This window comes from Haemaphysalis longicornis, unplaced genomic scaffold (assembly GCF_048455015.1).
Source record: "Haemaphysalis longicornis isolate Haplotype H1 unplaced genomic scaffold, Haemaphysalis longicornis Haplotype H1 scaffold_12, whole genome shotgun sequence".
Taxonomy (NCBI): Eukaryota; Metazoa; Arthropoda; class Arachnida; order Ixodida; family Ixodidae; genus Haemaphysalis; species Haemaphysalis longicornis.
The window spans coordinates 7,349,804-7,421,892 of record NW_027526225.1 but is presented as its reverse complement, the minus strand read 5'-3'; the positions used below and the strand labels follow the sequence as shown (position 1 = coordinate 7,421,892).

Sequence of the window (72,089 nt, the reverse complement as noted above, 5' to 3'; positions counted from 1 at the left end):
TGCTCTGTACTGGGCTGTTTCAACCGTCGGGAAGGTGGAAAACGCCTGCATCGCTGCCCGCTGGGAAAGAACGGCCGCGGCCTAGCGTAACCTTAAAAAGCGTATCTTAAAGGAGTACTGACACCAAATTTTGACGCCTAAAAAGTGATATAATTGGCTTCAGTAGTTTGTACAGATGCCTCACAGAAATTTTTGCAGCGATCCGAGACCGGAATCGCATCTAAAATCGATTTTGATTGTCCAGGCCGCGAGCTTCCATAAATCGGCAGCACTAGCGAAATCGCTTTCGGCGTGACGAAACATCGGCCTGCCTGTCTGGCCGGTTCAGGGTGACGTCATATAGTCGTTTTCGGAGCCGCAAACGATATCCTGCGCTGCTGTTGTCGGTGGTATTCGTTTGGGCAGGAGGCGTGGGCGTAGCTGTGTGAGCAATGCTTGTAAACGTTGCGTGTTCGACGTCTTTGCTCTTCAGTTCGTGGCCGGCGCATGGTGTTCCCTTGCACTGGTGCCGAAAACTGCGCGGTGCGCGATGTCGACGCTCACCGCGGCGACGCGGCGGTGCGCGTCGCCGAGCTCGCCCAAGTTGTGCTATGGCAAGCTCGCGGTATGCGAAGTACTGCTCGTGGAAGCCTGTCCGAGCAAATCGACGACGACGCCAGATGCATTATTTTCCACGCGACGACATGCAGCGCTAAACGTGGACTGAGTTCGTGCGCGGCGGCGGCCGCAAGAACTGTCGCCTAAGCCAGCGGGCTCGGGGTTGCACGGGTCACCTTGGGTGTTGGGAACTTTAGGCTTAGTATCGTGGTGACTATTTGATCGCTGGTATCTGTACAACTGCGAATGACCATCCCTTACACAACTTTTCACCACACCATCATCCCCTTTTTCGCATACGGAGATTTATTTTGGCAATACTTTCCGGTTCAGCGATCGGTGACCAAGACATCTGCCGCGGCCTGTTTTGATAATAGCGCGCAGGTGGCGCCATCTTTCGGCCGCTCGCCGCACCGCGGTGCCGGCAGTGCTGGGTCGGAGCGCCGAACCTCCGCTGCCGGTCAGCGTAGGCTTACCATCGTGACAAATATCTGAACGCCACTTTTAAATTCAGCGCTGATAACAACCCCTAGCACAATTTTTCAACACACTAACATTTACTTTCTCGCATGTGGAACTTCTTTTTCGCGATCAGATTGATTAGAAGAGTGGCGACAAGTTGTTGCTATCACGGTCTGCGCCGGTTCGAGCCGCAGTGATATTAAAAAACGGACGACGGCGAAGACATCGCCGGCCTAATCGCCTGGCCAAATAAAGTTGTTCTGTCTGTCGGGTGGCAGTGACTCATCCGAGTCTGACGATTCAGACGACATGTCGACTGCGCGGGCGAGTCGCGGACCATGTGAAATCGTAGCAGACGATGCGGCGAACGCATGGAGGAAAGAAAAACGTCCCTGACGTCACGGGTGAGACCGTGGCGTAAGGCTGGCCCGCTTGCAGGCTGGCCTTCGAACGGTCATTTTACCGCGTAGCGACCAAGTTTGAAATTGGTTGCAATAAACGTGCTATAATTAATTCTGTGTTGGCGGCTGACGGCTTTCCGTTCGATTTTCGCAATTACTGGGCCAATAGGTATTCTTTACAGCATAAAAACTGAAAGCGAGAAATTTCGTGTCAGTACTCCTTTAATCTCTAGCGCAACCTAGAGCCACTAAATATGCTACGCGAACGTAACCGAGCCTGACCCCATCGCACCGCCGCGCTGTCTCTAAATCTTCGAAAAGTAAACACAGCTGTCATGGTTGCCAAGCGGCGCCCGGACCAATTCCGCCCGTCAATGTCAGCCGCAATAGGGCGCATAAAGCTGGCCACCCTGGCGTTATGCACCAAAATGGCTGCCGCCGTGCGTCAGTGTCGTTACTCTTAAAGGAGTACTGACACGAAATTTCAAAGCTGAGATAACTATGTAAAACGCTTCCTTTTTATCAGGAGATATCTCCCAGCAAGTTTCAACAGCAACCGTTCAGCGAAACATATTTAAAATCCATTTTAATCTTCGCCCGCACGAGAAAGCCCAGAGCGGGCCGACGTGACATCATCTGCTACGTGCCCCAAACTGCCGACGTCGGGGCTCCCGTGACGAAGCCGACGCGCTGGCTGTGGTTGGCGCGCGCTGCTCGGGCGTGTGTACACGTCATGGTTTTGGGACTGACGTCATGCTGCCCGGGCCTGTGGGGACGGCGAAAACCTCGGCCGGTCTGGGCGCGCGCGTGCGCTCGCTCGCGCGCGCTTCCAGAGAGGCAGCGATACGGCAAGAATGGTGACGTTATGTTATACATGCTGTCATGGCGGCCGCTCGGCGTTTTTCAGTCGAAACCGAAACTGGCACGAATAAACGACGCCGTAAATGAATGTTTACGCTGCGCTCGACCGTCTAATCTGTCATTCTATGATTAGTGGGCTGGTAGGCACGCATAGCAGCGAAAAAAACGTAACATAAAAATTTCGTGTCAGTACTCCTTTAAGCGTTTTAGCACGTTTTCTGACACATCTGCAGCCCGAATTACATATAGAGCAAATGGCACTAGCTGTATGTAAATACCATTTGTTGGGTGCTACAAGAGAATAAACGACATTTGAAGCAAATGGCACTCGGCGAGTGAATAAGCTCGGGGAACACATTTACATTAAAGGGGCACTGACACAAAAATTTTGCATCTTGTTTTTTTTTTGTTGCGATAAGTAGCTAGTGACCTACTTATAACCTCTAGAAACCTCATTTGCTTCAGCGTGCGACGGTTGTTTAATTATAGGCATTTTCAATGCGGCCAGTCGCAGTTTCGGTTTCAGCGAGTGCCGCGAAACGATGGATTTTGTGGATTTTGTGTGAACAAAGCTGACCACGTGACCGTCGGAGGGATATCACAGAGAAGAGCCGCCGTAGCACTGTCGAATCCGCATCGACGGCAGTTTCTGCGAATGCCCCCACGTACTGATCTCGTGAGGCGCTTAATTAAAAAGCGACCGAGGATGTGACGCAGGCGCTGCGAGTGCAAATGCTACCGCGGCTAAAGAACGACGCGCGACGCTCGAGACGGTGGGTGGCAAGACGCGCGCTGGGAGCAAGCCGGCCAGTCTGCCTACAGGTCCGCCTACAGATGTGTTCGGCTTAGCACTGCGGCGGATATTCGAGTGCCGCTCTCGTAAGCGGTGCAGATGACAATTTTTAATGCAACCCGCCATCGCATCATTAACTCCTTTCTCATGTAAGCCACCTTGGTCGGGACTTGGGGACAATTTCGTGCAGCGGTAACAAGCTATCACTCGAGCTAACGTCCTGGGCCACTTCGCGGCCGTGGCCGCCGCCTGCACAGCGACCGTGCGGCTAGCTCAGTGGGCTTTTCGTGCCTCCGGCGCGTTTTCGCATCCAGTGGTAATAAACAGTAATAGAAACAGAGTGCCTGGAATCGCTGTACAACTTTGGTCGCGGCCAGCGCCCGATGAGCTGACGAAATCACGGCGCCTCCGCCAGCGCCGCCAACGATCGGGTCGTTCGTTCTCGAGAGCAGAAGCTCCGCCCTCTGGCTCTCCGATTGGAGCGGCGAGCCGGGCGAGCCGTCGAAAAACGCCGGCAGTGCGGAAGCGGCAAACACAAACTCGTGACGTGTTTGGACGTTGTTTATTTACACAATATCCTCGGGATGTCGATTGCGCGTGGTCCCCTGTTGTCTGCTCGGTTGCGTTTCGCACACTTTAAAATTGATTTTAAATATGCTCTAGGCTGTATTCACCACTGATATTTTGCAGATGATGTATATGTGTTCCCACCAATCTATCTCCGAGGTTATCTCGCCCTCAAAATTTTGTGTCAGTGCACCTTTAACTTCCGGCCATGTGAAGTGCTTTATGAGCTTGCTTCGTTCTTGAGGGAGTTGCTGTTATTGGCGGGTGACATTGAAGTCAATCCTGGTCCTGACCTTGCAAAAATAGCAAAGCAACTGAATGAACTTGCCGCTGACATTAAAGAAATCAAGGAAAAACGACTGGGTGATATTGACAAGAAATTAGAGGCTCTGACTAGACTAGAAAATAGCGTTGCTAGCTGCCAGAATGAAGTAGGGATGTTGAATTCCGTAATCAAAACGCTCGAAAGGCGAATTGATGACCTGGAGAACCACAGCAGGCGATCCAACCTGATAGTTTACGGATTACCAGAAGAAAAGGACGAAAATAGCGAACGCCTTGAAGAAGCCGTTAATAGCAAAGTCATTGCAGATATCCTCGAGCTTGATCCAGTAGCAATCGAACGTATTCATCGCTTGGGTAAACCGGCACCAAATAAGATTAGGCCTATCATTTTTAAGCTTCTTGACTTCAGGAACAAAGCACAGATACTGAAAAGGGGAGCTAAACTTAAGGACACAGGAATTTCTATTGGCGAAGACTTCTCACGGAGAATAAGGGATGTCAGAAAGAAGCTCTGGGACAGTGCAAAACAGAACCGATTGAATAAGGAAAAAGTGTCGTTGGCTTTCGATAAACTCTACATTAATAAGCAATGTTATAAGTGGGACGATGTCAAGAATGAAAGAGTACTGATAAAAAAAAACGACCTAGACCTAAGCCGCCCCATGACGAGGCAGCGCGCCCAGTCACTGTCAACGCCAGACTCTTGAACGATGCCCCTTTTCATGTACCTAACGAGTATGATGAAAGGAACGATCAACCCCTATTCAGCAACAGAAATAAAAACCTACGCCTTGTTAAAGGGACCCTGCAACACTTGCCATCGACTACTAGTACTGCATTTTGGGATAAAGTCTATTGTCCCAGAAATCTCCTCCCGCAATAATTATGAAAATCCGTTCACAATTAACGAAACTACGCGCGATGAGAAATCGCGCATAATCGTTCCCTCTCAACTCGAGCGCGGACAAGCAACGCCACCTAGAGGAAGCCAGTCTAGGTGGCGTTGGGACAAGGCGACGAAAGCTGCGCGCTCTCTCCCGGAGAGGGGGGCGGCTCGCGGCGTTCTCTTCGGCGGCCTGCGATATATCACATGCCGGGTAGTTTTCTCCTTTTCTCCGCAACGCGGAGGGGCCTATTTCCGGTCTGGTGCCACAAAAAAGCAGGCATGGGTGCCTGCTCGCAAGTGCGCGCTCGGGCTGGTAGAACGTTTTTGAAGCAATAAACGTTTGTAGTCGAGTGGTCCCGTTGAAAGGGAAGTATTGAGCTCATCACTCAAACTCCGCGCGCACTCAAAACACAAAATAAACGGCAAAACTGTGCCTACAGGTTCAGGCATAGAAGAGGTTCGTACACAGCGATGACGACGACGGAAATGGGGGAATCTAGCCGCGAAGTTGACCAGTGACAGCTGATCGGGCAGCCATGGCCTATGTGACGTCCCTTAGGCCATGCATAATGAGGACAACTGAAGAGAGAGCGGTTTGTTTTTCCGCGTCTTTCACATCGATTTGCGCGCTCACCGCTTCACGTGCACGTGTAATATTTGGCTCAGGTATTCCTGGCAGTGTAATCTAAACGTCGCGCAGGTTTACTTGTACTGCTCAAAGAGTGTTGCAGGGTCCCTTTAATGTAAACGCGCGAAGCATTGTAAATAAAACTGACCTCCTAGAAATCCTTTACTCCAACATGATCCGCACGTCACAGTAATTACTGAAACATGGCTACGCAACGAAATTAGTGATGATACAATATTCCCACCGAACTACAAAGTCTTTCGCAAAGACCGTGCCTCTAGGGGTGGCGGTGTGGCGGTTCTAATCAAACAACAGATTGAAGTCATATTGTTGGACGATATTGCTGACTTGGAGTGCTTGTGCATTAAATTATCTTGTTGGGGTCAGCATTTTATTTTATACGCGCTCTACCGCCCTCCAGACACGCCCCCTGAATACTTAAGCAAACTTGAGCTACATATGTCTCAATATCACAAACATAAAATTATTCTTGTAGGTGACTTCAATCTACCAACTATTAACTGGGAATTAATGCACGCTGGTCACCAGAATGTTGAGCATGCTAACATTATGTTCAGTATTATGTTCACTCATGATTTGGCCCAGCTGGTTCGCGACCCAACGCGTGTCCAAAGTTCTTGCAATTCTGTTTTAGATCTGATATTTTTCAATCGTGCGTTCAGCGAATATACCGTGTCTGTCGAAGCCGGATTATCTGATCACTATCTTGTGGGCCTTTCCGTCCCACTGTTGAAACGTGGTGATAACAAACGCTGTCAAGTGCGGTCTTTCAAAGACTACTCCCGTGCAGACGACGCGTCCATAATTGATTATCTGGAGACCGGTTTTGTTGATTTTGACAATGATGATGTATGCGCTCTCTGGGCACAGTTCAAAAAAATGTGTGAATACTGTATAGCTAAATTTGTCCCAAGCCGAAAAAAGAAAACTCACAAACAGACCCCCTGGATAACGCGTAGTATTATTCACCTGAAACGTAAAATTAAACGTCTAAAAAAGAAGCGTGCGGATTCTACTAAAATCGGACAATTGCAGGCTAGCCTCGCACAAGCTGTGCGTTCTTCTAAGGATTACTATTTCCAAACAACTCTCCCAAATTTCATAAAAAATGACCCAGATAAATTTTGGTACCACTTGACGGATAAAAAAAAGCCTGTATCCGAAATGTTAGTAAATGACTCTATTGTTACGGACAAGGAGATTATAGCTGAGCATTTCAATATATACTTCCATAGCTTGTTTTCTAGCCCCAGTGTATATCCATCTGATGTTCCATCGTTTCACACGACAGAGGCCAACTTTGTTTCGTACCCGGGTGTATTTTCCATGCTCTTAAAACTGAAAACTAAGAAATCAAGCGGTCCTGATAATATTCCAAACACCTTTCTTTGCCGATATGCTGAAGTGATCGCGAAATATCTTGTGATTATATTCCGTGTATCTTTGATGTCTTCAAAGCTCTATAGTGACTGGAAGGCTGCCCGAGTTGCACCGGTCTTTGAAAATTATCGTCCAATATCCTTAACATCATCATGCTGTAAATTAATTGAGCATATAATCGCAAATCATATCACCGAATATCTTGAAAATAATGCTATCTTAAGTGATACTCAACATGGTTTCAGGAAGGGGTTTTCTACTGTGACTCAACTGCCCACTATAACTCATTCCTTTGCATCTACTCTAGATAAAAACGGCCAGATTGATGTGGTATTCTTGTATTTTAGCAAAGCGTTTGACAGGGTTACTCATGACAGACTAATACTAAAATTAAACAATATTGGTCTTCCTCGCATCTTGGTTTTCTGGGTTATTGATTATTTAAAAAACCGAATTCAGTACGTTGAAATCGGGGATCAACGATCGGGCTGTCTTCCTGTCGCCTCCGGAGTACCGCAAGGGAGTGTCTTGGGACCCCTGCTGTTCCTGCTGTACATAAATGACATTGTAAGTGTAGTATGTTCATCTGTGTAAATTCGTCTGTTCGCAGACGATTGTGTTTTGTATAATGAAATTACTTGCCCTGAAGATCAACATGACCTTAATGACAGTTTGTTTAATGTTTTCCAATGGTGCAACCGCTGGGGAATGGCTTTGAACTTAGATAAAACTGTATGTACGCGTATAACCCGGAAGAAAAATCCATTGCAGTATACTTATATACTAAATGAGTCACCTGTACAGCAAGTTTCTGAATTCAAATATTTAGGAGTAACACTCACAAGTAATTTATCCTGGAATCAACATATTGACAATATTTCTGCTTCCGCCTTCCGTAAACTGTCTTTCTTACGACACAAACTAAAAAACGCTCCTTCAGATGTCAAACTCCTGGCCTACCAATCAATAATCCGACCAAAGTTAGAATATGCATGCGTAATATGGGACCCGTTCACACAGAAAAACATCAATAAACTAGAAAGAATCCAAAGAAAAGCTGTTAGGTATATATACTCTAAGTTTCGTCACACTGATTCACCTTCTGATTTAATTAGAGCTAATGACATTGAACTCCTTGAGTCACGACGGAAGACATTTAGGCTTGATTTTCTTTCCCAAGTTCTTCAGAGACAAACAGCACTAGACCCCACACAGTACCTGACACCCATATCGACAAGACACACGAGACACCATCACCCCGGAACCCTAACACCTTATTTTGCACGGTCAGAAGATACATTTAAATTTTTTTTTTTCCACGAACAGTGGAAGAATGGAACTTACTAAAAGGCTCTGTTTAAATATTCGCTTTGGTTGTTTTGCTAACTGTGTATTGTTGGGTCTGTAAACCTGTACTTGTATGTTGAATTCTTTCCTTTTTCCTTTTACACTTCTACCTGACTTGAGTGACTGATATGTACTTGCTACTTGTACCGTGCCCACCTGCTTGGACCTGCGAAGGTCTGCAGTATGCAATAAATGAAATGAAATGAAAATGAAAGAGTAGCGTCGACAGCAGCGCCCCACCTCTAAACAAGGAAGTAATCAAATTTTAAAAAAAATCGACTGTCCCTCTGTAAAAACGACAACAATGGGGGAACGCGAAGCATTTAAAAAACAATTCCAGCACCGGACAAACCAAGCCGGAAGCGATCAGACACACATCCCACCACCTTACCAGGCGATGGGTAGGAGCCCCGGGGGAAAGGAGCAGGGCCACGCGATATGCTTTGCGGAGCATGGCATCCGGGCCGTGTGTTTGAGTGTTTGTGATTGGTGTGTAGTGGAGCTGGTAGAATCTGCGGCTGATCAAGAAGCAGCGTACTAAACGTAGCTGTGGTACCGGTTGGCAACATATTTTATGAGGAGGATAGCTTGGGCTGTGTATTTATTAATGTATAGTTGTGTGTGGGGAGCGTAGATCGGCTGTGCGTGATAGTAAGACCCAAGATCCTCAGCTCTTGAGTGTGGGGGAGGGGGGTTATCATTCGCAAATAGTCGTATTGTGGGTTGGGGGACCGGTTTTGGGAGGTGTCATGATGAGTAGGGCAAATTTGGTGGCCCAACATGTTAGGCCAAGGGGGGTGACGTGAGTGAGTATGTGGTGTAGCCCAGTTTGTGAGGTGTCTTCTATCTGGTCATCACTTCCACCTGGCACCCATGTCATCTGCGTGAATGTTTCCGCGAAGTACGGGGCTGTTGAGGAGCTGGTGAGCAAGTGGATTAAGAGTTATGTTCAAGAAATTAAAGCCGTGCCACTCAATGTGAAAGCTGTCGGAAGTGCAGAGCAGTGATTCGCCATAATGGGCTGTAGCGCCGTTATCCGCTCACTGCTACCACCCAATGCAAATCAAATTTCCCGCCTTCGCAGTGCTCGCGCGCCCCCTGCCTGAAACTGCGCCAGCAGGAGTGGTGTTCTTTTTGTGCTCGCTTTTCTTCCCACACGTGCCGGCGTTGCACTGCCACTTTTTTTCGCTTACCATCGTAAAAACCATCCCAACGAGCGTTCCTACCAAACGAACGTGGGTGCTGCCGGTTAATTACGTATCTTTTGCCTCAAATGTACCTACAGTCTTCTTTGCGCTAAACAACGGGGAGATGTATGACAAGCGCGCCGGTTCACGAGTTTCGAACACTTATGACTATATAAACCGCTTGGCTTTCGAAGCCTCTGGGTTACGCCGCAACGACGGAACGCCTTGCGGCTCCACTTGGGTCCAGTGAACGAGATACGACGAAAAGGCGAGCCCCTAACTGCTCTGCAAAGTAGCGGTGAGAGGACTGCCCCTTGGGGAAACCCGCGATTAGGCAATTGGAAAGGTATGGAGTGGATGGGGCCCAGTATGATAGTGGTTGTGCGTTGGTAAAAGAAGTTGTGGATATAGGTATGGAATCGGGTTCCCAGTCCGAGGTTGCTGATGGCTGCGAGGATCGCCTCGTGTGATAAGGGGTCAAAAGCCTTGTGCAGTTCAAGTGAGAGTACCGCAGATTTATCGTTGGCAGGTGGATGTTCTGTTAAGTCGTGGGGGAATTGAAAAAGGGCATCCTGTGTGGAGAGGGCGGGGTGGAAGCGTAACATATTGGGAGGATATAGATTGTTAGATTCTAGATAGTCCCGGAACCATATATCTTCGCAAGTCATCCTTCTTCACAGAGTGGAAGGGCATTGGATTTTTTTCTTTATAATGACCTTTTCGCGATTTATTCTGTTCGTTTTTTTATGATGATGCTTATTCGTAAAACAAAACGGCGTTCGACCGACAGTTCATTCACGTGGGATCTGTATTTCGATGGCTGAAGCATGCAGCGGAAACTGCAAATCAATAGCTGCATGGCACCATAACCCCATAACGTCGACTAAGGTCCCAGTAGGTCAGAGACCATGTACATTAATAGCACTGCGACTTCCAAATGCACAAGCAAAAAGAGCCTTGCAGTAAAAAATAAGTTTAGTTTTATTAAGCAAAATACCAGAAAACTGCAGTTATTCAGCTAGAAGTTAGCGCGCTACTGGCTGCTTAATTTTAAACCTTCATAAGCAACCAACCAGTGCTTGAGGCAGTAGTGCTCTAGTAGTGCTATAGCTACTTTCAAATAGCAGAAATAAGATATGTGTATTAGAGGGACCGATAAAGCGTCCATTTACCGCCCTTATATACCACCTAAGGTCCCAGTAGGTCGGCCCGGATCGTTTTGTCCGCAGGCTTTCCAATTTCTCCCAAAATGATCGAAACGCATCAGCACGCGCTAGAACTGGCGGCAACATGTTTTTTTAAGCCTCTGATAGAGAATAACTCTGGCTTGGATTTGTGAATTTGAAAAAAATCGAAGATGGCCTTTTTTACATATATTGATTTTCAAATTTGAGAAAAATGTGCGACTGACATGCAATGCAGCACGTTTTTTATAAGAAATTATTTTGTTATGAACCAAAATTGGCACGAAGAGTGGGAAAGGGTGGGTAGATTGGTACTATTCCTTATTCCTACTTATTAATACTCCAAAAATTAAGCTCCCTAGCTTGTATAGATGCAGAGAAACAGGGCCCGACATTTTGGAAATTTTTGAAAATATGTCAAGTTTGTAATTTTTCATTGAAAAGAATGTCAACTGAAAATTTTAAAAAATGTGCGTGTCCACTCGTTTGAAAGTGTGCAAAGTCTCTACAGAAAAATACCTGCGAGCCCGCGGCGATAGCTTCTACTGTCTTTGTTTTACAGAGGTAAAAGTTTCGAATTTCATGCAACTTGGCTACGTGCCTGTGGCCCGAGCCAGCTTTTGAAATTTTTTTGAGAGAGGGAAAAAATTTACCCCGCTAACTTCAAATATACATGCCGGGTGATCAAAGTTAAGTCAACAGGTATTTTTAAAATTAGACGCTTAGATATACGTGAAGACCACTATTACAGTGAGATTAGGCGTCGGGGACACACAATGAGGTGGTGACTATTGATGTCAGTGGCTTAATTAACTAAAATTGATTAATTATCTTTTTGCGGCTGCAGTAAGCAGGCATGTTTGTATTCGAAAGTTAAAGGCAATCGTGTTTCCACGCAGTTCCATTTGGCAGAATTCTTCTAGCGCATCCATACTCCGAGATATCGAACTGCGAAGTTTAATTGCCGTTCGCATGATTACGCATGCAAGACAGTAAACACCGGCGCAAAGCTCCTCTTTTTGTAACGCGCCTGCTGTGTACGGTGCTTAGTTCGAAAACGGGGTGGAGGCATAGGAAAAAGTGACGACTGGCACCCTTTCAATTTTGGCTCGCGTTATCGCAATCTGCAGTACTCGGATCGAACCGCTATCGAAACAGAACTAATTAGGGGAGGAGAGAGAGAGAGAGAGAGAGAGAGAGAGAGAGAGAGAGAGAGAGAGAGAGAGAGAGAGAGAGAGAGAGAGAGAGAGAGAGAAAGAGAGAGAGAGAGAGAGAGAGAACTTTATTTGCCCAGAAGTAGAGAGCTTGGACTCTCTTTGCCGCGTTAGTCAGCCAGGAGATCTTGGTCCCTGGCGGCTTCTTCGGCCATTTGGACAAGGCGTAGCTGCGTTAGAGGATCAGAGCTGCGCAGCAGGGTTTCCCAGTGCTCTATTATTTATGGGGGGTAGAGGGGTCTTGCTCCGCGGTTTTCTTTGGCATTTCCACATAATGCGCGTGAGGTCTGCGCGGTGGCCGCAGTGTTTGCACTTATCCGAGAAGATCTCTGGATGGAAGTGACTATAGGCCAGCAGGTTCGGGTAGGTATTGGTTTGAAGTTGCCTCCATGCTTTGGCCTGCGCAGCGTTGAGTGTGCGGTGGGCGGCTGTAAATTCGCACCTGCTGTGTTTGTAGTAATTTGTTATCTCTTTGTGCGAGTTGACGCTGTCGAACTTCTCTGAGTGCTCTGTTGCCACTGCGGGGGGGGGGGGGGGGGGGGGGGGGTTAACTGCTGCTCGGGTGACGATCTCGCAAGCAGCTGTGTGGGCCTGTTCGTTGCCCTGTAACCCTTCGTGTGCAGGAGTCCATATAAGTTTCGTTGACCGGTAATTTGGTGCTCGCAGCTGTTGAACCATTCTTGCGGCGACTTGGGATATCCGCCCTTTGCTGTAGCTACGTATGGCTGCCTTCGAGTCGCTGAGTATGTATCTGGCTCGTGTTGCGGTGATCGCCAGAGCGATAGCTGCTTGTTCTGAAGATGTAGTATTTTTTGTGAGAACTGTCGCCGAGGAGAGCGTTTGTCCTTTGTGGTCACTACCACCACAGCCGTGGCGTTGTTGTCGGGATAGTCCGCTGCGTCTACAAATACTGTTTCGGGGTTGTTGCCGTATTGTTTTGTGAGAGCTTGTGCTCTTGCCATTCTCCTGGCCTTATTATATGTCGGATACATGTTTAAGGGTAGTGGAGTTGTGCGTATAAGCTCTCGTAGCGTGGCGGATACGTCAACTTCTTCGGCTTGTGTCGATCCATAGGGAATGCAAAGTTCTCTTAGAATTTGCCTCCCCGTAGGAGTTTTGGAGAGCCTTTCAAATTGTGAGATTTGCTGCGCCTCTATGAGCTCGTCGATGCGGTTGTAAAGGCCCAAGGCATCGAACCTGTCGTTTGGGGTTGACATTGGCAGTCCAATAGCTCGTATATATGCCCTTTTAATCATACTGTTGATTTTTTTCTTTTTCCCCCTTCTTGAGATTAAGGTAAGGGTGACGTAGATTATCCGGCTGGGAGGAGCTTTGCGCCGGTCGTCACTGTCCAGCATGCGTAATCATGCGAACGGCAAATAAACTTCGCCGTTCGGTACTTCAGAGTACGGATGCGCAAGAATTCTGCCAAATGGAACTGCCCTGAAACACGATTGCCTCTAACTTATCAATACAAACATGCCTGCTTACTGCCGCCACTAAAAAGTTAATCATTCAATTGTATAGTTAATTAAGCCACTGACATCAATAATTATAATTTCGTTCTACATGTGTCCCCCTGGACGCATAACGTCACTGTAGGGGTGGTCTTTACGTAAACCTAATTAAAAAAAATCTGTCGTCTTAATTTTGATCACCCCGTATTTTCACATGTGCACGCGGACCTTGTGGGCGCATCCTGCTTCTGCGTTTTCCGAGTTTATTTTTGAGCAAATTCTGAGGACGTTTTTCGGAGTTTCTTTATTTTTGCAAATTCGGAGTTTTTCGGAGCATTCAGAGTACACAGAATTCGGAGTTCTTCGGATTATTAGGGTCGCAGAGTATTGATCTTTAAGAAATGCCATGTACAATATTAAAAGAAATCAAACAGCAGAGTCATTTTTATTGCAGAGTCAATATTTGCAACATTCGTGGTGACATCCATTTACAACTTGTAGTATATGCAGGCATATTTTCCAATGTTAGTGTCTGTCACCGCATCACGCCCGGATCCAAGTTCCGACTGACCACTCGAAACATTGAGAATGCTCTTTTGACATTCGCACTAGATATGGGTAGACCCAGCAAATCCTGTGCGCGACGTGAAGGGGCGGGCCAATCTCATGCATGCCAAAACTGTAGCGGCTCCACAATTTCCTTCACAACGTAGGCCTGATACGCCAGAAATGCAGAAATCTTTCCAGCTGAGTAATTTCGTGCTCTCGCTGCACGACCACTGTGAACAAGTGCTTGTAGATCTAGAACATGTGAGGAGGTAGTTCTGCCTTCACGTTCGGGTTGACGATCTGCACCCAATACCAAAACGAATCGCTGGTGTATTGCAAGTCGTCCGCAATATTTCGTTGGACGGTCTGGCTCCACTTCTCGGCCACAGCACCGCCGTACTCATGGAAGCTGTTAACAGCGTACAAGATCTTCTCCTCGTCAGCAACAGCAATGTCGAGCATGCAGTCGACTTCCCCGCTAAAACTTGTCACTGAGGCGTCGGTCCATTGGCTTAACAGTGCCTTCAGGTGCACAGCAAGTAGGGAATAGACCCCATGCACCAATGTAGATTCAGCTTCTTTATTGATTATTGATCGAGCACTTCGTTCGAGGATTTTTTTTAAGAATCTGAGCTTAACAAGCAGGTCATGAAGATGAAGGAATCGGATATAGGAAACGAATATCGAAAGTACACAATCGAATAAGATTGTGAATGTAGGCCACATTTTAAGACCAGCATTGCCGGCCGACACGGGGATCAGCTAACAAGAGAAATCATCGAGTCCTACCAGATTGTTTCATTGAAAGACAAATGCGCTAGCACAGCTTCCATAACACTGACAAAGACAGAACTGAAATTATTAACCAATCACTAGTTTTTGCCTTCCTAAAGTGCCTTTTTTAAGTGAGTGTTTGAACTGTCATCCTCCACTTTTTAGTTTTGTTTTTATTGTATTTGCTTGTGTTCCTCCCCTTTCCCTCTTTTCTTTTGTTCGCAGTGTACAGTTCTGTATAAAATCGGGCGTCACAGTGAAAATAAACGAGTTGACAGTAGCGCTGTGTCCAGTCCACTTCGTTCGTCCTTGTTCCTTTGCGCTTACTCAAACGTTCAATCTTTAGTGAAGTGAGGTCAGAGAAGGGCGAATGAAATTCTAGGAAAATAACACACCAGGGAAAAAGGCCCCAAGTGGAGTAGCAGGGAAGGTGAGAAGAGTTTGACCTTGGTTCGACTATTGTTGTGGCGAGAGATCTGGTTTTTCATGATAAGGGTCGAAGCCACTCCCTTTGTGAAGCTTGGGAACGTGAGTGCAACTAACAAAATTGGAAACATGAAAATAGAACAGGAAAAGTTGTTCGAGGATGCCAGGGAACGATAAAGGGTAGTCTGGTTTTCACAGACGGCGGTCCCTGAATTCGGAGTTTTTCGGATATATCCGAATTCGCAATACTTTTAGCGGCGAGTGTTTTTCGGATTTTATCGGATTTATCCGAAAACGCAGAACCTAGAATAACGCCAGATAACGCGCCGTCGTAATTGCTCTCGCGCAGCACCGCACTGCCGGGAGACTGCCCACAACGGGTTCGAGAGCGAGCCACAGCTCTCGCCGCGCGTGTACTATTATGAGCAATATGAAAGGGAACACAGGAAGGTGTGGCAAACAGCCTCGAAACAGAGTCGGAGCTATACGCAGACGGCGCTGTGAAAAACAAGCAGGGACTCGTACATGGCTGACTGCCAATGGGAAGTGACACCGCTGGCCCTCAAACGTGCTCTTGCTCGCATTGGGGCTCACACGGCAAGCGGACTCGATGGCACCCCTGCGGAACTGGTCAAGTGTCTGGGGGAAGTGGCGCAAGCACACCTTGCAGCAATCCTCACCGGCATAATCCACGGCGACCCCATCCCAGAGGCATGGCTACTGGGAAAAGTGTCATTAATACCAAAGAAAGGCGGTGACAGCAGCCTTCTCAGGGATCACAGGCCACTCACAGTCACCAGCGTACTGTATAGGTTTTTTCCCAAGTGCTTAAGGCCTGGATGAGCGCGTGGGCGGAGCAAAGTGGTCACCTGACGGAGCTGCAAAATGGATTTAGACGGGGTCGTCGGGTGGAGGACAACCTGTTTGTACTCTCCCAGTGCATAGAAATTGCACGGAAAGAATCCCGCGGCCTGGTGACATGCTTTCTCGACGTCACTAAGGCATATGACAATGTCCCACACGGCCGTATGCTGCAGCACATGAGCGAGCTGGCTATGCCATCCAAATGGATTGACCTTCTGCGGCGCTTATACACCAGCAACAAGGCAGTGGCATGCTTCGGAGAGGTCCACACAGAGCCAGTGGCGATACACCGGGGACTGAAGCAGGGGTGCGCGCTCTCCCCGCTGCTATACATGCTGTATGTAGCGGGGCTAGAGAAAGCCCTTATTGCGTCGGGACTTGGTTTCACGCTGCCCTATTCTGAAGATGGACTCCCGCAAATGTGGACACTACCGGGGCTGGTCTTCGCCGATGACCTTGTCCTGCTCGCTGGAAGTGTGGCTGAGCTACAGGGACTTGTCACCGCCTCGGCTGAGCATCTGTCAACACTGGGACTGGCCTTCAACACGCGCAAGTCAGCGGTCCTGTGCTTCTCCGACCCAGAGGACAAAGCTCGCATTGTGCTGCTGCCTGGCGGTGAAGAGGTTCCACTGATGCACAGCTATTGTTACCTTGGTATCACTTTTAACACGTACCACTGGCGACAAGTATGCTACACACGAGGCTTTACTGAAAGAAAAGTCGAGACGCGCCAGCTGTATCCTGCGCAGACGGTGCTTATGGAGGTGCAACCGGTACCTGTTGGTCCGTGACCTGTGGAAGTCGGTGCACGTCCCATGTCTCACCTTTGCGAACGCTGTGGTGTGTGTGTCGGCGCCAACACGGGGGTGGCTCGAGCGTGGTCAGCGAGAGGTGGGCCGCCTTGCCTTGGGCTGCCATGGCCGAGTGGCTGTGGAGGCCATACAGGGTGACTTGGGATGGTCAACATTTGAGGCTCGCGAGGCCACCAGCAAAATTGCATTCTAAGAGCGACTCCGAGTCATGAACGACGAACGCTGGGCGCGGCGATTGTTCCGCTACATGGCATTCAAGGGTGTACGCACACAGTGGTGCAACCGCCTCTACAACCTCCGTCGAAAATTCGGCTTCACTACCTACCCGATCGAGGTGGGCCCGCCGCACAAGATCACGGAGAAGGTGCGCTCCAGGGTGAAAGAAGAGGAACGCGCTCACTGGCAGACCGCAATGCACCAAAAGTCTACCCTGGAACTGTACCGCAACCACAGGCAAGATATAGGCCGGATGCGTGTCTACGACAACAGCAGCGGCAGCACACTCCTCTTCGAGGCCCGTGCGGGGGCACTGCGCACGCTGCTGTACTGCCGGCACTACGGCAGCACACCAGAGGTTCAAGCAGCAAAGTGCAGGGCATGCGGCGACCACGAGGAAAGCATGGAGCACCTGGTGCTGCACTGCCACAGGCTGCGCCCACCCGCCAGAGTCAACGCCACTATACAACAGGCGCTAGGGTTCGAGGACGGCGTCGACAGTGCCATGGACGTACACACGACGAAAGAGCGACTGCAACTCTGGCAGTGATCGGTTCGGCTGGGTGCGGCGGTGGTGACGGTGCAGTGAACGCACTAGTGAACTGCAGTGAATGGTGACAGTGCAGTGGACGTACATACGCATGCAGTGTACCATATGCACAAGACTGCAAGAAAACTGCTACCTTTAGTTTTCTCGCTGGTGGGGACGGTGCAATGACTTTAGGCATTCAGCCGTTTTTTTTTTCTTTTTATATGTATTTTGTTAACTTTTTCACCTGGCTTGGACATTTCGGTGTCCGCCCGATACAAAGGGTTTCTGGCCACAACGATCATCATCATCATCAGGGAAAGGAGGGCGCTCTTCCACTAACTGTTGGCACTCCCACCGCGCTGGAATTTCTACAAAGCAGCAGCTTACGTCATTTCGCCGACAATATGGTATCGTCCGACAGCTGATAAGACGAACAGCGGGAATGGGAACAGTTCTTAGAACAGCATCACCCTTACCACTTTGTTTCTGACGGCGGCCGCTGCGTATCGCTAGTGCCTAGAATATACTGTATATTCTAGGCACTATAGTATCGCTCACACCTGGGTCTGAGGGTGTTTTCTGCGCGTTCCTGTGTTCCCTTTCATATTGCTCGTAATAGTACGTCGTCAGTCACTCCAAAGGGAAGCAATAACTTTTCTAGTACAGTGGTTTATTATTAGCCCCTGGGGCAAACACCCGCCAGCTTGTGCCAAGCAATCGCCTCCTGTATTTTTTGCTAGCCTCCTCAGTGCTTTAGTCACGTGATCGGTTAATCTTGGGGCGACGTACGGTGAAAAATGACAACGTAGGAAAAAACGTGTTCGGCGGCGGCGCCGAGGTTCCTATTCGCACTTTCCAGCAACGGTGGCGCCGCCGCGCGCCTTTTTTCCGAAGCTGTTTGTAGATGATCGGCGTCCTGGGCGAAGGCAGCCGGAGCGTTCGGAAACGTGGGGATTGAGAACGCACAACCAAAAACCAATGGAATATGCTGTGTACCGCAGTGTAGAAATCGCTCAGTGCCGGGAAAAGCCAGCGTTCATACCTTTCCCAGCGATAAAAAAGCCCGAAAGGTTTGGATAACTATGCTCCGCATTGGAAAAGGTGTCAGCAACACAAAGGGGTTTGCAGTATTCACGAAAGCTGACTTGTTCTGGAGCAATATCCGTAAGTTTAGTTCGCTCTCTTGTTATTGGTGGTGTGTTTTTCGTGCAAGTTGAGTGTGTCGTTTATTAATAGGTGGTCTGCAGACACTGAAACCACGGAAGAAAGGCGCCGTGGCGCCACATAAAGCGCTAGACATATGGACGACGGGTGCATGCGGTTCGCATGCGACTGATTGTTACGACTTATTGTTAGGACCGGTTTTGGCGGATCAGTCGCATGCGAATCGCATGCACCAGTCGTCCATGTGTCTCGCGCTTAACATTCCTATGGGCACGCACGAGTAGAAAGTGAAGCCAAGAACGAACAGGAGAACGTCACTGTTCTTTCATTAAAGAGCTGGTTTCTGTTAATAAATGCTGTATTCCAGTTGCATTTTGTGCTTTGTTGGGTTGTTTGTGCTTCGCTCCCTTTTTAGCATTAAACTTGCTGCTTTTTTGTTAATTCTCAACCCCCCCCCCCAAAAAAAAAAAAAAAAAATTGGCGATGTAGGTATTTGTAATAAAAAAATAAACTTGTTACTGCGGCATCGTCGTTTCCGACAGCGCGCTGAAAGTACAGCACAGTTGATGTAACAGGCCTTGCAGTAGAGGCGTCAGCGTTTGATAATTAGTTTCGGTATTTTTATTATTACCTGTAACCTGCATAAACGCCGTATATCTTTCCTTGTAAAAACAGCCCACAAAATTATAATTTACTCGCATTATTCGCACTTGTAACTGTAACTCGACACAGTTGCGCAAGTGGCAATAAAAAAACCCTGTGCTCGGTTCCGTCTACCGAGCTCTGCTTGGCGCCTAATAAATATTCGTAAAGTGTGCTTGAACAATTTTACGAACATGCATGGAAGTGTAGCGCCCTTTATAGAAACTGAAGTGCCAACAAACGTTCACGCAGCGCGGTTGGCTGGTGACGCCATTCGGTTGCAGGCACAATCCATCGATGCTCAGCATGTGGCCTCCCTGATGCCGCAAAACAGTGTGACTGGCGTTATAAACTGCTTCGCCTTCGACAAAGCACCTTCATCGGCAAGGGAAAAGATGGTCTGAAGAGACACTAATGGGCCCGGATCGGCTTTTCCCCCCATATGCGCGCGCTTAACACGACGTCCCGATCATCGTCCCGTCCTCCATTTTGGATACCCCGTCGCACCACCTATATTCGCTGGAAAGTGCGAATTGCTGGCCGCTACTTCAACGGTCTCAAACATCGGCTGCATTGGCAACCAGGCACAAGCCGCTCTCGAGTTCAATTACGCTCTTGGACACGACCGAGGATCCCGTTTAATCTCGGGGCCCAACCTTACGACATGTTAGGCGTCCCACTCACTCCCATTGTAAAGCGGGCGATGTGTTTGGCATTGAAAGAATACAGGAGGCGATGGCCAACTTTCGGCCGTTCTTGCATTTGCTGCTGTTCCTCACAAGCGTAGGTCATTGCACTGACCGTGTTGATTCGCGCTGCCTTGATTGCGCCAGGGCGTTATTTGGGATGTCCGGTGAGTCTCCGGGCATATTCCACGCCTTTTGGTGGGTTGCCCGCGTCCGCGCTGTGACGGCTCGCGCCGTCTAAGGTCAGCGGACGAGTGCCGATGCCGCCCGGTCGTGCTTGAAATGTAAGGGTGTTGCGACGATAATTGGAACACTTTAAAATTTTTTCCTGAGCGAACCGCCGCTCTGTTCGCGCTCGAACTCGACACGAAGGTCGCATTTTGTGGTCTATTTTGTTTGATACCTGGAACAACGATGGTACTTCCCTGTGTATTCTCAAAATAAATAAAAACGATTTTCGCCTTGCGAGCCAGCGCAAGTTCATGTTGGAACGACGGAACCACCTGCAGAGTGAAACGCACGTTTGGGATTCACGTACGGAGCCAAATGGTGCAGCCGACGATCAGAAAATGCACCTAGAAATGAGCTAGCAGACGATCAGAAAACCCGGTTTTCGGGCTCGCACGTCCAAATCAGCCGCCATTTTCCCATAGGCAAAAATCGTTATTTATTTTCAGGACACGACCGGACTTATTTATTTATTTATTTTCGACCGGACACGCCTGTCCATCTCTCGTGAAAAACACCCTGCTTCACATTTTGAGACGCCACTTTGGAAAGTAGTGCACGAAGAAACGAAGACTAGGCAGAGTGGTTAAACAAAGTCAACAGCAACAAGAGTAGAGTATTTTTATTTCATGTGAATGTAGCATACAGTGCACAAAAAGTAAGAACGTGTGAAAAGTAGGCAACAATGAAATACTGATAAACTGCTCTGAACACGTGGCAGTGAACAGGTTCATTAGTTTGCTTGCACCACCACTCTCTATAGATTAGAGTAGACATGATCGCATAGGGTACGTGACATGTTTGCAAACAAAAAAATTTGCAGAAACTCCTACATTGCCGACTATTACATGAGCACACACCGTTCTGTTATACAGTGCACCCCGGTAAGTTGCCTTCACTATTACACACCAATGCAGTGCTGGTAAAGCTATTTTACACGGGCACTTTAAACAGTCTTATATAGGAATATGAAGGCCTTACAGCCTTTTAATAATAGATTTATTTATGCACCAAAAGTGCGACACATCAAGCATCGCACACGGACAGACTGGTTTCCTCGTTGGGTTTACATAAAACATAAAAATGCTAACACATTCAAAACATTTTTGGAAGTAAACAGTAGCCTCACTTTTTCCCTAATTTGGAAAAACAGTGATCCCTTCCCACAAGAGTCTACGGCGTTAGCTTCTCTGTTAAATCAATTTCCGCCAAAATTTGGTGCAAGTATTTTTCGAGCGCCCGTCTGTGAGGTCGTAGCAGCCCAGGTCAGCAGACTATCTTTAGTTGTAAGGCCCTGCTCTGGATGCGTCATTGTCGACGTCACGAAAACACACGATTTAGTTGGAGAAATTGAAATTTTGGCATAAAATGTGTAATTCCTCAGTGAATAAAGCATCGCTGTCGGACAAGCACGTAGGGCACTGTAAAACACTGTCTTTCGAATAAAACAAACTTGTATTTTGTCCGCATGGCCCCTTTAAAGATTACGGGCCAAGCAGCCTACTTTGTTTTGCACAAATTATTTACAAAATTAATACTTAGTTGATTAAGTGAATGGGCGACCTACACCTTAACAACCTAGGCAACAGGCAGGCTTCAGGGATGCAGTCTCAACACTGGATCACATTAATGCTACCAGAAAAATAAATAAAAGGTGTGTGGTATATAAAATCTCTATGCAGTATACAAGGCACTTGATTGATTGATTGATTGATTGTAGAGTTTAACGCGCCGACGCAACGCAGGCGACGAGGCGCGCCGTAGTGGAGGGCTCCGGATTAATTTCGACCACCTGGGGATCTTTAACGTGCGCCGAAATCTCGTACGCACGGGCATTTTTGCTTTCCGCCTCCATCAGAAAAGCGACCACCGCAGCCGGGAATCGAACCCGCGACCACAAGGCACTTACAGATTACGTAAAGGCATCTGATTCAGTGGCCATCACCAGAGTTAAGAGATCATAGAATGGAAAAGACTTGCATTGCGTTGTTCAAGAATATATACGAAGGATGCACAGGTACACTTCCGATGCATAAGAAGACTAAAAAGCTCCTCAATCAAAAAGGCTGTCACTCAAAGAGACAGAATATCACCACAATTATTTACAATCCAAACAGAGGGGTACTTACAAAACCTGATCGGAACACAAAAGAATATTACGGATAAGTAAGGAATACCTAAACCATTTGAAATTTAAAGATTACAGTTTCCTAACGAGTCAGTCCCACGGGGACTCACGCAAATTGCATCAGCAACTCTACCTGGAAAACTGAGTTGCCGGGTTAAAAATAAACACAAAAGAATAAAAGATTACGCTGCACAGACATGTGGAGAGACGCCCTTTCATGATATCTAATGAAACACTAGAACAAATGAATGATTACAACTATCTTGGGCAATTTGTTAGCGGTAATCTAAATGATGGGCAGGAACTTAAATGATGAATAAGTAGGGGGTGTGCTGAATTTGGTAAGTATCCTGAAACTTTCGGCAGTAAGCTACCTGTTGCTAAAAAGACTAGTATATAAATGCGTGCTTTCACTGACGACATCTGTGGCAGAAACTTGAGCCTCACTAAGCGCCTTGAGAGCAAACTTCGATTGGCCCAACGAGCCATAGATTGAAAACGGCTAGAGAGCACACTTAGAGATAAGAAAACAGCAGCGTCAATTTGGAACAAACTGATGCCGAAGATATTCTAGTTCCGATTAAGCGAAAAAAGTGGCGTTGGGCAGGCCATGTACAAGTCATGTGCATAAAGAATAGAAGGTGGACCATTTGTTTCACGGAATGTTTGCCAAGGGACGTTTACCGAAACAGGTGACGACCCAAGATTCGATGGGACAAGAAACGAACTCAACAAACTCACCGCAGTCGAAAAGCAACTCTTTTCTTCGAAAGACAACTACACTGGTCATCATTTTACACATAAAGTTGTCAGCATATTGAATTTGAGCAAGGCAATGTCAATAAATAACTTCGTCTTCACCATCTTATTGGGTGCTTCTTTTTCCCATCTGCGAATGCCTTGGTAGTGCATCATCCACAAAACATGACTTGGGCATGTAATGTCCACCACTTCCCATCCACTGTCACCATGGAAGTGCATTCTGCAACTAAACATGATGGTACGTACATTAAATTTCGGCAGTGGTGGCGGTTTCATTTTTGTGAAGACGGAAAGCAAAAAGGTGAAATAAAATGGCAACAAATAAATTATGGACTCAGATCATTGCAGACAACTTTTGCGAGCCTCCACATAACTGAAGGAAGCTCGAAACTGCTACGTGCATAGCAAATGTCACACAGTTCATATACAAGGTTTTTTTCCTGTGATGAGGAAAAGCTGCATCAGATGTAAATAAATGGTGGAACGTGCGCTTAGCATTCACTCAGGCAACCGCTCCACTGCACTCTGGAATGATCTTGCCATCATCACTGCCAACCTAACTGATTAAGAAACTCTCCACAAACAACTGTTCAAACATTTGAAAGATCATGTGCCCTTTGTAGCACTTACTGGTTGCCATGTGGGGGGCATGAACCAAGTCAAGTCACTTGGCTTTTTGTCCACGCCTCCAAACATCACTGCAGTTGAAACAAAATCAAATCGAACTGAACTGAATTGTTGGTTTCACCTTGCCGCTGTTAAATTGTTGTTGTATACAAACACTCTTTTGCCTTTCTGCAGCCTTTGTGGTTATTCTCAGTGTACCCCCAAGTAACATGGCCCTGTTTCACCCATTAGGATTGTTATTGTTCACTCCTTGTGTAACTCCCTTTACTCAATGCTCTGTAATGGCACAATGAGTAACGGGGGATACGCAGCATACAATGGCTACAACAGTGGCTGCCACGAATATCGAAAGCATGTGACAGTAAAACAAGTGACGAGAGATGCTTGATAGCGAAGAAAGGACAGGCATGCACACAGTGCACCTTACGGGCAAGCTCTGTGAGTCTCGACCCAGCACTCTGTGACAGCAGACAGCACAACAATGCATGTTCGCCTCGCTCCACCACACATTGCAGATACCACAAACTTATGCGGCCCACTGTACCTCCTCCAAACAAAACATGCGATGCGGTAGGAGAAATGACATTTTAGCTCAAATTGTTGAAATTTCTCCCAGAATCAACTGTCGGACAAGCACTGCAGGTACTACAAAAAACTGAATTTTTTGAACTACAGTTGAACCCCTTTATGAGAGACACGTACCGGGGAGCAGTTTCAGTATCTTATACAATACGTCTCTTATAAGCAGGAAACCATATTTTCACTAACTGATCAACTCCTAGTTCAATGTGGGCACTGTACGACTAAAATAAGCTCAAAATAACAAACAGCATGTTGCAAAAGATTCATTCTAATTGATGTTTGGCCCCAGAATTTACAAAATAGTTCTGAATCTTTGTTTCCTTCACAACTGTATTTACACTGTTTTTTACAGCAAATTCTACAAGCTTTCACTCCTTTCGCTGTTTACAGAAGATGAATTGTAGATGTTGAGTTCACAAGCCTGATGAATAGCCAGGTCGCACAGCTCCTTCGCTGTGTGCTCTGGCTATTCATCGCGCTTGCAGGGCTCAACATCTGCGATGCTTCTTAACTGGAGCTACGCGATTGGGAGAGCCCACTGCGCGCGCCCAATGTTCTTGGATTGCACAGAAGCCCGCATGCGCAGTTGTGCTCTAATGCACGGCAGTAAGCTTTACTCACTTCTGTAAGTTGCATTTCCATTGGCAGGGCTTCTTTCATAGCTGACTGAACCACCGTGTGTTCGCTGAAGTTATAATAAATAGTGACTGCGGGTGTCTGTCGTGCCCCTTAGTTTCCACAATGGAAGCTACAGCAGTTAGAGACTGGTGGCACCGCATCTGCAGTTAAAATGTCTTACAAGTGAGATTGTTGACCAAAATTCAAGGACAACTTGTCCTTTTAACCAACTATCTTCTACATCTGATGTCTGTTATAAAAGAAGTCAATTTAATGGGAAAGATAGGGCATCCAACCATGTAGGTGAATAGTGTCTATAATACCCGATTGTCTCTTACATCCATGTCTCTTATAACAAGGTTCAACTGTAAACAATGTTGTAGGTTGTCTTCATGGCCTATTTAACTTACACATTACTTTAGGGCTCTTGTCCTCTATATGGATGAGAGAGAAACTCAGTAGCCTCTGACACTTCAGCTCCCATCTAAAGTGAGAGAATAGCATTGAGACTAGTTGCATGCCTTAACGATATCTTTCAGGAGGCCATCTTCTTGTGCGCATACATTGTTGGAATGTTGTTTTAGATGGGCGACGTCCTGTAAGAATTATTTATACTTAGGTACAACTTAAGAACAACAAAACTTACCCCTTCACCACATCACCACCACCTCGCGCGGCACAAAGAATGCCTTACTGTGAGTTTTTGAATGTGACACGAGTCGTGTCTGCGATTTTTCGAACTTTATGTGATTATAAACAACTGCAACAACAAACTAACTGCGTGAGAAACTGCCAATGATGTCGCGCATTGAGTGAAGTCTCCTTTCACAACAAGCACATGCAATGACATCTGGGTCTGTTGCTTCGGCAGTGATGCGCTACAAAGATTGTCATTCTAACCAACACCTGAATACAGCTGTCAATACAGGCACAGTTATATTACAATGGCATGCACATGTTTGCCAACAACGGCCATGCTTTTTCAGCTTGCTTGGCACTTCTAGACACTGCCCTTGTGGAGCGTCGTGCTGGCCTGTATTTGTCTGCAGCCACAAAGTTAGCAGGCACTTCTGGGTGTTTGCACTTTACTCTCCAGGCCATTGAATTCCAGGCAGGTCTTGCAGAGTTAGTAACCACGTCCAAGACTTCATCTTCACACTTCACTTTTGTAGGCATTTCACTAGTAGCAGGCACAGCATTTGTGCCGTTTCGTGCTACGGAGTTTGCCAACACTTGCGAGAATTCCCCTTCACTCTTCACGTTTATGAACATTTCACTTGTGGTGGACGCCACACTTCTGTAACTTCGTGCTGGAGTGGACGTGCCAGTGGTGACAGATTTGGGCAACACTTCGGAAGCTTTTCCAACTCGCTTTACGCATGTGGGTGTTGCACTTGTGGTGGACATTTCACGTCTGGATGTGCTTGTGGTCACAGAGTCAGCCAAGACTTGTGGAGCATCTCCAGCAATACCCTTAACACTTGCACACATTGCACTTGTAGCACACATTTCCCTTGAAGCACGCTGTGTTTGCGTGCATTTGCTCGTCATCACTGACCTAGACAACACTTGCAAGATTTCTCCAGCGCACTTAACACTTAATGACAGCACTTCACTTCTGGCACTCCTTGCTCGAGTGGATCTCCGTGTGGCAATGGAGTTTGCAGACAATTTCAAGTCTTCATCAAAACACTTCAAATTGGTTGGCACTGCCTTTGAGGCAGACACATCACGTAAGGCACTTTGTGCTTGTTTGGACGTTCCTGCGTTCACAGAGTTTGCAAACCGTTGCAAAGCTTCTTCAGCACACTTTGTACTTATGGTATTTGCACTTGAGATTCTTTGTGCTTGTGCGGACTCCCTCGTGGTCACAGGGTTAGTTGAAACTGAAGAGGTTCCTTCAGCAAACTTCACACGCAATTCAGACATTTTGCTTCTGACATTTCTTGCCCGAGTTGATCTGCGTGTGGCTATGGCGTTAGATGACACTCGCCAAGACTTCAAAATACCCTTACACACCGCACTTCTGGAGCTCCCCGCTTTTGTAGATCTTTGTCTGGTCGCAGAGCTAGCCGACCGAGTGGATCTACGTGTGGTCACCGAGTTTGCAGACACTTCCAAGTCTTCCCCGTTGCACTTCGCAGTTCCGTTCAACACTGCACTTCTGGAGCTTTGTGCTTTTGTAGATATCCGTACGGCCGCAGAGCTAGCCAAAACCCTTTTGGCACGCTTAGCACCAGCAGACTTCTCTCTCGCATGAGCCTTGCGGTGCACGTTGAGCGAAACCCCGGTGGCAAACGTTCTGGGGCAGATGGTGCAACTGTAAGGTCTCTCACCCGTGTGGATTCGATGGTGAACGTTCAAGTTGGAACGCCAAGTGAATGTCTTGGGGCAATACTGGCACTGGTAGCGTTTCTCACCCGTATGCGTCCTGCGGTGTTGTTTCATGACGTCCCGAACCGCGAAGCGCTTGCCACAGATGTCGCATTTGTACGGTCTCTCCCTTGTGTGGGCCCGGATGTGAACCACCAGTTCAGCCCGCCTCCGAAACGCCTGTGGGCACAGGGAGCAGTTGTGGGGCTTTTCGGTCGTGTGGATGCGCGAGTGTGCCAAGAGGTTGTGCGAGGTCACAAACGCTTTCGCGCACACCTTACACTTGAATGGTTTGTCCCCCGAGTGTCGGCGCGCGTGCGTTTCCATGTACGCCTTCCAGGCGAAACTCTTGTGGCACACGGGACACTTGTACGGCCTGTCAGTGCTGTGAACCTGCATGTGGCGTCTTAGGTGACTTAGAAGTGAGAACTTTTTTTTGCACAACTTGCAGCTGTGACGTTTTGCGCCACTGTGCAGCCGCACATGAACTTGAAGGTAGTCGTTAGTGGCGAACACCTTCGCACAGACTGTGCACGAGTATCGCTTTTCTTTTGTGTGTACCTGGGTGTGCCTTAAGAGCTGAGACTTAAACTGAAACTTCTTCTGGCACTTCATGCACTTGTGTGGCCTTGGGCGGGTCTCGGGTTTTAGCTTCGGCCGCGAGTTTGAACCATTCACTGCCATTTTTGTAGCCGAAGCCACGGCCGTGGCCTTGGGCTTGCAGACATGCCTCAGAAAACTTGCTTCCCAGACAAATTCCTTTGAACATTGAGTGCAGTCAAACATGACGGACGGTTCTTAACTGCACTTCATCGAGAAGTTTGTTCCAGGGTGGTAGAGGCGACGCCTTGAATGCAAGAAGCTCCCCAGGCAAATTCCTTTTAACAGAGTGCAGTCAAACATGATGCGCAGTTCCTAACTGCACTTCACCGAAAAGTTTCTTCCAGAGAGGCACAGGTGACGCCTTGAATGCAAGAACCTCACACGTGTCAGCCAAGGGCTATCGCCGCACACTGCCTGGCGTCCATAACCACAGGGCTACATGTTGGTGTAGTGCGGGTGAAACCTGAAAGGAAAAGATATTTTGTTAAGCGCGGGTGTTCAGGTAACAACTTTGGCGTGAAAAGCAGTTCACATTACGACAACACTATTCCGTCATCACAACAGAGTTTCCAGACGTTTCACACAGCCGCCAAGCTCACTAGCATATAAATAAATTGAGTGAGGTGGCCCAAACCTCGAATTTCTAAAATTGAGTCTATGAATAAATACATCACATCACACCCCATCACTTTACTACCTTAAAGACCCCCTAGAGGGGGCATTGCATAAGGGGTGGGAAATAGATACAACAAATGCAATGCATATGCAGAATGGGCATAAATACGAACGGTGGTAACCACTACAGAAAGGAAAATATTACATTTGCAGGATCGGTACAAATACTAACAGGCGTAACACCTTGCAGAAAGAAAACAGAAAAAAAAGACAAAGCGAGAACCAGGGGTACAAAAAGGAACACGCTTGAGTATTCAAATTGAAAAGAAGCGAGTGGCATTTTGTGTAAATGTTGAGTGGCACATTATGGTGGCAAGATCAGCGGAAAGGCCAATCCAGTCTGAGGCTGCGCGAAAAGATCAGGAGGCGGCAAATGTCGTGGTACGGGCCTGTGGCCGGGTGACATGGGAAGGATGAGTGGTGCGTTGAGATATGCAGGCAGGAGGCTGGATATAGGGCGTGTGACCGAGTGGACTATGACAGAACTTGTGGAACAAAATGCGGCGGGCAACTCGGCGATGAATGTTAAGGTTTAAAAGACCAGATTCTTGCTTAAGAGGTGAAACACTCGCGTTGTACGAATATGAGGAATGAATGAATCTAGCTGCTCAATTCTGGACTGATTCCAGTGCATCGGTTAAGTACGCTTGACGAGGGCTCAAGATAGGCGACGCGTATTCAAGTTGGGTGCGAATTGAAGATTTGTAGGCTAGCAGTTTTACATGAAAGGGTACATGACTTAGGTGTCGTTTTAAGAAACCTCTCTGCTTCCCCACAGTGGAAGCAGAGAGGCGTGTTGTCAGGGGTGCGCCACAGGTCACTGTTCCGGCGGCCCGTTTCCATCAAGTAGGGTGTACGCAGCGACAGCTCCAGGGTATGTTGCGGTGTGACCGAGGCAACGATAGGAGGAGTGCCATAGACGGGCTGGTGCAAGGCTGCTTCATATGAGGAGCGGGGTTCATCCTGCCGCAACACGTCAACTTGTTCTGGTACCCGCACAGCCTGCCTTACCTCCTCCCTAACTAGTTCTGCTAAGGACAGCGGAGCCGGTGGCACCTGTCCCTGCTGCAGTCTTTCAAGCTCTTCGCGAACAATCTATCTCGCGAGCTCCCGGAGACTGAGGCTGTCCATCCTGGATACGTTGGGCAGGACTGGTTCGTTGCGACTGTAGTGCCGCGCCCTTTGGTGGAGTGCCCTTTCAATCGTGGTAGCCTTGAGGACGAATTCGGCAGCCGTTCTCAAGGGACTCCGCATCAGCCCGGTGAAGATGTCTTGCTTGACGCTGCGCATGAGATGTCGAACCTTCCTGTCGTCGGTCATTGAGGGGTCAGCGCGCTTAAAAGACGAGCCATGTGTTCGGCGTACATGGCGACGCTCTCGTTCGGACGCTGGTTTCAGTCTTGAAAGGCAGCCTCAGTCTTCTCCTTGTGATCATTGTTTGGGTAGGTCGCTAGTAACCGCCGGTGAAACTCCTCCCACGACGACATCGTGGATTCATTATTTTCATACCAGGCTCGCGCGTTTTCTTCCAGTGAAAAGTACACATTTCGCAGCTTAAATCCGTTGTCCCAGTCGTTAAACGTTGCCACGCGCTCGAAGTGGTCAAGCCAATCTTTCACGTCTTCATAAGGCTCTCCGTAAAAGACTTGTTTTTCGCTGCTGCTGAACCACGTACTGAAAAGGGCTGCCCGTCGGAGTCGTGTTCACAGCGCCAGTGTCCCATCCTGTCATCCTGGTCGTGCGATCAGGTAGAAGACCGCACTCTGCTGGAAGCCCGAGTAGACGACGGCTGGTTCGCCCGTGGACGGGCGAAACCTCGACTTGAATTAGCGACTTGACGGTTGGGGTATCATGTTGGGGTATCATTGAAAAATAATTTGACGGTTGGGTTATCATGTACCCCACACCTCCACCACTTATGTAGCAATGAGCTCCAGTAGGGAGAGTAAAATCGTTAATTAACAGGGCGAACTTGTGCCGGCAAACACTGGCGATCCACAGCTAGAGCAAGCGAGCTTGGACTTCTTTCTCCTCTGTCCACCAGTGAGAACATACCCATTACTAGAAACAGCCCCGTTAGCCGGTCGGGGATTGCTCCCACAATAATAAAGTCGCGGCAATATTATTGCCCAGGTTAGTGTGCAGGTCATGAACGAAAAGGGCAAGTTGGGTTTCACACGAAATTTTTTTTCTAAATCCATGCTGTGCGGGACGAAAATCCAAGAAGTGCACGATTTCGGTGTAAATGAAGTGTTCCATGAGCATGCAAGGCACGCTTGTTAAGGAAATGGGGCGATAATAGAGCGGACATGATCTATCCCCATATTTGAAGACTGGAATGACCTTTCCTATTTTCCAATTGATTGGTAGGTTACCTGTGGATAATGACTGACAGAACAACAGTGACAAATATATATGGCAGATATGCGTTTGGTATTTTTCAGAAATTTTGTGTTAACATCGTCTGATCCCGCTGAAGAAGAGAGTTTTAGTTTTTCGTATAACGATATTATTTCGGCAGCGATCAATATTGGGCGTGTGTGGGCTGATGGGCGAGTTGGTATTTCGACATTCTTGTATTACAGCGCACTACAAACAGGACACAGGGAAGGACACAGACACAGCGCTGACTAACAACTGAGGGGTTTATTGGGAAAGTGAACATATATACGAGGCAATCAAACACAAACCAATATCAAGTGTGAACAAAGTATGCACTCTCATCTCATTGACGGTTGGCCAGAAATTTTAGTTCTTTTTCTGATAGGGCCACAGAAGGCATGCTGATGCACTTGTCACTCTGCCGATGAATTTCGAAGGCCTCGATGATTTCTCGGGTGATCTTATGATTTCCTTTTCCTATCAGCTTGCACTTATCGTACTGTGGTTTGCACCCGCACTGCTTACAGTGGGCGGCTAGGTGCCCTTCCGCGACAAGCTTTTCTACTTTGTTGTGATGCTCCCGAAGCCGGTCGTTGATACATCTTCCCGTTTGGCCTATGTAGCTCCTCTTGCAGTCCAAGGGCAATGAGTATACTACTTCCTCCTTGCATGCCACAAACTGATTGTGATGCCTCGTGCCACATTCCCGACGCTTCCTCTCCCTTGTGTTTACTTTTGAGCACAACCGCATAAGTTTTTCCGGTGCCGAGAACACTACATTCACGCCTGCGCGCTTGCCCGTCTTTTTTAGGTTGTGCGCAACTGCGTGAATGTACGGCACTACAACTACATTTTTTCTTTTCTCTTTTTCTTGATTTGCAGCTTGAGTATCATCTGAAATCTGAAGATCACCCGAGAAATCATCGAGGCCTTCGAAATTCATCGGCAGAGTGACAAGTGCATCAGCATGCCTTCTGTGGCCCTATCAGAAAAAGAACTAAAATTTCTGGCCAACCGTCAATGAGATGAGAGTGCATACTTTGTTCACACTTGATATTGGTTTGTGTTTGATTGCCTCGTATATATGTTCACTTTCCCAATAAGCCCCTCAGTTGTTAGTCAGCGCTGTGTCTGCGTCCTTCCCTGTGTCCTGTTTGTAGTGCGCTGTAATACAAGAATGTCAATATTGGGCATAGAGAGATGATGCTAGACGGGAAAATCAGAAAAGGGCTGTTAGTTTCGTTTTTGAACATGGAAGCGAATGCTGCGTTGAATAATTCTGCGCATTCAGAATCTTTAACTTCCCCACCCGAAGGATTATTCAAAATAATACCTGGCATTTTCTCTTATAGAGTTAATCACCGCCCAAAACTTCCTAGGGTTATTCACTAAAATTTTCGGAAGATCAGCATGAAAAAAGGTTCTTTTTGCGGTTCGAATGGCGTTATAATAAACGGTTTTGGCTTCTTTATACCTACCCCATGTGCTGCGCGTTTAGCTGCACGAAAAAGTGTTTTTTTTTTTTTCAAGCCACTTTAAAAGTTTGGAAAACCATGGTGTTTGGTGATTAGAACAGAAGGTAACACTAGGAATAAATTTGTTTGTAAGCTCCTTATTTTTTTTTTCGAAAATTAACCAGTTATAGTTCACTGATCATTCACTCAAGGTTGTTTCAAAATGAGGTAGGAATGCTTCGAGTTCAGTGACTATTGCATTGTAATCCCCCTTGCCGTATAGATGTATAGTTTTACTGCATGATTTGCATAGTTCCGCGGTGAATTCAAAAACAGAATAAATAACTTTGTTGTTGCTAATCTCGGGAAGGTGTGTAATATGTGATAAGCTTTCAGGTTTAGTTGTCAGTATCAGGTCCAGAATATTAGAAGTTTCAGCAGAAATACGTGTAGCTTCTTTTATTACCTGTGTCAAGCTAAAATTTAGGCAGACGTTAATGAATTCTTATGTTCTGGAGTGGCCTGTTATTAATTGGTTGGCGTCATTCCGATCGATGTTGAGAAAATTGAAGTCTCCAAAAAGTAGGATATGCGCGGTAGAATATTTAGTAGTTAGCTGGTTGAGTATATCATTTAGATCTTGTGCGCAATCTGGGTTATTGTCCGGTGGCCGATAGCACACACCTAGCAGAACTGTCTCCGGTACAGCACGGCAGATTAACCACAGAATTTCGAGCTTACAGCGGATATTTATCATTGAACATGATAACTAATAATGGACACCAATGAGTACGCCCCCACCACGTGTTTGTTTCCTGTCTTTCCGGAAAACAACAAAATCTGGCAATTCGGCTAGAACCTCACTATCTGTGACGTCATCCGTCAACCACGTTTCTGTCAGAACTAGTATGTTGCTGTCCGATGTCAATACAAGATTTGATACTGTGCCGCGTTTTGGAAGGAAGCTACGTATATTAGTGAAGATTACAGAGAAGGAAATGCTAGTTTGGGGTGCTGCAACGTTACACGTTTTGCTTTTGTTGTACAACAGGGCGATTGCTATGAAATTTTGTTTACAGTTTGGGATGTTTCGTTGAAAACGTATCTTTTCTTACCAAGAAACAAAGTCTCGTACCGCAAAGAGAAGGGTTCAGATTTGGTACGGGCAAATGTGACAAGGTGTTTTCGGGCTTTGCGAACAGATTCGGAAAAATCTTCTTCAATACCATAGTTTGTACCTTTCCGTTTACATCCATTCGAGAGAATTTCCTCTTTGGTTTTAAAGAAAGGCCGCTTTGGTTTTAAAGAAAGGCTTTGGTTTAAAATAGGCCGCTGATAATCATGCCGGTGCCGACCAAGGCGGTGAGCACGTTCAATTAGTTTAGGGTCAAGAGTCGAGTTTAGATGGTCGCGGCAGTGGTCAATAATTATTTCCTCGGAATCTGCAAATTTTCCAGACGGGTTCGGGTCAGGGAGGCCATAAAAGATGAGGTTGTTTCTTCTGTAACGATTTTCAGCGTCGTCAACCCGCGCCTCCACCGTGTCACAGATTTGACGGGCCATTTCTGCGGTGTTACCATTAACTGTTTCGATATCCTTCCTAACAGTTACAAGACCTTGGTAGTGAATTTCAAGATCCGTAATTCGTTTAGTTAGATCAGCCACAGCTTTGTTTGTTGTTAGTAGCTCAGCTTTAAGTTCTTGGACTTCCGCGAGCAGCGTAGACTGACCTGCAGATAACTTTTGCAAATCGGAAAGAATAAGGTTAGCTGGGAGAGGGTCTTTTGGCGGGAAGTCGTAAGGGAGAGAGTTAGGGTCGGGGTTGGACTCCACGTCCCCCGACAGAAGCAAGAGAGCACGGACGACATTCAAGGGCACAACACAACAAGCAAGGCCACAACAGCAATGTACAAAAAACTCCCCCCACCTCCCCGAAGGGGATCGTGCGGAAATGCGAATGCATTGGGTGCACCGATGAGTGCGCTGCGGCAAGCAGTAACGGAGAGAGGCGTGCGCTCCACTGCATTTATATACATTTTCCGAGCGCAGCGAGCGGAGAGAGGGTACGCGGAGAGGAGAGAGAGACCCGCGCGCGAGCTCTCTCTCCCGCCGAGCTCCGCGATGCGAGTGCCCTCACATGCCCGAGCGCGCTCCTCCTCTCCACTCACTCTCCGCTACTCCGCCCGAGCTCCGCGATGCCAGCGCCCTCACACGCCCGAGCGCGCTCCTCCTCTCCCCTTGCCCTCCGCTACTCCCGCCCGAGCTACCACCTGCTCCGGTTGCTAGGCGCGCCACAGCTGTGGCTAGGGGCGAGGAGGAGCGCGAAGAGATAACACCTGCGGGCGCACGCCGACGGAGCACGACAACCCCCGACTAAGAAATGCATTCGCATTTACGACGACGACGACGAAGGCAGAACTACGAGGCGCGTGCTCATGTGCGCTCGCGCTGGAGGAATGCAGGCGCACGCCGACGGAGCACGACAACCCCCGACTAAGAAATGCATTCGCATTTAAAAAATATTCGCTATTTTTTTTAGTAAAGAGGTCATGTGGTACCTGCATTGCGAAGACGAACGGTTTAGTGGACCGTGCGATGGCACCGCCACAGAGCCCACAAAGCTTGACGGGTGGTTGCTGACAATTGCTAGCTGTTGTCGCTGAACTGGTCGATGACGGTGGTGATACGATGATGACGTCGGTGATCCCGTGATCTGCCGGCGGCGCAGCAGGACAGCTGGACGAGTTTGAAGCACGCATGAGAAGGACGGCGTCATTCCCAGTGCTGAGTCGCTCGCGGTACGCTGCAACATCCGATGAGGCAGCCAACAGAGCAGGAACCAGCAACTGAACAATGGTAGGGGCGAGCGCCTGCATTGCAAAGACAAATGGGTTAGTGGACCGTGCGATGGCACAGCCACAGAGCCCTACAGGGAATACTACAGGGAAGAGACAAGTTAAGTTGGCTCAAATCAATGATGTGCTTAGTATGAAGTTAAAAAAACACGTAACAGCAACACATCTTCGGTGATATAAAAACTGATGAAAGCACTAAGAACAGTGCAGGTGGCACTGCCAAATGAACTTTCTGCTCATCAATTTGCAGTGACAGGATGGCAGACAACAGATTTTTGTGGAGTGCATGTCATCTAGCTCATATGAAAGCCAGCATTTTACTGTGGTAACCGCAAGTAATTTCTAAATAAACAGGCGGAAATAATTTTCATTTTCCACTAAACTTTCTGAAGCCTGAAAGGTGGCGACATGTAGTGTATACAGTGGAAACTCGTTACAACAGATCTGCTTACAACAGATATTTGGATACAACATACTGATTTTCAATGCTTGGTTGGTCTTCCTATCTGTGCCATTGATTAAACTTCCTTTAATGCAGATTCTGTTACAACATACATTTGGATATAACAGACCAGTTTGAAAGGTTAACAAGTCCACCTTTGCATCTCTACAGTGGACTTTTCAAGTGCAGGCAACCAACCATTCACTTGTTAGGTACGTTTTCAGTTTTTGTGTTGCTACCTCACAGTATCAAATTGTTTCAAATGAAAGCAATTTGAAACAATTAAAAATAATTGTGAATTAGTAAAAGTGAAACTTCTTGCATCCACTTGCAGTATGCATAGGTGTGATGTCCTGGGAATCAAGTAATAGGATTTAGAATTTCAGTGCTATAGTGCAACAGATAAGATCATTATATGAAAGTTACCTTCATTAAAACAAAAAAATGTATGCCCTCATACATTATAGATGGCTAAATCTCCAAGCTTAGCAATGAGATATTTACTTGCATTTCATTTATATTCATGTGAAGACAATGGAAATGCAAGTGTAGGTTGAAGACGTGAAAGAGAGAAATAATAGTATGAGTTAATCAAAAGTTTGACGGGGTGCCATACAACAGGAGCCCAGCAAATGCAAGAGCCATGCACGTTATTTTGTGACGTGCTTCATAGTGTCACAAGACGATGAAACTGCTGAAAAACCGAATTCATCCTGAAGGTTTGTTGGCCTAAAACACCAACCTGTTTAGGTTGTAACTGAATCTTGAGAAACGACTAGCATACTTTTATTGTGTGATTTGTTTTTAACAGCTGAAAAGTCCAAACTCTTGTTATAACAGACTTTTTCCACGATTCTGTAAAAGTCTGTAGTAACAGTATTTGGATTGTTCATACTTCTTTTATAGCAGACTGAAATCATGATCACTATCATGGTCTGTTGTAACGAGGTTGTACTGTAAATGTAACACTGCATTACGCGTCCAAACAACTCCGTTGATTTCAATGCGCGATTTAAAAACTGCAAGAAGAAATAAGAAAGGCTGCACATTATTGTTGTTTTAGGCGGGGGCAAGTTTTTCACACCTCTTATAACCTCACGTACAGTTAAAAGCATGCCGCCGCACTGTTCACTGTCAAGGTTGCCAGCATCCCTCTTGGTGGGACACAAACAGCTGGGTGTCTTAAGTGATGCCCTCTCATTTAGGATAAAGAAAATATACTCGAAAAAAAAATCAGTCGTCTGTCCCTTTAAAGGAGCCATGAAGACAAAACACAAGTTTGTGTTATTCGAAAGATTTCGTGTTTTATAGTGCCCCCAGCACTTCTCCGAATGCAAACAATGCTTTATTCACTGATAAATTAATGAATTTAAGTTAAAATTTTGATTTTCCCGCTAAATTGTGCATTTTTGTGGTCTGCAATGACATCGCAGGGCCTTGTTTACCATTAGTGAACCTAGATGGCGCCACCACAACATGGCCAGCCGTTTTCTGCCTTTGGTTTGTTTGTGAACGTATTTTTACCTGGCTTGTTTTGTTCAATGAGACAATCGTTTCATTAAACGTGGTGCTCGCTCGACAAATACGGTCCCGTAAGACACCGTTGCTTGCATCAATCGGCCAGTGTCGTCTGAAACTAACCCAAAGCCCCGCAGTCCTGTGCAGCTAAACAAAGCATAGTGCTCGCAGTACCAACAGCAGTGCGCATTTAGGTGTGCTTTCTTAACTTCCACTGTTTGTCCCACCATTATTACTGCTATGAAAAAAATGTGCCCTAAATTTAAGCCCAAATAGCTCGTTCAACAAGCTTATAAGCTCTGCCTAATTTGTGTTTGCTTTTGCCGCCCCCCCCCCCCCCCCCCCTCCAATCGCAGAGCTGTCTGGTATGACATCATAGGCGGGAAACGAGCTAGTGGGTCGCATGGCCATTCCCTTTTAGATGCAACGCATCTCATGCTCGCCCCTCTGTCCTTCCTGCGTCTGTCCGGCGTTGTCCGCACAGCTGCGCCTCTCCTCCTCTCCTCTCTCCGATAGAGAACACTCTCTCCCAAACAGCTGCGGGTTGGCGCAGCGCGCTCTCACCGCGATCTCCTCTCCTTCGGGCGCTGTGAATATACAGCAGCATGCCGCGCTCCGATGGTCTCGGTCGACGGTCGTCCGCGTTACGCTTGCACTCTCTCGCAGTACTCAACGATTGCTTGATGCAATCATCGAGCCCGTAACTGTGCCCTTTACGGACCACAAGGCACTCATTCTCGTCTGCAATAAAGACCGTACCTGAGCATACGTGTACTGCATGCGCATTGCATGGTGAAAATGGAAAATGACGCCCACCTCCCCTTCGCGTAAGAATCCCTGCTATAAGCGTAATCAATACGATGGAAAACACCAATGGAACCCCCCATGAGATGCGTTGCATCACACCAGGGTTCCCGCGAGGGGAGGTGGGCGCAATTTTTTCCTAATTATGTAGCTTATTTGAGCGAAGTTTATGTTAAAAGTGGCGTCAGTATGATTCTAACGAGGCAATCTTTTGAATGAACCAAACTTGTGTGTTCTCTTCATGGCTCGCTCCTTTAAGGGCTTGTAAAGGACCCTGATACAAAGAATAGCCACAAAGCAGGCAGCAAACATACAGCAGATCCCTCTGGCAACTTTTGGCAGGTTGCTTTAAAATTTGGGCCACGGAAGGAATGCAGCTTCACTCGCAATTTGTGATGCCGTAGTGTAGATCGCAAAAAAAAAAGTGCTTGAGGAGCAGAAAAGGAAACTTTCCACTTTATACGCTAATTACTCAACTTGGGCCCTTTCTGACGCTTTGCTGCCAAAGTAATGATAAAATGCAGTACACTGCCTCTCATGAACGGTTCTTGAACTGCCAAAAAAAGCCAATATAACACGTATCCTTTACATTTACAATCACATATCGCCCCTCTCAAGGCAAAAGTTATGAAGAAAAAAAACACTTCACCGTCCCTTCATAAACAAAGTTGAGAGAAGCGTGAAAGCTTCGTCCAATCCAAGGAAAGTGTGTCGAATCAATCATCATACCTACAAACACCCAAATCGAAAACGAAGAATGAACCCAGGCGGCAATTTTTCACGCACTAAGTAAACGCATCTACGAATGATCTAAACGTATACCAATAGTATGTCGTTTATGATATAAAACTATACTGTTGTACTCCTTCATGATCAATGCGCGTGTTGTCTTATCTGTAACCGTACTCCCGTTTCACGATTTTCAAGAAACCATTTTGAAACAATGGAAACAGCCCGGTTTCACACACACACCATGTGTACAGTGATCTTACCAGAGCTTTCCAGTCAGCCGACCAGTCTTTGGGAAAATGAATTAATTCTTTGATAGGACACAATCGGCCCACTACGAAAGCTTTCGCTTTAAAAACGCGCCTGCGTGCGGCATTCGAGAGTGCAACAGCGGGATTGTGTGCGCACTTTACAAAGCCAAGGCTCTGCAACAGCTCTGATGATGCGATCATCCGAACTGGCTACAAGGATAACTCCTAATTGTAAGCAACTTGCACCTAGCACTCTGTGCAAGGTATTAGGCAGACTCGTCTGGTTTTAGCTATCCAAGCAGCGAAATTGAGCACTCCTTGCTTTGCACTTGCCCGGTGCAACTCCACAAACTCAGGTGGTTCACTGATGAACTGTGTCTACCATGTTCATGGCAGGCCTACATTTTTTAGTCCCACACGCACCACAAGCTACGTCACAGCTCGCAACAGGGGTGTGCGAATATGCAGAACTTTCCAATATCGAAGTGAACAACACAATATTATATTCGGCTTAAAACTGAATAGCTCTATTTAAAAATTTCGGATAAATTTTCCAGGTACTTCGAAGTTCGAAAACGTGCACTGGTGTTCTCTGCTCATGGCAGCAGGCTTTCCCGCACCGCTCCGGTGACGCGCGGCCAAACGGAAAGAGGAAGGCACTTTTGGGGTGACCGCCTTTTTTTCTCCTTGGCCTTGGGATCACTCCGCCTTTCTGCTTCCCTTTGGCTCCTGATAACGCAATGGCGCTCAAGCTGCCCTCGTCAACACTGTCTAGGTAAGAAAGCACGGCAGCATACTGACATATATATAGCCCTCGAGTACCTAGTCTTCCGATGTTTATCGTTTCTTTTTTTTAACTACACGGGACATACGCAAAATGATGCACTTGTCTAGCTCTGCGCTCCTAGACACCAACGTAAAGCTTTCTTGACAAGAAGAAGGTTGACAGTGCAGCGCTCCTAATGCTAACCGACCCTGTAGGTTTCAGGCCCCTGGGTCAATCTTGGGTCTCAACTCTTGTTATACAGTTAAACCTGGATGTTGCGAACCTCTATGTAGCGAATTCCTGGATTTAACAAAGTTTTTCCATTCCCCATTTCTGGCCTCATTGAAACCCATGTGTTTGCGACCTCCAAGTAACGAAGGCGTTGCGACGGTTAACCTTGATTTAACGAATTCGCTGCGTTGATGAGGCATTATTTTTTGCACTTCTTCTGAAAAAGCAGCTGGAGAAACTCACTAATTTACCGAATTCCGTCAGCACAGCAAACCACCGTTCGTTTCCACGTGCGAGTGCAGTGTCGGTTCGGTGCTAGGCCTGTCTGTCGGCGTGTAGTCGCACGTCTTCCACTCCAATGCGTAGTGTCCGATAGTCGGTTACGAGTTCTGCTGCCAGAAGAGGAACAGTTTTGACTTTCCAAGAAGAGCTCGCAACTTTAAATGCCGTCTCCGCCGGCAAGAAACGTCAAAAGAAGGAAGGAGAACAGTAGAAAGAAGAAATAAGAACAGTATCTCAGCTGGCAACCTAGCTGTCACCAATTTTGAGTGCGGAAAAGAGTGTCAAGTTTGCGAAAAGGCAACCTACCAGCACAAGTTCGCTCCTTCAAATGAGAAGAGTCACAGAGAAGTGTCAGAGTGCAAAACTAATTTACTTAAGTTCCGTTTGTGAAAAGAGGGGTAAGTGATTTTGCTTCTATGGAGTGCCGTGGAGTGCCTAACCTGGAGGGAAAGCAGCAGGCGCAGATCACACAGTTTTTCACTGTGCAATGAATACTTGAAGGGTGAGTTCAGCATCACTGATGCCTAGCATATTGGTTTTGCTTCTGCTTCATTCCCACGAGCTTTAACTCTAAACCTGCATTTAACGAAAACCTGGATTCAACGAAAAAAATGCGAAATTTCATCAAATTCATTATATCCAGGTTTAATTGCACATTTATGTTAAAGGGGCACTGACACAAAATTTTGAAGGCGAGATAACTTCGGAGATAGATTGGTGGGAACACATATACATCATCTGCAAAATATCAGCGGTGAATACAGCCTAGAACATATTTGAAATCAATTATAAAGTGTGCGAAACGCAACCGTGCAGCCAGCAGAGGACCATGCGCAATCGACATCCCCAGAATATTGTGTAAATAAACAACATCCAAACACGTCACGAGTTTGTGTTTGCCGCTTCCGCACTGCCGGCGTTTCTAGCCGGCTCGCCCGGCTCGCCGCTCCAATCGGAGGGCCGGAGCTTCTGCTCTCGAGAACGAACGACCCGGTCGTTGGCGGCGAAGGCGCCGTGATTTCTTCAGCTAATCGGGCAGCTGGCCGCGACCAAAGTTCTATAGCGATTCCAGGCACTCTGTTTCTATTACTGTTTATTACCATTGGATGCAAAAACGCGCCGGAGGCACGAAAAGCCCACTGAGCTAGCCGCACGGTCGCTGTGCAGGCGGCGGCCACGGCCGCGAAGTGGCCCGGGCCGGCGCAGGTAGCTCGAGTGATAGCTTGTTACCTCACGAAATTGTCCCCAAGTCCCGACCATGGCGGCTTACATGAGAAAGGAGTTAATGATGCGATGGCGGGTTGCATTAAAAATTGTCATCTGCAACGCTTACGAGAGCGGCACTCGAATATCCACCGCAGTGCTAAGCCAAACACATCTGTAGGCGGACCTGTAGGCAGACCGGCCGGCTGCTCCCAGCGCGCGTCTTGCCACCCACCGTCTAGAGCGTCGCGCGTCGTTCTTTAGCCGCGGTAGCATTTGCACTCACAGCGCCTGCGTCACATCCACGGTCGCTTTTTAATTAAGCGCCTCACGAGATCAGTACATGGGGGCATTCGCAGAAACTGCCGTCGATGCGGATTCGACAGTGCTACGGCGGCTCTGCTCTGTGATATCCCTCCGACGGTCACGTGGTCAGCTTTGTTCACACAAAATTCATCGTTTCGCGGCACTCGCTGAAACCGAAACTGCGACTGGCCGCATTGAAAATGCCTCTAATTAAACAACCGTCGCACGCTGAAGCAAATGAGGTTTCTACAGGTTATAAGTAGGCCAATAGCTACTTATCGCAACAAAAAAAACAAGATGCAAAATTTTTGTGTCAGTGCCCCTTTAAGCATGACATACCCTTCGCAGAAGCCACATTTAAGATCCTTGTGCGTGCGCGAGATAGCACCTGCATCCAGTGCAAGTGGTTTTTAAAAATAAAATTTGTGCGCTGTTGGTGCAAAGCGGGAACAAGGGTTTAAAAATCACGCAAACCTTCCATCCCTTTTAATACACTGGGTTTCCTTCCCAAAACTGACATAAATGTCCATAAAACTGCCATTTACGTTTCCTTTAGGAAAAAATGTGTTAATCTCGTCTTGTCGGAATATCAACTCTCATCACACTAGCACACCGAAGCACTTGCGGTTGACGACATCGCAAAATGAAAGTTGACCCGTTAATATAAAATATTGTATCATAGGTGAAGCTAGAAGCAGCAAAACAGCTTCTGTATGTTTATTTCATGCCATAGAAAAATTATGCAAACCCTTTTAAACCAGCCGTTTGTTTTCCTACAGGCTGAAGTTACTGAAGCATGCTTGAAAACCTACTCCCGCCGAAGGACGGAGTAGGTTCTCAAGCATGCTTAGTTATACCCTCAATTGTTGCTCCAAAACTAAGCCTACAGGAAAGTCTTATAATTGCAGCCCGTATGGGATTTCGTATCAGGCAGAACGCACACTCAGGGGTGAGACAGCTGAATCAGATTTGGGAGCAGTTTTTGGAGCAGCGAAATCTCGATTTTGGAGGAGAAGAACCTTGATTTGGAGCAGTTAACGACATTAAATACGTCGTCTTAGGAGCCTAAAAAATCAAATTTCTGGCAACTTAGGTCGGGGGGGGGGAGTGCACTACGATCGTAATTTGAGTAACGTTGGTATGTTTAGCCACTTCTTTTTTGGCATTAAATTTCACTTCAGATAGATGAACCGTTAAGGCATAAAGTTGGGCTAGTTGGTTATCTGAATGCATTTTACTAGCGAAAAATAGACGCGGACGAAGAAGAAGTACACAGGACACTCGCTAGCACAGGACTAGCGTGTAGGACTAGTACACAGGACTTCAGCCTGTAGGACTAGTACACAGGACTAGCGAGTGTCCTGTGTACTTCTTCTTCGTCCGCGTCTATTTTTCACTAGTAAAATGCAGATAGATGAACCATTATTACTAGCATGCAATAATAGCCCGTCACGATATCGGACATTGCTTAAACATTTTGCGGCGATGTAGCCTGCGCCGCCCCTTCTGCAGTGTCGACTGTCCCATTCCCGCCTCTGGCAAGGTCGCTGTCAAAGGCAGCAACAACTCAGCATTTTATAACACGGCAATGAGTCCGAAATTTCACTTCAAGCACTCACCGCACCTTACACTCAATGCTGTAACACGGCGAATTGCACCAAACTGCTGCAAAACAGTCTGAGAGCCAAGCATTAAAATCCTTGGCTCTCAGACCGTTTTGGAGCAGTTTTGCGCAATTTTTGCAACATTCAAGATTTTGGAGCAGCCTCGCTCAGGAAAACAAATTTGTATCAAAACTGCGCAATATGCGCAGCTGTCTCACCCCTGCACGCTCAAAACTGTCGACTGATGTTTGGGGTTTATTCTGAGAAATTTTTAAGAAATCCCCAGGGATAGCAGACTTAAGGGGGAGTTGGGTTCCGAGATGGTCTAAATTCCTTCCTGAACTTTGAAAGCACTCCTCATACCCCTTACTTCCCAGCTGCAGCTCTCAACCTTGAAAATAGATTTCCCAGCATGGCCATCGAGCCCCTGGAAACGGCGTTGTTCATTTCTAGGCAAAATTCACGTGTGCTGAAAGCCTAAATGGCTTGGCCGTGGTGCACCATGCATGCATGCCATAGGCGCCGAGTATTTTTTTTTTCTGAGTTCGAGTTCAAGTATTCTTAATAATTCTCGGATTTTTTATGCATCTCTCATTATGCGTGCACTCGCAGGTGGGCTCCTAATATTGCTAATATCTGTTCAGCTGGCGAAAAAAAAAAAAAAAAGCTTTGGTTTCTGCGCAGAAAACAAACTGGCACCGGCATTGGTGAAGCTATGTGCCTATCTAACAATTGTCAGGCCAACATTACAGTACGTCAGCATCACCTGGGATCCGTATCATAAAGTATGAGTTGATAAGCTTGAGAAAGTGCAAAGAAGTTTATTATCAATCGGCCAGATTTAGGGGAAATCCCCAAGGTGGAGTAAGTTTCTGTGAAGGAAAGTTTGACATCCACCTAAATGCAGCCATACGGCTACAAAGGAAAGCTATACAGCTTTCTCAGAAACTTCGCAGTTGAAGAAAAATTCGTCCTGGTCCAGGATTCGAACCCGGGACCACTGCTTAACCGGAGCAGTCGCTCTACCAACTGAGCTAACCAGGAGGCTAGTCGTTAGTAGCGCGAAAGCGAATTGATCAACAACTCGAAGTGAAGGACAGGTGTATAGCTTTCCTTTGTAGCCGTATGGCTGCATTTAGGTGGATGTCAAACTTTCCTTCACAGTTTATTATCAAGTTACTCGCGCTCCGACTGCGATTCATATGTGCTTGAAATTCTCTACTTGCAAGCCTAGCAGATCGCCGTACTCATGCGCGACTCAAGTTTTTCTTTTCCCACAACCAGAATGCCTTCAGCATTACAACTACACAACACCTAGTTCAAAGACAAGGCAGAGAAATTTGAGTTACAAATAGCCGCGCTTACAGAGTACCATCAATACTAATGCACATTCCTTTTTTCTACGCACAATACATCACCGGAACACATTATCAGAATCTGTCGTCCAATCTTGAACTGTTTCGGAATTTGAGCACCGCACTCATGCAGTCCCAAGTATGAATAAATCCTAACTCTGCTGTTAATAGCGTGAATGAATGTTTGCGCACATGTGGGTGCAGTTTGTCATTATAGTATTTGTATCTCTATCCTGTGTTTTATTGCATTGTTTGCGCATTATTTGCTAGCGTAGCTTGTGAATAAATTTAGGCGTGCACGATTATGTAAGTGCTTTTAGGCATGTATGTTAATACAGGGATTTTGTAACCCCACCCTGCATCGGCCTCACCGGACAACAGCATGAGTAAAAACAAAAAAAAAAAAACATTCATAGCAAACATTTAAATTTTCTAATTTTTACATATTTATTTTACTTTATTTTATTAGCAAAGTTGACATATATAGTTACAGGCATATGGTGGCACAGCCCTTTATATATTGAGGTTATTTCTGGCCCAATAATTCCCAGAAACAGAGGTTGGCGAAGTGATAAAAACGAGAAGTGTTCACAAAACAAAGGCGGCGGTATTAAGAGCTCCTTTTACAGTCCAGTAATATGCCTGACTAAAAAGCAATCAACACCTCCCCCCACCCCCAAGTAAACGGAAACACAACGAGAAGACAATGCCAAAAAAGAAAAAAAAAAAAAAAAAACCAATCTCCACAGCAGCTCTCACTGGCTTTTCATTACCTTCACTTGCTGGGCATTATGAGCAAACTTCTGCCGTCAAAGCCTCATTGTTCAAGAAAATGCACGAGGTACTTAAAAAAGAGTAGATCATTTCTGCTGTTGTGCTAACAAAATGCCACGTGCATCTGACAATTGCAGCAGCATAGTTCAGTTGCCGAGGAGTATGCTCTCTATAATGTCTGCGCACACATTGACGCGCTATTTATCTCCATTCACGACACGTTCGCCAAGCTGGTGTGAAAACGTTTTTTTTAGATACGCGAACATGCAGTAAATAAAAACTTCATTCGCTAATATTTTCCGGAAAATAGTACGCTTCTATCTTTCTATCTCACACGCAGCTTGGCGTCAGAAGAGTGAAATAGCGATGCTCTGTCGCCGCCTCCTCTGTAGCCAGATTGGCTGGCAGGAACACAGTAACAGTATGACTGCTCACAGGAAATTTGTCAGCACTCATAAAGGGTCTATTGATTTCACCTGCACCACGTGAACCAGTTCAGGCGGTGCAGCACTTCACCGTTCTTTTCAGTGGTGCAGCTTGCAGCACCTTAACCGTGCAGTTCAATTCACCAGTGGTGCCGACGGGCGCAAAATGAGTTCATGGCTTTGCCTGCACTCCCTGCTGAGGAGGAGCAGAAGCAGACGAAAAAAGTGCAGGTCTGGTTCCACCGATTATTCAGGATGGCGGGACCCGCTTTCTACCGCTTTGAACAGAGATGCAGGGTGAATCGAGCAGACCCAAAATGCCAAGCCCATTTTACCAGCACACTAAAACAGACACGGCGAGTGCCCGTTCCCTGCAGAACGCCCTCCGACCATAATGCTTTTGATATAATTACCCACAACAGCCCTTTCCATAGTCTCCCTGAAATTTATTCGAAGGTATTTATTTATTCGTAAATTACCACTTTCTAAGCTACAATAAAAAAAAACTAGAACTAATGAAACGACGCAGGCAGTGCTTGTATGCTCATTGTTACGCATTTTTCAATTGTGTCACTATGATACACACGAGCAAACTACCGAGAGTTCCTAGCGATTGCGCGTCACGAGGGGCAATTTCAAAGTCCATTTTTACATCAAGTTCAGCAACTGCCATTATGTGATTTTCAGAGGAATTGCAGTCTGCCCTCTATAGAAAAAACTGAGTAACAACCATCATACAGCTCGTAATCAAAAAATACACTGCAACGTGCGCAGTACAGTCTCCTGTTATTACGACTCCTGTTATTACGAAGTCCACAGGGACCGCAAAATACTTCAAATTTTAAACGAACTTCCAGTTAAAGAAAAAGCAAGAGAACAGCATCGTTATAAGTCCGCAACTCGTTGCCCTTCGCGATTTCTTTCAGAATCTCGACTTTCGTCGCCAAGTCGAACATACAACACGGGTGGCCCTGATAATTCAGAGCTATCAGTAAATTCGAAGCCGGTAGAGTTGCCACCTTTCCCCGAAAAAAAAAAAAAAAAAAAAAAAAACAGCCTTTTGGGGGGTATATAGAATGTTTAATTTGTGTTGAAAAAAAACCGCCATGTTTTTGACATGCAGTGCCATTTATTGTAGTGTTTTCTTAGAGAGAAATCAACATAACGTTTGTACTGAAAGTAATTTCACTGAAAAGTAACCGCAATTGCTGACCGCGGCGGCAGCATTTCGTTTTGTTCCTCCCTTAGGTCCCCCTCCATCTCAGGCAGCCCGCCCGCCCGCGTATTTTCTCTGCTTGCGTGTCTTTGCGCAGCTTGCAGACACATATTCATCATCTTAGTTGTTGAATCGACGCTTATAAAATGCCAAAACGGACATAATGACGGCACAAGAGCCAAAAAACCGGCCAATGATGGCCGGTTCTAGATATGGACCGGTAACCGGCCCGCTGTTTAAAAAACCGGTCGGGCCGGTCCAAACCCGGGTGGGTGGCAACCCTAGAAGCCGGACCTCAGCCCAGGGACTTCTGGACTGAGGAGACCCGCCATCGCCATGAGCCCAGAATTAAGATACTACAAATCTCGTTTTCCTCCTGACGCTTCCAACGCACAAACTGCTCACATGGCACTGTTCGCAACAAAGAAGGTTTAGGACCTGTAAAGCAAGATGTGTATGCTGGCACAAGTCTCAAAAAGCCTTGCGCCTTATCAACCGTGCACTGTCTTAGTTGTGATGGCACCGACGTCAGTATGGAGCACGTCGCTGTTTTCGCTCTTGAAAATTTTGAATTCCATCCAGAAATGATAACAACCTCGGCGCCGTTTTGCTCAAAATACCCTCCAATTAACCAATATATAATGGGCTTTAGCTTCGAATTATTGAGTGATTTCTTCCATGGGATTGCAAGTAAAATTGAGACCATTTCATCACTTCTAATTAACCGAAAAAAATTCCACATAAGAGGCGGCTTCGAAATATTCAGGGTCACTGTGCCACTATTATAATTTTAGTATGGCCGCTAGCACAGCATCAAAGTAAATTTTGTCTATAACAAGTGATAGCTATGTTATGCAATACGCCCCTCCTTGCGTTCTCCCCACCAGCAATCCAATTCACAGCAATACTATGCTGTGAAAGCAGCATAGTATTTCACTTTTTCTGAATATTCGTGACCGCCTTATAATAGAATAAATAAATAGAGTAATTTATTACCGTATTTATTTATTGCTGTTTTTCGAGTGCCTCTGAGTCATCCCTAGGGTGCAACGGCTGTTCTTGATGTCTCCCGCAATGTAATAAAATTTTTGCCTTCATAAAAAAGCGAGTGAGCTATCTGACAGGCCATCAACGTAAGAGGAGCACTGACTCAGCACCCACCGACCGAGTAATGCTACAGCGACATATGCTCGGTAGTGGGCTTGACGTTGTTCCACATTACGACATCTCAACAAAGCACATCATCTGCAACAGAGACAGGCGCCCAGTGTGTTGGCGAGAGCTGCAACTCTGGTTTCCCTGGTTACTTCACTAGGTAGAGCCAATGTTAGCCTTCCCATTCGACAAAGAATGCCAAGGGTGGGTAGACAGACAGATAGGCAGAGGCTACTTTTAAAAGCAACTTTCAAACTGCACTTGCAGGATACTGCTCCCATCCTTGGCTCGAAGGCTTCCCGCCATCCGTTCTGCCAACAGACCACCCAACCTCTGCCATACAAAAGTGTTTGCGAGTCTTTTAAATAATAAAAGTACAGCAAGGTCTTTTGCAGACGTGATTTTAAATTGCCTTTGCCAAAAAAACATTCCGCACTAAGAAGGAGTTTTGGTCACAGTATAAATGCCAAGAAAGCCCTAAAAGATTCAACCACTGTATTAGCCTGGCCTCAAGCATTCATTTTTGGCTAAGAATCGGCCCAGGAATACTTGCTTTCTGTTGGCGAGAAATTTGGGAAATTTTTGCCCCTATAGCTCATCGATCAGTCCAGGCACACTGACGACGACGTCCTTGCCTCCTCTGGCTTTCTCCAAATAGATGACGAACAACGTCACGGCAACTTATAACGATTCCTCCGACTACCCTGATCTGTCCTATCACCTTTATCTGCTCTAAGATGGTAATTCATACCAGTGGAATCTTCACTGCAACAGCTTTGAGTTGTTACCAAACACTACAAAGCATCTCCGTCATGTCATACCTCAAACAATCCATTTGTCATCCCACAGATGGACACCTTGGTGTAACGCACCAACATGGCTGCACCATGCATTGTTTCTGCAGCTAGGTTTATCCTGTACCATGAAACACTCTAACTGCCAGCGACATGCACCAATGCTGCAAAGCACCTACTCTGCGCCTTACTCGCCGCCTCCAGCCATTAGAGAGTTTTAGTTTGGCGTTTTACGGGTAGCAACGCAAAGCTGCAGTGGAGCGGCGAGCTATTTGCTCGTTTTAGTTACGCGTAATGCGCAGCGGAACGGACCTTTCGGACTAGCAGCGCCGTCTGGCCAAGTTTGGCGTAATGAAACAGAACCAAAAAACATTTCGCCACTTTAACAAAGTAAAACCAGTACGTATAGCTTATTTGTTTATTAAGTATTGACACGCGCAATCGTATTGCGTTACTAGTCAATTGCAATGGATGAAAATAAATTTTCGACTTGACGATAGCCACGCAATGGCCAACGAAGTTGCATTCCAGATCCATTCGAATCCCTCTAGACGGCAACGATCCAACACAGCGTTTAGTTACAGTGAACTAGAGTAGTTCTGTGTAGTTTTGAAATGGGTTCACAGTCGCCACATCTCACAGCAAGCACAAGCCCTCGTCGATGCAGAACCCCTTTCCGCGGTTTGCGCGTCAATCAACAGCCTGAAGCCACGGTGCTCGTCGCAGGCGTGGCAGCCATCTTAGAATAAGCAAAGTCGTCGCAAGTGCGCGAGATGGCGCCCACATCGCCGCGCTGGCGGAGAGGGCCGCGACGGTCCGCTCAGGCTGCGTTTTAGTAAACCGTGCTTCTCGCTCCGCTAGCCCGCTTAGCCGCCAAGCGGAGAGCGCATGCGCAGTCGCACTCCCGCTCCGCTTAGCTGCTGAGCGGAGCGTAAAAACGCCAAACTAAAACTCTCTATTGAATGCTCGCTAAAAAGCATTCCCCACTTACTATGCGACTAGGTGTGCCATGAACCACGCATTCCCAGCCAGTTACTACACTACCAATGTAAAAGATTTTCTGCTTTCTACTTAACAAACTCATACTTCTTCACGGTGCCCCTAAGCAACTGCATACAGACCGGGGGCATAACTTTTTCTCCAACGTAATAATCGAGGACACTCTCCACTCGTGCTCGATCAAACAAAAAAAAACGGCTGTGGCCTAGCTCAGCTAATTGTGCATACGCAATGCGAAAGCTTGGCTTAGCCTGGTTAGGTGTTGATTTTACTTGGTTACCCTTTGATTCAGTTCTAATTGTTGCACCATTTGTCCGAAGCCTGCCTTTGTCTACGGTTGTGGTCCCGCTTCCAGCGTTTTCTGAGCCAAATGGCTCGCCCGGCGATATCTGCGGGGCGGTCAGACACTGCTTGCCAACGACAGCTCAAAGCCTCCAACTCCCACGCAGCGCCCAGAGAAGATGTTCTCACTATCATCCATGACCAAACTCACATGCACGCAGTGGGTCACGTGATCGGGAACAAACCAGCTGCGGAGAGCCCGTGCACCAAGCCGGCAGCGGTGAAAGCAGCCGTCGGCGGAGCTCGGCCCGGCAAGTCACATGATGAGTCACCAACGGTACGGAGCAGCTGCGGTCAAATGAAGGACAAATTTACCGCGACGGCCAAATCGCTCGACGAGATTAGTAAAGCTTTGCTTAAAAATTGGCAACCACCTGTCCCCAAACCAAACAAACGGTTTAACCAGACACCTCAATCAGACCCTAACCAGACATGCCATCTAATGTAAGTGTCCCCACCCACCACGGCTGGAACGCTGTTCTCACAAATGCAACCTTTGCGTGCAATTCCACTTGCCTTAATCTTGCTGGACACTCCTCGTTCTACCTCCTATACAAGCGGAACCCCAAATGAACGTCATACAATTTATATCCCCCTACTGCAAATATACACCAGAGAATATTCGTGCAAAGTCACTGCCAATCCGTAGACACTTACGTTTCATAGAAACATGGCTGAACTCCTTCCTCGCTACACCAGTCCTTATAGCGACAGGGCAGCTGGACGGGTGGTGCGGCGGCCTCTTGGCACTCTCCTTGTCACTGGAATGGGCCAGCGGATTTAAATGTGTAGCCTACCATTGGATTTTTGTCAAATTTGTCTCATTTCATTTATTGTTTTTGTCTTGTTCTGAGCGAATATATTAGGGTAAACGAAGTCTAGTCAGACGTGTTGTGCTGTTGGCTACACAAACAACTATGGAAATTTGTCAAGCATTTCTAAACTGATTCATTTCTATCGGTTTCCATCACAACAGTTTCTGCACCAGCATGAGCGATGCAACACCTTGAAGGTTGATTCAAAAAGAGAGAGGCGTACACAAAAAGACGCCTTGAAGGTTGATTCAAAAAGAGAGGGGCATACACACGAGTTTGATATTGTGTGGTCGTGGAAACACTGTGGCAGTTTACAAATTTCTTTCCTGTAACTGGAAGCTTTGTGCTGTCTATTTCCAAGTAGTGACGGCTTGGTAGCCCGGGAGCAGACGTCGAACTTCTGTGTACGTCTCTTGTACTTTATCGGCAATCAGAGGGATCCAACAGCCTGAACTACCCCTCTCCTATTTTGTACAAAAAAAGACTGGCACCGATACACTGCCAAGCGCACTATAAGATGTCACAGCAGTGTGCAAATGAACGGCAACCTGTGCTTCATAATGCATAAAAATTCTTTACCGAGTGCCTCTTTGTGAACTGTGCACCCTTGTTAAACCATTTCATCGTTATGACAGTGTAAACGTGCACGACGCCGTTTCCCCTTGATCAACAAGAATGCCAGTGCCGCAGCCTGCTTGAGTTAGCCATCCAAGCCGGCTTTACAGGTGCATTTAGTCCAATGATGTTCCTTGAAGCGCCAAACTTCATGCAGACAATAATGCGGCATGTAAAATACGCTCTGTGCATTGCAACAGTTACGCAGAGGAAGGAATCTGCCCTTCCTGCTTCACATTGTAGCCTGGTGCATTGGGCGTCGTCTGCCAGAATATAATTTGCCCGTACTGAATACGAGTGCAGGCTGCCAGCGCAACTAGCACAAATCGTATATGAGATGTGCATCGTAACGGTTGTCCCTTTTCTAAACTTTTCCCGATCTGAAAATCCCCTTGCGATAATCTAAAGAGGCCATGCAGACAAAACACAAGTTTGTTTCGTTCAAAAAAGTGCCTCGTTAGAATCATACTGGCACCACTTTTAACGCAAACTTCGCTCAAATAAGCTACATAATTAGAAAAAAAAAAAAGGGAATGGCCATGCGACCCACTAGCTCATTTCCCGCAACAGAACCTATGATTTCATATGCCCAGCTGTGCGATTGGCCAGAAAAAGCAAATGCAAATTAGAAAGCGCTTATAAGCTTGGTGAATGAGCTATTTGCGCTCAAATTCAGGGCACATTCTTTCTACAGCAGTAAGAGTTGTGGGGTGAACAATGAATCTTACAAATGAACACGTAAACACCAAAGAAGTTAGTGCATCACTTTGCTGGCTGACACAGCCTAACACAGCCGTTGGACGCGTTGGACTTGTCTGATGGCATCCTCAATAAACCGCACTTCAGTGGTATTGCAGTGCCACCCATGAAAGCGGGCGATAAACAAGATAACCAAACAGCCATCTGTGAGATGGTAGTAGCCCTGGCCAGCAGACTATCTTTAGTTTTAAGACCCTGCTCTGGGCCTTAAAATCACGAAAACGAAAGAATTCACAATTTAGCGGGAGAATTAAAATTTTGGCATAAATGTTTGATTTCTCAATCAGTAAAGGATTGTTTGCTGCCGGACAAGTGCTGAGGGCACTATAAAACACTAAATCTTTTTAATAAAACAAACTTGCATTTTGTCTGCATGGCCCCTTCAAGCTTTGCAAGCCGCACCGTAGAACAAGAGGCAGGGCCGGGCCAGCTGCCACCGGCTGCGAGCATTTTGCCATAGTCGGTGCTGTTCGTCGAAGCAACAATGATGCCCTACAACGAAAGCTACACATTCCAATGGATAAAAAATGTTCACAAAATTTTGGCCCACTTTACCACAAACTATCACTGGACACGGTAGATTTCCATTTTATTTTCATAGGTTTACCATTACAAATAACAACAAATGGAAATGTAACCTACCAGCAGACAGCTTTGACCACTATTTACAGGACTTCCCCGTAACAAAAAAAAAAAACACACACACACACACAGAATGACTTTTCACCATCCATAGAAATAATCTTGCAAGAAAAAAGAAACAGAGCTACTAAAAATACAGAAACATTAAAAATTTTAGAAGAAATGACTATCCCAATTAACAGTAATATTCAACAATACTAACCCCTCAAATATTTTGTCACAATTTCACACACACAGACACAAAGTCAGTGGCAAATAATAACCCCTCAAATATTTTGTCACAATTTCACACACACACAGACGCAAAGTCAGCGGCAAATAATGCGATAATTTTAAATCTTGTTTATCTGTGTTCTGTAGCGAGTCATTTTCTGTGTAATTATCTTGTGTAATTTCCTTTGTTTATGTTTGTTTTTCGATTTTAAATCCAAACATCAAATTTCAATGTATTTAATTTACCCGTTATACCTCGGTGGTACGGGAAGGGTCCCTGTGCATGAGCCCATCTAATAAAGAAGTCCCTATCGAGTGCTGCACCAAGCCACTAATGCGACTTACGAGATCAAACCACTGCATTGCTCCTCAAAAAGGCCTGCTACAGACATTGCACGCATCATCTGGCTGAAGCCACGGCTCTTTCCCACTGCAGCTGCGTTGTAAAGGGCAGCTCCCCGGGGGTCATACTGCCTGCTGCTTTTGACAAGAAATGATGAAAAAGATCAGAGACAGACAGCCACTTGAGTGTACAAGAAGAGAACATTGTTTTCAACTCTGCCTTCATCTCAGCCGTAAATGCTGCAAATATATTGTGCTCTGCCTCACTTGCATTGTATCGATATTCAGTGTCTCGACATATTTCATTAGGCACTTACAGCAACTCCCTTATCATCATCCTATCTACGCCCACTGAAGGGCAAAGGCCTCTCCCATGGATCTCCTATTGTGCCGGTCCTGTGCTAAGTGCGACCAATTTATCCCCGTAAACTTCTTGATCTCATCTGCCCATCTAACCTTCAGCCGCCCCCTGCCACGCTTGCCTTCTCTAGGGATCCCCTCTGTTGCCCTTAATGACCAACGGTTATCTTGCCTTTGCACTACGTGCCCTGCCCACGTTCATTTCTTCTTAATTTCTACTAATAACATGCGTTTGTTCCCTGACCCACTCCGCTCTCTTGTTGTCTTAATGTTACACCCATCATCTTCCATTCCATTGCTCGCTGAGTCTTTCTCAATTTAAGTTGAACCCTCTTAGTGAGCCTCCAAGTTTCTGCCCCGTAGGTGGTGAGTACCGGTAAGATGCAGCTGTCATACACTTTCTTCTTCGGGGACACAGGGATTCAGACCATATGGTGAGACAAAAAGAAAACTGGCCTGTCCTGCACTAAGCATTCAGGAAATGACCACCGAGTACAGCTGCCTGGGAGCAGCTCATCTGCTTCCTGCTCTGACAACACGGCCCGGTATTATTAATAACTAGCTTTACCTCAAACGAGGGCTTCTCTGCAGTGATACAAAACCCCATCAGCGTACTAGGTGGAAATGAGAAACTATTAATGGAAGATTTGTTGTTAAATATTTACGAACGTATGAGCATCTCATCCCTCTTCCTGGCGAACTTGAGGTTTGTCCCAACACGCACACCAAGGGCTCCAGCTTTAGAAGCTGGCTACGCGGCGCTTCACGGTTCCGTGACCCCTAGCAACGCGGTCGGCAAAGATGCAACACAGTGTAGCTCAGCTAACAACCATTTCCGCGCGTGCTGAATCGTCTTCTGTTCTTGTCTTGCTCTCTGTCCATGGATCAATGGCACAATATTTGCAGACGTTCCACATGTACTGCTCACCCAACAATAACGATCTTCTTTAAAGGGACCATGCAGACCAAATGCAAGTTTATTTTATTAGAAAGGTTCCGGGTTTTATAGTGCCCCCAACGCTTATCCAGCAGCAAACGATGCCGCATTCACTGAGAAATTAATCAATTTAGAAAACTTTGATTCTTCCGCCAAATCGTGCGTTTTCGAGACGTCTGCCGTGAAGTCACAAGCGGAGGTATTGAAACAAACTTCTAGTGCGTCCTTAGGCTCTGCTGTGGCCTCCGCGATTTGCTGCCGGCGGCGCGCCGTTGCTCCGGCAGTCCCATTCGGCGCGGAAGCAAGGGAAGCGGTGTAATTTTGCTAACTCCGATACACGCCGCGAGGCGGCGCCGTTAGCTTAAGGTTGAAGCGAGGCTCGTCTGGCCGACGCTGCCTGCGCTTTGAGTTGTAAATCAGCCTTCGTTGTCGCGTCTTCGGGATAGAAAACTTGAATATATGGTCTATGTGTTTTGACTCGATCCTACAAGTACAAAGCTGTTTAACGTACGTTGTTTAACACCCACGATTGCCTTTGCACGCAGCTTTAGTGGTCGTTTGCTTGAAAAGCGAATGCCGAGAAGGGTTCTGTCATCTCGGGCAGAATGAATGCCAGCGTGCTGAATTCTTTTTTCGCTTTTACATCATTTTCGCGCGATATCGCTGCGCGAATATATGCTTTTGTTGCCTTTTAAGTTGTTTCGAACGCTCTGGGTATCCGTTGTGTGTGTGTGTGTGTGTGTGTGTGTGTGTGTGTGTGTGTGTGTGTGTGTGTGTGTGTGTGCGTGCGTGCGTGCGTGCGCGAAAACAGCGTAATTATGATAAGCTCTCGTGTATTGTTTATAGGCAGACGACTACGATAGTCAAATAATCTGTTAGGCTTCCACGGGTACGAATCAATCATATTTTTGCGTTTTATTTAATATGCTTAGCGGTTTCAAGTACCTACTGCAATCACGCTACCAAATTATTTGCCGTGAGTGAAAAAGTCATGATATTCCAGGATGCCTTTCATATCGCTATCGACTCTACATACGTATTTTTTCGAAAGACAGTTTCTGAATTTCTAGATTTGCTAATTTGTTGTCATGACATATTAAGGGCATTATTTTTTTCGGTGAGCAGTTAAGCTGATCACTAATATCTGTATGCACAACATCGGCTGTAAGTAAGTTGTTCGGGATATTAGTGAATAAACACATCAAGTGGAGAACTATACCAATCGTAACTCGGGTAAAGATTTTTATTACTTTACTTAGACCACGTCCATTTATGGTAGACTGGAAGTCTCTCTGTACGTTTGTATATGCAAGCATGCATGCCAATAAACGACACCAGCACGTTTACCCTGCCTATTGCGGAAAAAATACCGGCAGCCATTTGGACAGTATACACTTCAGATGCTGAAGTATACGACGTCTCTGTTAATAGTATATCGCGGTAAAAGTTACGCCAAACATTTCAAGTAGTGTTGCCATGTCATCTACTTTATCTGTCAAAGACCGGACGTTTAAAGGAGAAAAAAGGAAACGACATGGGGGTATTTTCGTGTTTACTAAAGGTTGGATTTCGATCGGTTGAATTCCCATAATTTGGTTCTTGCTTGGAACGCACGGAATATGCGTTCCGTGCGTTCCAAACAACATGTACGAGATTTTCAGAAATAAAACCGGAAAACGTGTTGTGTTTTGGAACCATGCGTGACTACAAAAAAGAATACTGCTGTGCAGTGAATTATGCATCACCCCGGAATTATGCATCACCCCGGAATAATGCATAATTATGCAATTATGCATCACTTATGCATCACCCCGGGCATAGTCTACATCAAAAATTCAAAGCACCGGTAACTACCCTAATGGCACCAGTAACTACTTCTACCTCTCACCTACATTGGTGTGCGGTAACTTTTTTATTAAAGGTCGCACACAGGCTGCGAAGGCTGAGTTTTCGTCCTCTGCACCCACCCGCGCCAGGGAAAACGACCTTAGGCTACGCGCGCCGCGGTGCGGCAGAAAACGGCGAAACGGCCTCTTCGGAATTACGCTCTCTCCGGGCGAATGGAACGGCCGGAGCAACGGCGCGCCGCCGGTAGCCGATCGTGGAGGCCACGGCTCTGCAGACTTGCTTACCGTCAGTCTGCCCAGATGGCACTGCCATACTGAGCCGCGGACCGTTGTCCATTGTTGCTTGGTTTTTCACCATATTTGCACCTGGCTTGTTTTTGCTATCGCAGAAAGCAATCGTTTCTTGATACATGGAGTACGCTCAACAAACAGGGTCACATAAGACAACATCGCTTGCGCCAATCGGCTAGTGTCGTGTAAGACAACTCCAAAGCGGCGGACTCCAGTGCAGCTAAAACAAGCATAATCACCCAGTACCAACAGAAGTGCACATGGGTACTTCTATGTTTACATGTATTTCCGTAACTTTCATTGTTTGCCCCACCATTCTCACTGCTGTAAAATGAATACGCATCACATTTCAGCGCAAATAGCTCGTTCGGCAAGCTTATAAGCTCTGCCTAATTTGCGTTTGCTTTTGCCGGCCTCAGCCAATCGCACAGCTGGGCACATATGACATAAGTTCTGTTGCGGGAAATGAGCTAGTAGGCCGCATGGCTATTCCTTTTTTTCCTAATTATGTTGCTTATTTGAGCGAAGTATGCGATACAAGTGGTGTCCGTATGATTCTAACGAGGCAGTCTTTCAAACGAACCAAACATGTGTTTTGTCTGCACGGCCCCTTTAAAAACTTCGCTTTGTTACCTTGCTTCAAGCATATTTACACCCACACACAATTTTTTATGTAGCCTTTCGACTTTCACCCAGTCACCATGGTCTGCTTGCTGCGCACGAAGAAAGGAGAAAGTGCATTCACCTATCTCATTGCAAACGATGCTCCAGCATTCATCCTTGAGCTACAGTAGGCTTCAAGATCCAAAAATAAAATCACACAGCCCTTCTTATTAAGAGGAACGGGGTAACCCACAGAACATAGGCGTGCGCACAGGGGGGGCAGGGGGGGCGGCCGCCCCCCCTAATCATCTGATGGGGGGCGCCAAATTTGCCCCATACCTTGCCGATGTAACACATGAAAGTAAAAATTTCTGCTCAGAAATATTTTGCGTGTTGCAATTCCATCGTATTGAAATTAAAATTTTATGAACATCCCTCTTTGCACTGCGTTCGGACCGCTAGGCCTTCAGTGGGAAGAGGTCGGGAGCTGATGTAGGGGGGGGGGGGCGCAGCGCTAAGACTTTGCCGCCCCTAATCGAGAACTCTGCGCACGCCTATGCCACAGAACGTGAAATGTTGGTGCTTTGATGCCCGGAGCATTGCAGAGTACTCGCCAAAGAATAAATACGTGCATGACTCATGTTAGCAAAAAGCGGGTTATCAACGGTGCGTCGTGAAAAGCATACGTACAATGTCTTGCTTGCCACCGAGGAAATACTTCATTCTGCAACGAAATAAAAACAGCGAGAACAGGCTTTGAGGAGTTTTCACAGTAAAGAGTACTCCACTAGTAAAAGAGAGGGATGCTGTCTTACCCCCATGAATACCATGACACGTAGGACCGCACACACACAAACACATACATGTGCAAGAACAGAATACAGTTGAGCCCACTTATAATGGCCGCAGCTATAACAAACGCTCGGCTATACGCCTCGAGCGCTGCCTGTAGGGGCGCCACTGAAATCCCCCTAGCGGCCCGTTTCGAAAGCAGTCGCGGGAGTCGCCGGTCCACTCACCACTGTCGCCGTTGCTTTTGAGGCACGTTCGCGACTGATATTTTCCGTTTGTATGCGTTGGAAATACATATTTATGTGGAGCTATCACTCTGTTCGCAAATGTGGTGTATTTACAAGAGTGTAAATGTTTCTGACGCGATCTTACTGTGGTACATTCGGTCCGCATATGCGCCAGGTGTGTGTCACAAGCCGGCGTCACGAAACCGGCATATATGTATGGAGCTGATTGTAATTCCACTCCCCTGAAGTTTACTAACAGTACCCCTGTAAGCAGCGTTTGTTCAGATGCTCACTGCGATTTCAATCGGTTTCGTGTGCTTTCATATAATCTAGCGGATCACTCATTCCTGATAGCCCGCCAGTTACGCTTCATACCTCTGATATTGATCACTACCCTGAACAAGCCAATGTGGCATAAATTTCACGGACAATCTACGCAACGGGTACGATGGGTAATGCAAAATTAGATGCGGGAGTCAGCACAAAGAATTTAAGGCTGGGTCGTCTTGTCGCGAGGTGAGCTTTCCCAAACAGTGATCGGTTACATATATCCTCCGCTTGTATCCGTGGCCGTGACTAAACGCTTCTTCGAAATATTCATATGGCACAGGGAGCCCAGAATTTAACACAAAAGTGAAATCAGAGGGCCATATCAGATACCACACTCTTCCAACGACACCTTTTATCGCTTGAGAAATTCCTTAGTGTATACTTCAAAAAATGTGTCTGCCGAGTGATCCCCCGTTCGTTAAAGTCGAAAAACAAAATAAAGGTGAACGCGCAGTTTGTGTGTGATTATAAAATGGTCATTCCTTGATTTCGCTCCGCGTTTGTGCACAACGATAGTTAAGCGCCCCCCTCCTCCTTCTCCCTCTCTTGGAAAATATCAGTGCATTTCGCATCTAGTTGGTCGAGTAATCCTACCTTGCCTGAGACGAACGTCTCTAGGATTTGCGAAGCTGCACTGGGTTTTTTTCATTCCCGCACGAGCTATTACATTGCTTCCGGACTTGGCAGACGATTTATTTTTCCGTGGTTTCATTCACTCTCCTTGGTCCATGCTATCAGGCGGGAGTGAGCACGTATTTAACAACCCACAGACCTGCAATATACTTAACATGTTCGCATGGCCTCTATTCCTATAAAAGGCACAAGTTATTGTCAGGTATTAGGTAATCACCTCCCCGAATGATATTTTTCTACGACGTATACATTCAAAACAACGCCGAGTTCATTGTCCGCACTGCAAAACGAAACCAACCTCTCACTGTGCCAATATCAGGTCTAAACGACGCGTCGATAATATTCACTAGCGCCTGGGATATTCGGAGGTGACAGTGGTGATATGCCGCTGCCGTGGCCGACGCCTGTAAGAGCGGCGAAGAAGCGCGCAGTACGCGCGCGTCCCCGGTTAGCTCTTGTTGGCATTTGAGCACTCTAATCAGGACGCAGCTGTTTTTTGAACTGCCCTAAACGTACTATTTGTTTAGATACATCACCATAACAAGATGTTTAGGGCACGGAAAGGAAAAAGAAGCGAAAGAGAACCAAAACACTGCATGAGCCCCTATCAGCTGCGCAGCGGACATCCCGTAAGCGCCGCGGAGAAGTGGCGGCAGGCGGCGCAGCGATCGCGAAGCTCGAGGCGTATAATGAACTAACGGGCCACGACTGTCACAATATGCACTAAGGCAATGGCATTACGTTTCAGATATAGCGAACGGTTGTGAAAGTGCAGCTCGGGTAAAGTGAATGGCCTCCCGCATCGCCTGACCGCGCCAGGCAGTCCCCGTTACCACTTTGATCACCTTTCCATGCACACAGTATGATACGTATTGCGCGAATCCCCCTTTCACGACGGAACTGACAGCAGCAATAAAAAAAGTAAACAAAAAAACAAGTTACCACCACGAATCTCTGGTCGCCCCTCTCTAATTCTGCCGCCGTGCGCAGGGTGCGGTGTGGGGAGAGGGGATATGAGGGGGCACGTGAAATAGGGCAGATGATAGGCAAGAAGTACAGAAACTTGGCCTTAGAATGGTGCCAACATCTGCGAAGCAGGCATCACGTCTCCCCTCTTCCAGCCAGGCCATGGCAGAATGATTTCAAACAACCGCTCAATGAGCTACGGCCTCTGTGGTTTCGGCATTCTCTGTTCATCTTCGCTCACCAGCTTTTCTACAGTACGGCCAGGAGGGAAAGGGGATAGAAAAAAAATTTGGCTGACAATTACGATACTCCCTAAAGCAAAATTTGTGCGCAGGGGAAACTGCCGTTTTCCGGGTAACGGCGCATACCTGCTGCATCTCACAAAGTGATCGTTGCATCAGTGAGTGCACGGAGACATGTGACATACTCTGGCATTGTCTTGTAGCAAGTTCCCGCAGAAGACGATGTCTCGCACCTTCCGCCATACTTTCATCCTCCGCTTTGCTGCTCGCCCTATCTTGAGTGGCCTCTCTGTTCTCTCGTAGTGCTTTGGTTGCCAGAGAGAATATCTCTTGCTGTCTCAGCATACCGCCCTCCCCCTCACACTTTTGCCGCACTGCTCACTCTATCTCCGGTGTCCTCTTCGTTCGCTTGGTTACGAGGGACGGCGGCGGCATGAAACCACAGCAGCGGGCGCTTAATTGCTGCGTGCTAAAAGGGTCCGAATTGACAACATGAAACCAGAGCGCCAAATGTTCCATGCTGTTCAATCATCACTGCGTCATTTTTGGCGTCAGCATGGAAAGTGTGCCATTACCTGTTACTACCAAAGTAAACCGTCCACACTCTCTTGGAGCTTTAAACCATGCCGGCCAGCTCACGATCCCAGCTGATATTTGATGGCAGCTTTTTAGAGGCGGTGTGGGTGATGCATCAGAGCACAATTTTTATCCACTTCATGAGCCATTTCCCCGCACGTGTGACTGTTCGGCCCTGTAGTTCCATTCTGGCAAGTGAGTGGTGAGGTTGCCTGCGTAGCTTATTCAGTGCTGAAGCCATGCTGTGCAGGCGATGTCCGTGGCGGCGTCAGTGCGCCCACTGTGTGAGCGTTACGTTTTCACTTGCAAAAAATGCTTATCGCACTTATCACGAACTCCGGATATAGGGAACAAATACAGCGTGACAGTCAAGTTTGTTATAAATGGGCTCGTTCCTCCAAAGCGAATGGGGAAAAAAAATGAATTTGCCAAGGCTGAACTTTCTTTCTGCCCCAGAAGATCTTCCCAACCATATTTGTGCACTCAAGTTGTCGAAATGTCACGTATCTAGTTAGACTTATCAAAAACAAGCGCCCAAAGAAGCGGGCATGTAAATTTTCTCCGGCAACTGTAAACATGACCCGCTGTCCAAAGAACAAGAAGTGACCTTCTGCCTACTATAAACAAACACGTTCCCACACATTACAGCACTACACACCGTTCACCCCACACTCTATACCCCCCTGTGCAATTACTGCAGCCAACGCGCTACTCTGTATAATATGGTCTCGGAGTTCCAGAATAACCCAGGCTTGAAACCAATACCGGTCCTACCCACGAGCAGTAAGACAATGGACTAGATATGCGTTGCTCAGAAACGAGCCGGATCTTTTGAGCCGCTCTTTTTGAAGGGCGGGTGAGCCACGGCTCAGTAAAAGTGAGCGGCGGTTCTTTTGGAGAGAGGGTGCCCCTTCTCGCCCGCTCAATGATCCGTGTCGAATGGGGCGAGCCACAGCAGAACCCAACATGGAGAAAGAAGAGCCAATTGAGCCAAAGAGCCGGGTCAAATGAGCCAGCTAATTTGGTGCGAGTTTCACGCCATCTATTATCAGCGCGAGAAAGCAACTTCCCTGCCGGGCCAGGTGAATCTAATTTTCCAAATTCCTCCAGCACCTCCTGTCATGTGAGCAGACAGTCCGAGTCAAGAGAGCTGAATTTTTCGAGCTGTTCTTCAGATCTTCTGACCCGCTCTTTTCGAGAGCTGCTTTCTCAGAGCCGGATCTCCCGAGCCGTTTTTTGGGAACGGCGGTTGAGAGACCGCGGCGGCGGTGGCAGTGAATGACAGATCGCGAGGCCGCAATGGCAGCAGTGAACGAACTGCGTCTGCATTTTGAAAGTAATAAGAAAATGAACTCCTGTGACTTATATGATTCACCACAGTTACATTTGTGCGCTCAGCTGTTGTCCGAATCAGGAACCAGCCGGATCTTCTGAGCTGCTCAGCTCACCGGCGGTTCTCGGATCTCGACAGTTCTTTGGCAGTGCGGCTCTCCCAAAAAAACGCCGCTCTACAGCTGCTTGCTCGATCAGAGAACCATTCTGAACCAAGTGGCTGTGGACAAATCATTTCGGCACGTCCTGGTAGAGTTAGTAGAGGCGTATCGGCCGACCCAGCCGGGTCTTGTGTGCTACTTTCGCGTCATCTATTATCGGTGCCAAGAAGCGGACCCGTCTCGCTTCGAATGAACTGAGCAAAGGGTTGTTCATAAACCGCAATTTACATTTCATATATTAAGATTAGATTCTAGTAGCGTGCTTCCAGAATCATTTGTTCCGGCATCACAGCTCACAAGTAGACAGCGTGTTTGTGAGCTAATAAAGTTGACAAAAAGTTTACATTTTTTTTCTTTACATATCGACCGCGAGTGATCTTGAAATACCACAGACACATAAAAACTTTTGTAAGGATGGTGAAGCCAACTCTTTTCTGTACAAGTACACCGGATGCTGTGACAAAAGACAGGTTTCCATAACAAGAAAAAGTTCCCGCACTTAAATTAGGCAACGGTTTAGATTATGGTAAACACAGGTTAATTAACCGCTGAGCCGTTCAAATGAACCGGTTCACTTCAGTGAACGGAGCCGTCCCAAGCCGCTCACTGAAGTGAGCCGTTTTGCCTATCTCTAGAATTAACTTGCCAGCTCTGACCTGAATAGGCAGCTATGGCTGACCGAAAGGGCAAAGACGGCAGGTAGAACCAACGGACTCCTGGACAAGGACACCACCCATCAACAAACTCTTCAGTCGAACAAAGATTTTCCTCCTCCTCCTCCTAAGTGTAAAAAATTGCCACCAAAAGCGCAGTATTCGCAATATGTGCCCCTGCCCATCCTGCTTTCGTTTATGCGGCTTGCATAATCGCGGTGGGAAATTTTGCGCACATAGGGAATCCAAAAATGAGTAAAAATTGTCTCCATGCAGCGTGCGCACCATTCCCCGCCGCAAATTTTAATCATCTAGCCATCTTTCGGTGTATTCAACAATCGCCTCTTTTATTGAAAAAATACAGGAGGCGATGCATGGCTTCTTCACTCAACAACTCTAGGGAAAACACGTCTCAGCGCTAGCGATTCGGCACAACAGCAACCAGAAGTATACGTATTGACAGGAGTTAATTGACTGCCCTGGCAAAATCGCACGAGTTAGTTTCAAGAAATTCTACCAAGTTAACGTCTTGCGCGGACCATTGCGCTTTGCTCGCCGGTAGCTAATACCACTGCCCCTCCTGCGTCGAAACCGACGCTACATGGCAAAGTAAAAGGCCGAGTTTTAAGAAATTACAGAAAACAACACGTTGTTGACATGTAGTCGCACAAGCCCAAAAAACACTCAATACCGCATTTCCTCTATTCCTAGCAGCCCTCTTCTGCGCACCTTTCCTGAATTTTGCGAAAACGAAGTGTAAAAAAGTCATCCTCGAGTCCCCATGGCTCGCGAAAATGCGGGTAGTTGCAAATAGATAAAACTGAGTTTCAATGCAACGCGAGACGTTGCATGCGGACTGGGGTTCCCGAAGACGAAGTGGAGCTACATGCTTACCTTGTTCATTGCGGACGAACCACTGAGGCCGGGCAGACTGCGAAGCTCCGACAAACTCGATCAATGCGGCATTAACACAACACAGGTGCAGCACCCGTTCGAACAAAAGCTAAAACCGAAAAAAGAAACAAACATAGGTGAGACCGGCGCCACGTTTCAGTTCACGCTAGATTCATCCACTGGACAAATCCATCACTAAACATACATCGCACGCCAGCCGGACCGGCCCGTACGGATGAACAACATGCCGTGTGGATAGCGAGCAGCAAACAGGTTTCTGGAACCACGAATTCCTCGAAAGAAACAAATAAAGTGGAAATACGGATTAGAACAAAGTTTGGGGCACGGTGCAACACATTGAGGAAAGAAAAGCTGCCGCGTCGTGGAGAGGGGAGCGAAACATGGGAGCGAATTATCGCACTTGATCTCACCCCCAGTGCCCCCCAGTGCTCTCTGCGCATGCGCCCCGTTGCTACAGCAACGGAGGCGCGTCGTCTGCTTCCTGGCCACGCGCGCCGCGGCGCCGAACTCAAACGGAAGGGCGCGGCACACCACTCGTGAAACGCGCCGTCGGCAGCGAGAAGTATTGCCGCCGCATATCAGACCACAGTTAAATAACTTCGAACGTGCAGCACCAGGCACTTGGCTCATTTTGCTCAGCCTAGCGACGAGCAGCTGATCTAACGATTCGTGTCGAATTTCGATATGCGCAGGCTAATCGGCGTTAGCGTAGGCACACATCGCGATGGTCGCTTGATACCATTAGTGTCACTAAGTGACACTAAATACCATGACCCCTTTGGTACGATTGACGCCCTTGTGTCGCTCGCATCAGAAACCGACTCCACCACGCAAGCGCGATATTGTTTATGGAAATGATCTACTTTGACGTATTCTGATTTCTGCTTCCTGCTTTGTTGGTTTTGTTGGTTTTTGTTGCCCCTCCTGTCTGAGGCTAAATAGCGGCCTGCTGTACAAATGAATAAATAAATAAACCCGAATGAAAAATGCAAACGTTATTTTTTTTCTTTTTTTCTTTCCTTCGGCAGGAAAAAATGCTTCCGGGAAGCGAAATAATTTCTAATAAACAGTAGTGTTGCACCAAAATTTGTGACAGATAAAAGTGCAAAGAGCAAAGCACGGTCCATATTCATTACATGTGACAAATAAAAAAAACTTGGCAAGATACGCTTCATCACCCGGAATTGTTTTTCGGCGCCTCCATCAACACCACCAAGAAGCATGCGGCACTTATTAACACGAACGCTCTCAAGCAGACGCGTCCACACACCGCACAGCCCGCGTTTACGTCGTAAATCCGAAGTTGCCAACAGCCCCGCAGTCATAAAAATAATATACGTGCAGTACATGTACATAAAATAGTGAGGGGTTTTAGAGATTTCTTTTCGGCTCACGCACTCATCGACAGAGCTGGATTATGCTAATCAATGACAAAATGCTTGAATGACAAAGGATGGCTGGTGACAAATGATGGCCAGGATTTATGAACTATCCATTTATTTTAAAAAATGTATTTCCACAAGCCTGCGATGTGGTGTCTGATAGTGTGTTTCAATGATCAGAAGTAATGCAATTGATAATTACCTAATTTCATTTTTAGGGCGAAGCTCCTCTTGCTCGGGCCCTGTCCCGGCCGTACACGGCACATTGTACACGGCACATTTATGATCATTGTGGCAAGATCCCCCTGGGGATTGGCCAACCAAAGATTGGCCGAAGAGGTCATAACGTTCCAGAGTTACTCAGTATATATCCAGTAACTCTGATAACGTTCAACGCGTACGTAGCTACCCAACAAGGAGGAGAGGAAGAAGAAGAGGTTGTCGTTCGTCGCCTGCGAGCTCAAAACTCTTGCTCGGGATTGGCCAATCAAAGATTTGCCGAAGAGGTCAAAACGTTCAACGCGTTCGTTGCTACACAACAAGGAGGAGAGGAAGAAGAAGAGGTTGTCGTTCGTCGCCTGCGAGCTGAAGACACGTACCGGAGGTACGCAACACAAGACGCTCTTCAGAAGGTGATGGCCAAAGTGGATAAAATGTCAAACAAGCCCTACATAATCACCACCATAGCCTCCTTTATACTTTCTGTGCCTGCGACGTCGCTGGGAGAACAATAGGAGGGCTCCGTCGCTCGAGTTGCGGAGAGTGGCCGCTTACTTTGGTGGGGGCGCCACTTACGTAGAGTGCCGGAGCCGTCGGCGCGCCGATGGCGAGCGCGCAAAAGTGCCGGCGTGCACTCGCTAACGCACCGTTATAGAGCTCTCTTGCTTGCAGGTTGCGTGCTTTCAAACAAAATCTCTACTGGTGGAAATACAAGAGGAGGTACAGCCCTTATTCAAAGGGTTCAAGTGGTGCCAAACGTAAGAGTAATATTTAATGAACACTTGCGCACACATGAACACTTAATGAACACCAACATTATGCGTAGCAGCACGACGCCTTCACAGACTGCGGTGGGCACTGTGCGGAGTTGGCTTACGATTACCACGACCCAAAAAAGTACTATAAAAGAAGGAAAATAAAATGCTTAAGTGCATATAAACGTGCTATTGCAAACAGCATCGCATTTTTTTTGTTGGAGAAGCCCGTGATGGATGTCGTAACGCACGTCTTTTTTTTTTCTCTCGAGCGTGCGGCATGCTAAATGAAACAAATGAAACAGGCAGGAAAGCATGTTAAGTTGAAATGGGGTGCAACCCAGTGGGCAGAAAACAAGACCAGGCAACTGATTGATTGATTGTAGGGTTGAACGCGCCGACGCAACGCAGGCAATGAGACACGATGAGGCGCGCTGTAGTGGAGGGCTCCGGATTAATTTTGACCACCTGGGGATCTTTAACCTGCGCCGAATCTCGTACACACGGGCGTTTTTTGCTTTTCGCCTCCATCAGAAAAGCTGCCGGGAATCGAACCCGCGACATCGTGCTAAGCAGCGCGAAAGACCAGGCAATTAACTCATTCAGTGGAAACCAAAAAGCACTCAAACATTTTATTCTCAAGAACAAAAGACAACAAATAAAGGCTGCTTTTTAAAGCTTTACAGACTTTCTGCAAAAAGGCTTTTTTGAAAATGATTTATACACGTCATTTTTGTCGGTGGCTGCACAGGTATAGTTCACAAGTAATGGCCTGATAAATTTCAAGCAGATCAGCTATGCCAGCTCCTTGTGGTGCAGCTGTTCACTGTGGGGGCAGCTGAGGAGGCCAGAATCAACTACGGCAAGTATAGTCGCTTCCTGAAGTGTCCTCAATGGCTTCTTCAGCTTCGGCTCCTCTTTCAGGGCAGTTTCTATTGTCACGAAGCCAAGGACGACGCAGTTGTCTTGCAGGAGAAACAAGTTTATTGGAGCGAACTTGTGCTCCCCTAACAACTCAAAAGAATACAGAGGCGGCGAAGCAGCGGTCAACAAAGTGACTTGCGTCAGCGAGCGTCGCAGAATCGAATGCTCCGGCGTCCGCACTGCAGGCTTTTTATCTTTTGGCGCGCGTGGTTCTCGAAACGTCGATTCGCATCGAGAACATAGTAGATCCAAGAAGATTATTCTGGGCTGTTCACGTTAGATCGGAATGCTCTCCCTATCACAACAGATAACACATGCGGCACAGAAAGAAAGAATGGAACACGCGCTTCCCTTGGCGCAGAGATAACACAGACCGGCGCAGCCGGGCGGTAAAAGCAAAACACAAATAAACAAACCCAATGTATGGTTCGCGGCATTACCCCCCCCTCTAAGAGTGCATCGACCCGATGCTAACATAAGCGACAGTCCGAACAAATGAAAATAAAAGTTCGTCATCGTCCGTAGAAAGGTTTTAAGCGAACCACGTGGACGACTTCAGGCCGCGTGCGTCGTCGTGATGTGCCGGAGTCACCATCGGGGATCACTTCGTAGGTAAGTTGGCCAACACGTCGTAGAATCTGGTAGGGTCCGAAATACCGTCGCAGGAGCTTCTCACTGAGTCCGCGTCGTCGGATGGGAGTCCAAACCCACACACGATCCCCTGGTTGGTACTCGGCGTCTCGGCGTCGGGGGTTGTAGCGGCCCGCATCCACCAGCTGCTGGTCCGTTATACGAACTCGAGCGAGCTGGCGGGCCTCCTCCGCACGTTGAAGATATCCGTGGACGTCGGCGTTGAGGTCGTCGTCTTCCACGTGCGGAAGCATGGCGTCGAGCATCGTAGTCGGCCTTCTACCGTAGACAAGCTCGAACGGCGTCAGCTGTGTCGTCTCCTGGATAGCCGTGTTGTACGCAAACGTGACATACGGGAGCACTTCGTCCCAAGTCTTATGTTCAACGTCAACGTACATTGACAGCATATCTGCGATTGTCTTGTTCAGACGTTCGGTTAGTCCGTTCGTTTGGGGGTGGTACGCCGTCGTTCTTCGGTGATCCGTGTTGCTGTAGCGTAATACTCCTTGCATCAGCTCCGCAGTAAATGCCGTTCCGCGGTCTGTGATTAGGACTTCCGGGGCTCCATGTCGCAGCACAACTTGGCTTATAAAGAACTTCGCCACTTCTTGTGCAGTCCCCCTCGGAAGAGCGGCGGTCTCTGCGTAGCGCGTCATGTAGTCTGTCGCTACGACAATCCACTTGTTCTGTGATCGTGACGTAGGGAACGGGCCTAAAAGGTCCATTCCAATCTGTTGAAATGGTCTCGATGGGACGGCGATCGGTTGCAGAAGTCCGGCGGGTCTTGTCGGCGGCGTTTTTCGTCGCTGGCAGTCACGGCAGCTCCGGACGTAGTGGGTGACGTCAGAGGTAAGGCCGGGCCAGTAGTACCTCGCCTTGATTTTTCCAATAGTGCGGGCTGTGCCCAGATGTCCGGAAGACGGGTCGTCGTGGCACGCTTCCAAAATTTCGTCACGAAGGTCCGAGGGGATGACGAGAAGGTAATTCGCTCTTGTTCCGGGGCTGAAATTCTTCTTCACAAGGACGGAGTTTCTCAGGCTGAATGCTGGTAAACTGCGTTTGAAGGTCCTAGGAACGGCAACGTTGCATCCCTCGAGGTACTCGATTATGACGCGTAAGTCGGGGTCGGCACGCTGCTGGGCGGCTAGGTCTCTCTCCGTCACGATCCCGAAGAACGCGCTGTCTTCATCAGAGTCTTGTGGTGGTGGGTCGACGGGGGCGCGGGACAGGCAGTCGGCGTCGGAGTGTTTCCTGCCGGATTTATAAACGACTGTAACGTCGAACTCCTGCAGGCGCAAGCTCCACCGCCCAAGACGGCCAGAGGGGTCCTTCAAATTGGCGAGCCAACACAGCGCATGGTGGTCTGTTACAACCCTGAATGGCCTTCCATACACGTATGGGCGAAACTTTGAAATCGCCCATATAATAGCCAGGCACTCTTTCTCAGAGGCAGAATAGTTTTTCTCCTCCTTCGACAGACCACGGCTAGCATAGGCGATTACCCTTTCGCAGCCGCTTTGCTTTTGGACAAGGACGGCACCCAAGCCTATATCACTGGCGTCCGTATGCATTTCCGTTTCGGCATTTCCGTCGAAATGAGCGAGCACGGGCGGGCTTTGCAGGCGTTTTTGCAGCTCGCCGAATGCTTTTTCTTGGTCGTTTTCCCAGCTGAAAGGGGTGCTATCTTTCGTCAAGCGCGTGAGTGGCTCTGCAATGCGTGCGAAGTTTGCGACGAAGCGCCGGTAGTATGCGCACAGCCCGAGAAATCTCCGCACGCCCTTCTTGTCTTTTGGCCTTGGGAAGTTCGCAATGGCTGAAGTTTTTGCCGGGTCAGGTAGGACTCCCGCGGCGTTGACGACGTGGCCCAAGAACTTGAGTTCCCCGTATGCGAAACGGCACTTTTCAGGCTTCAGCGTCAACCCCGACGTACGAATGGCCTCGAGTACAGACTCCAACCTTGCAAGGTGTTCGTCGAAAGTCCGGGCGAATACCACTACGTCGTCGAGGTATACGAGGCAGGTGTGCCACTTAAGGCCAGCTAGCACAGTGTCCATGACTCTTTGAAACGTTGCTGGTGCTGTGCACAGCCCAAACGGCATCACCTTGAACTCGTATAGGCCGTCTGGGGTTATAAATGCAGTCTTCTCTCGGTCTCTCTCGTCCACTTCAATTTGCCAGTAGCCGGTCTTCAGGTCCATCGATGAGAAGTACTTCGCGTGGCAGAGGTGGTCGAGGGCGTCGTCGATTCGGGGGAGGGGGTACACGTCCTTTTTCGTGATTTTGTTCAGTCGCCGGTAGTCAACGCAAAACCTTAATGTGCCGTCTTTTTTCTTTACGAGTACGACGGGCGCAGCCCAGGGGCTTTTCGATGGCTGTATAATGTCATCGCTCAGCATGTCGTCGACTTGAGTCCGGATGGCTTCCCGTTCGTGTGAAGAGACGCGGTACGGTGACTGTCGGGTAGGTCGGGCTCCATCTTCGGTTATTATTCGGTGCTTCGCTAGAGGGGTCTGACGTAGTTTTGCGCTCGACGAAAAACATTCGCTATAGCGACGCAGCAAAGCCAATAATTTTTTCCGTTGTTCTTGCGGTAGCGCCGGATTCACGTCGAATGGCTGCGGGAGCTTGAATGTTTCTACGGGTGTGCGTTCAAAGTCGGCGACTGCGATCACATCACTTGGTTCTTGCGTTTCTTCGAGGAACGCAATTGCAGCTCCCTTGTTTAAATGCTGGTACTCTTCGGTGAAATTAGTGACCAAAACGTGAGATTGGCGTTGCTTAAAGTGCGCAATGCCTCTTGCGACGGAGACACCGCGGTCGAGAAGCAACCTTCGATCACTCTCTACGATAGCGTCGATGTCAGAAGCAGCATCCTCACAGTAGACGGCGATCATCAAGCTTGCGCGGGGTGGCAGGGTGATGTGATCGTCGGCGATCCTGACAGCAGCACGGTGATCGGGGTTCGGCTGCGGCGTCGTGGAGTGATTGGAGGAAAATGTTATCGACTTGGTCTGCAGATCAATTATTGCGCCGTTGTCCGTCAAAAAGTCCATTCCGAGAATCACGTCGCGGGAGCAGTTAGGCAGAACGACGAACGCCGCAGGGTACGTTGTGCCGTCTATGGTGACGCGCGATGTGCACGTTCCACTTGGCGTCACGAGGTGGCCTCCTGCTGTGCGTATGTGCGGACCGTCCCATCTGGTCATAACTTTCTTCAGTTTAGACGCAAATGGTCCGCTCATTACCGAATAGTCAGCTCCCGTGTCTACGAGGGCGACTACGTCAAAGCCGTCGATGGACACCTTGACGTCAGATGCAGTCGTCCTCGAGTTGCGGGTTCGTCGGGGCGTCGTATCTCTGCTTGTACGTGTTGATGCTCGGGCACTGTGCATCGTCGTTGTCGTCGTCTTCTCAACGGACGTCTTGGTCAGGTCGGGTACGCGTCGCGCCGTGTAGCTGTCGTCGTGTTCAGGAGTCTCGTTAGGGCTAGGTCGGGTCGTCGGGATGAGG

General features: G+C 47.3%; 1 protein-coding gene across 7 annotated transcripts; it reads right to left on the bottom strand.

The window, feature by feature from the left end:
• Positions 1 to 20,767: 20,767 nt before the first annotated feature.
• LOC144162364 (uncharacterized) lies at positions 20,768 to 65,075 on the bottom strand. Of its 7 annotated transcripts, none has more exons than XR_013320657.1 (8): positions 64,854 to 65,075; positions 64,649 to 64,757; positions 58,533 to 58,566; positions 51,076 to 51,179; positions 50,570 to 50,706; positions 34,926 to 35,237; positions 22,247 to 28,319; positions 20,768 to 22,212 (listed from the first exon to the last, which is right to left on the bottom strand). XR_013320657.1 is itself a non-coding variant. In XM_077692864.1 (8 exons), exon 8 carries the CDS (start codon positions 28,037 to 28,039, stop codon positions 25,820 to 25,822), a length of 2,220 nt encoding a protein of 739 aa, XP_077548990.1. In that variant the 5' UTR covers positions 28,040 to 28,319; positions 34,926 to 35,237; positions 50,570 to 50,706; positions 51,076 to 51,179; positions 53,808 to 53,939; positions 58,533 to 58,566; positions 64,649 to 64,757; positions 64,854 to 65,075; the 3' UTR covers positions 20,768 to 25,819. The 7 variants fall into 7 exon arrangements, 6 of the variants coding, with proteins under 6 accessions (XP_077548990.1, XP_077548988.1, XP_077548991.1 ...); XM_077692864.1 differs by adding an exon at positions 53,808 to 53,939 and having other exon boundaries at positions 20,768 to 28,319; XM_077692862.1 differs by having other exon boundaries at positions 20,768 to 28,319.
• Positions 65,076 to 72,089: the final 7,014 nt, after the last annotated feature.

Bases quoted from the DNA above. Each gene is read 5' to 3' on its own strand.
- LOC144162364 (XM_077692864.1), bottom strand. From the start codon at position 28,039: ATGTTTGACTGCACTCAATGTTCAAAGGAATTTGTCTGGGAAGCAAGT.